At 49.0% G+C, this 70,953-nt stretch overlaps 1 protein-coding gene and 1 long non-coding RNA gene across 2 annotated transcripts; both read left to right on the top strand.

Moving 5' to 3' along the window:
* The first annotated feature begins 24,385 nt into the window (after positions 1-24,385).
* Positions 24,386-29,077, top strand: LOC132598239 (uncharacterized). The gene is made up of 5 exons (XR_009566234.1): positions 24,386-24,513; positions 24,995-25,200; positions 26,417-26,563; positions 26,980-27,119; positions 27,564-29,077. It is a non-coding gene; the product is annotated as an uncharacterized lncRNA (long non-coding RNA).
* A 1,087-nt stretch (positions 29,078-30,164) lies between these two features.
* IL1R2 (interleukin 1 receptor type 2) lies at positions 30,165-67,613 on the top strand. The gene is made up of 9 exons (XM_030838735.3): positions 30,165-31,114; positions 46,913-47,040; positions 47,549-47,807; positions 53,627-53,807; positions 57,082-57,253; positions 59,364-59,426; positions 62,004-62,139; positions 63,543-63,685; positions 66,506-67,613. Exons 1-9 carry the CDS (start codon positions 31,101-31,103, stop codon positions 66,673-66,675), a joined length of 1,266 nt encoding a protein of 421 aa, XP_030694595.2. The 5' UTR covers positions 30,165-31,100; the 3' UTR covers positions 66,676-67,613.
* The last annotated feature ends 3,340 nt before the right edge of the window (positions 67,614-70,953 follow it).

The raw sequence follows: 70,953 nt of genomic DNA, 5'->3' as shown, positions 1-70,953 counted from the left end.
GCGGGGGCCACTCTTCATCGTGGTACGCGGGCCTCTCACTGTCACAGCCTCTCTTGTTGTGGAGCACAGGCTCCAGACGCTAAGGCTCAGTAGTTGTGGCTCATGGGCCTAGTTGCTTCGCGGCGTGTGGGATCTTCCCAGACCAGGGCTCGAGCCCGTGTCCCCTGCATTGGCAGGCAGATTCTCAACCACTGCACCGCCAGGGAAGCCCTCCCTCTCATCTTTTAACTTGCTTTACGAAATCGCAAATCTCCTTATATGAAACTCTTCCCCCTTTCACCCTGCACCTTGCACTGGACCAGGGGTGCAGAAAAGCACAGATCCAGGCTGTTGTCACTCTGAATCCTACCCACAGGCCTCTCTGGGCCCTTCCCGTGCTGGCCGTCACTGGCGCTGTGTCTCCCTTCACTCTTCTCACTTCTGGTGTCACCATCCACAGCAGGGAAGCTTCCACTGCAGGTGAAGCTGGTGAGTTAGGTACCGTGGTTTGTAATAGAGTCCAATTCTGGAGCTCTTCTAGCCTCTTAGGCAATTTGATTTTGCTCTCAGATCCTGAAAAGGGCCTGAGATTAGCAGAGGGCTTAACCCATCTGGGGGCTTGATTGTTTATTTAGAATAAGAGAAAGCATTTTGAAAATTGCTGTGCTGGACAGCATTCCTGCTGGGACCCCTCCCGAGCTCCACTTGGGCTTCCAGGACCTCGAGTGATGAGCCCCGTATCACTGCTTGGTCTCAGTTGTCAGGGAGATGTTTCAAGTGACCCATGCGGGGAGCGAAGTTGACAAACGGCGGGGTGGGGTGGGGTGGGGTGGATGGGGGGTCGGGGGGGTGGAGTTGGTATCCGGCCTCCCAGGAAGATGTGGGGTTCAGATGAAATGAGCTCCTCCCCACGAATACTCCAGTGAGGGGAATGGGTTCTGTGAATCTAGGAAATAGAGTTTGGGGGTGAAATATTTCTCCCACTCTCTCCCCAGGAAGCAAAGTCAAATCTTGAAATATTTCCACTTCTCAGAACTATTAGGTCATGCTCACTGACAAATGCATTTTTACAATGTGAATTTTTTCTTTATATTCCTTACTGTTTCCCAGAATTCTCACACCAGCGGGCGGCACCCAGTTGGAAGGGGATTCCCTGTGTGTGAGACCAGCCTTCGGTGTCTGGGAAGTGACGTCCGAGAAGGTAGGAACAGCTAGTCCAGCGGTCCCCAACTTTTCTGGCACCAGGGACCGGTTTCTTGGAAGACAGTTTTTCCACAGTGGGAGGTAGGGGATGGTCCAGGTGGTAATGCGAGCGACGGGGAGCGATGGGAGCCCACCCTCCACTCACGTCCTGCTGTGAGGCCCGGTTGCTAACAGGCTATGGACAGGTACCAGTCCCGGAGGGTTGGGGAGCCCTGAACTAGACCACCTTGGGCAGAAGTCTCAGGGCTTCTGAAAAGCAGGTTTCCAAGGGCAGTGCCAGGGAGCCTGGGATGTACTCAGCAGGCACAGTGACCTGACCTTTGAGCTGCTTCTCCTGGATGAGCCCTTGGAGTGAGCAAAGCCCCTAACTTCCCACCAGCAGAGTTTCAGGAGAGGCTCGTTGGTGAGCTGAGGCTGGCAGTGTCATGGGTGGAGCCCTCTCCCTTTTTGACTGTTGTCACCGGTGGGCATTGTTTTCCCGGGCGGTTAGGAAGGCAGAGTTGCGTGCACGTCCGCGGGCTGCAGGAGATGGCGCTGGGGTCCTTTCTCTGTGGATCCTCTCCAGGATCTCAGCCTGCACCCCAAACTCAGTGACCAGGAGTCAAATGTAGAGAGGCTCAATGGGCCACGTGCTCCCACAATGCCAGGAAGCCAGATGGCAGTGTGCCCAGGCCGTACGTCCGGATGAGGACCTCCTCCAGGGCTTCCGGAGGCAGGTGGCAAGAAATCGTCTCTTTCTTTTAGACATTGGCCAGAAGTGAGCGATGCCTTTCTGGGTGGTTGGAGCCCCGGGCACTTGGGAAGCCGGTGGAACCCAGGCTTTCTCAACCCTGGGGTGGCTTCAAACAGTGTGCTTGCCTGAGCGCATGCAGTTGTTGGGTAATTGTGGTGTGCAATCAGAGGTGAGGACGGCCAGGCTCCCTCTGAGCTTTTGGGCAGCACCGGGATGGAGGGAGCATCTTTCCAGCCTGTGAACGGGAAGACCGGACTGGGGCAGGAGATGGGTGTGCTGGGCCCCCTTCCTTTCTGTAGCTTGCTTTGTCCCCCCAACCTTGCATGGACAATGTGGCTTTTAGAACAGTAACACCTTTCCCTTTCCCTCATCTTTCTGCTCCAGATGTATGAGCAGTTTGCATCTGCAGAGTGGACCCCATTGCCCAGGATAACTTTCTGGCACCCAGCTAGGGTGAGAAGGTAGGGACATAGATTTCCAGTGCTCAAACCAATGTCTCAGATTCTCTCTCCCCAGCGAGGGCTGTAAGCCTATGGGAGCCTCACTCCCCATCACCTCCTCCTCTGTGTGGGTGGACGGTGGGTGGTAGGGATGTTTCTGGAGTAGGAGTCCTTTACCTGGAAACTTGAGGTCTGGGAGGGAGATTGCTGTGTTCCCCACCCCGGCATTATGGTTTTACTTTAATGAATATACGAATATTTATAAGGACTATATTTGGTTCCTTCCAATGTGAATCCCATAAACTGATCTTGTCATAAGCCACGACAGTCTCCGAGAACTGCTCGAAGGTTTACCGTACCCAGGAGAGCGTGTGTGTAGATACACACTCGCCTGGTACACACTCACACAGCCTCGTAAAGTGACACAAAGCGGGCAGCTACCAAGAGGTAAGGCCCCCGAGGACCTACTCACCCTGCCCGTTGCCAGGCCCGGTGGCCTTTTTAACCAGGAAAGAGGTGAGGTTTGCAAGCAAAGGGGAATTTGGAAGATGAGCCCAATGCGCTTCCCAGACTCCACCAGCCACTTACTTCCTCTCAAGTGGAGCTGCTGTGGGCCTGGCAGCGGGTGGGGTTGGGAGGTGGGCCAGGTCTTGGTTCTGCAGGATTTTGCCCCATTGGGCAGGGCAAACCCTGCCCCCACTGTCCTACCTGGAACAGATGAGACATTTGAGACCCCTCTGCCCCTGGGCTTGTAGAGTAAGAGGATTTGCAGCTGAAAACTGCTCGTTCTAAATGTTACTCTAACTGTGATCTGGGGACTGTGATAAGTACTTTTATCAGTTAGTTGTCACCACAACCCTATAAAATTGGGTCTATTATGATTCCATTTTACAAAGGAGGGAAGGAAGGAACAGAGAAGTTCAGTGATTTGCCTAAGGTCACACAGCTAGCACGTGGCAGAGGGGGACCCCCAAATCAGGGAGTTTGGCTTCTAACCACCGTGCCATGTTGTCCTTCTGGGTTTCTTTGTGATTTACAATTTATTACCACCAGCCACTGATCGAAAGAAAAGAAGGTTAAACTTCTTCCTTACTCCACATGGAAAAAAGAAACTCCAGATAAGTTAAATGCTAAATGTAAAAATAAATAAATCAAAAGTCATGAAAGAGAATTTAAGCAATTATGTTTTACCCTTAGGATGGAGGAGAATTTTTAAGTCAAGACAATAAACCTGGAAGGTGTATTAGAAAAGACGGATGTGTTTGATTATATACAATTTTCCTAGTGACAAATTATACTATAAGTTAATCCAACAGGGTAATGATAAAATCGTGGGGGTGGGGGTGGGGGGGATGTGTGTGGAAATTTTCAATATACACTGAAAGATTGCTTTTAAAAAAAGCTTTTAAATTTATGAAAAAATTAGCAAACAAGTAGAAAAATGGGCAAGATATGTGAATAGGCAATTCAAAGGAAAGCAAGTCAAAAGACTCATAAATATATAGAAAGATGTAGAACTTCATTAGTAATTAGTTAAATGCAAATTAGAATAATGTGATTATCAAAAATTAAGAAGAGCGACACCCATTATTGACAAGAATTGAGGGAAAGATCTCAGATACTAGTGGTGGAAAAGTGAATTGTGTAGGCATTTGGGAAAGCAATCTAGCGATAACTACGAAAATAAAAAATATGATCTACACTTCTCAGTGGTCTTACCCTTGGGACTCTACCTTATGGAAATAAATGCACCAACAAGTAAGGATTTATGTAAATAAATTGTGTGCCAAACACTGGACACAAGATCATGCCCGTGGGTTGGAAAATGCTTGAATAAACTTTGTGTATTCAGATAAAGAAGTATTGTGCAGCCGTTGAAAACATGAGTTAGATCTGTACTAGTCACTAGGAAAGATTGTCATGATGTATCCTTTTTTCTTTTTTTTCCATTTCTCTTTGGAAATAATTGCAGACCTTTTGGAAATTTGCAAAAGTAAGACAAAGAATTCCTGTATTCCCCTTCACTTGGATTCCCCAGTTGTTAACTTTTTACCATATTTACTCTCTCTCTCTTTCTATGGGTAGATATGGATAATTTTTCATGATTTTTTTCTTTTTGCCTAAATATTTCAATATGTGTTTCTTAAAAATGACGACGTTCTCTTATGTAATCACAGTGCAAGTAGCAAAGTCAGCAAGGGAACACTGGTGTAATACTATTACTTATTCTGCAGCCCTTTGTACCACTGCTGTCCTTTATCACAACAACAACAAAAAATTCAGTGTCTAGAATACAATCCAGGATCAACATGATTCAGGATCCATATTGCATGTACTTGTCATGTCTTTTTAACCTTCAACCTGGGACACTTCCTCAGCCTTTCACTGTCTCTCTTGACTTTGACATTTTTGAAGAGTCGAGGCCAGTGGAATGCCCTCCGTTTGACTCGTCTGATGTTTTCTCATGATTAGATGTAGGTCATGCATCTTTGGCAGGAGTATCATAAGATGTTAACCTTTCTGAATGCCATGATATATTAATTTCATATTTCTAAGTACATTCACAGAGCTGTACAACCATCGTCACTATATAATTTGAAAACATTTTCATCAAATGTTTCCTAGTAAGAAACCCCATACTCTTTAGCTTTCACCCCCAAATCACCCATGCCTCCAGCTCCGGGCAACCGCTAATCTACTTTCTGTCACGATATATTTACTTATTCTGGACATTTCATGTAAACAAAATCATGCATGTGGTCCTTTGTGTGTCTGGCTTCTTTCACTTAGCATAATATTTTCAGGAATCATCCATGTTGTCACATGTGTCAGTACTTTCTTTTTTGGGATAATATTTCATTGTATTGTCACATCTTATTTATCCATTCATCTACTGATGGACATTTATTTCCACCTTTTGGCTAATATCAATAATACTGCCATGAAAATTTGTACAAGTTTTTGTGTAGGCATGTGTTTTCATTTATCTTGGGTGTATACCTAAAAGTGGAATTGCTGGACCATATGGAAAGTCTGTGTTTAAAAAGATTGTGTTGATCAGGGTTCTCCAGAGAAGCGGAGCCAGTAGGATGTGCATATACAGAGAAGAAGATTCATTATAAGGAATCGGCTCATGTGATTATGGAGACCAGCAAATCTCAATCTGCAGTGTGGGCCAGTGACAGAAGGCTGGATACCCAGGAGAGCCAGTGACGCAGGTGAAGTCTGCAGGCATCACCTGGAGGACTCTCTCTTGCTTGGGTAGGCTGGTCTTCTTGTTCTGTGAAGTTGTTTGTCTCTTTTTGTTCCTCTCTTTCATGTTGGGCACTTTCCTGAAATGTCTGATGATTCAACACTATCCGTTCATGTTTAAGAAGGAGGCGTGAAATGGCAATTAGAAGTCTCGTGTCTTGTGCAGGCCTCATGGGCTGGGGTTTCGTTAGGGTGACTAGATTGTCGGCTGGACTTTCCATAGGAGGATCCTCAAATCTGGAGATGTTTTCTCTGGGGATTCGAGATGTGCTGAATTTCTCACAAGCCCTCTGACTTCCGGTGGTGGAGGTGGTATAGACCTGGCTAAGGGATTCTGGAGAGAGTATTTTGTCTGGCTCAGATTAAGGTTCATTTCTCTTGCCTTTGGCTTGTCACATAGTTGGATCTGGGAATTAGGAAGCTGCCTCTGCCCCCACTGCAACTTTTTACTGCTCTTAGTATCCCAGAGTCTGGCACCTCCATGGTTCAATTTGCTCAGTGAATATACCTGTTTCTGTGATAGGCTGGGTTGAGGGTGGGGCTAGGAGTGTGGAGGTAGAGGAGTGACTTTTCTGCTTGGGATGGAGGAGGGACCTGCCATTCTTGGTTGGTGGCACTCAATTCAGCCCTTTCGTGTCCTGCCACGGGATCCTCTCCAGTACTTTTAGTCTGTCGTCTCTCCTCAATGAGTATAATTCAGTCAAAGGGTTTATTGGGAATATTCCAGGTATCCAACATTAGGTCAAGTGCTGGGAGAGACCAGAAAGAAAAGACAAAGTCTGTGTTTTCAAGGAGCTTAGCATCTTAAGAGAAGAACTGCATGCAAATAGCGACAACGGCAGGGGTATGTCCTACCTGCTATGGGAGAGAAAGCAATGTGAAGCTGTAGGAATCACAGAGGAGAGAGTGTCTCCAGCATGTCACCGGGCAAGGTTTCCTGGAGGAGGTAAGACCTGGCTGAGTTTTGAAGGGTGGGTAGGATTTCAATAGGCAGAGATGGGCATGGGGCAGGGAGTGAGGAGTGAAGGGAGAGGAGGCCTGCCCGTCTCTTCCCATGTATTTCTCCACCTGGGTCAGCAGCTCCTTTCTTTGTTGCCATGGTGTCAGCTCAGTCATTGGCACATGCTGGGCGCCTACAGTAGAAGGACTGGAGCAAGCTCCAGGGGAGGCCTCCAGCTCTGACTGCCTGAACAACTCTGCAGAACTGGCCTGCCAGGGGAGCTGCTGCCTCTGCCGTGCTCAGGCAGGTGGGACATCAGGAAACCAGCCCTGGAACCCTTGAGGTGATGGCTTGTCGCATCGTTTGATCTGGGAATTGGGAAGCTGCCCCTGCCCCCACTGCAACTAGCTCTCAATGTCCATAAAGCTGGTGAGTGGCCCCTGGAATGCTTTTCAGAAAAACCCCATGTCTGTGTGGTCGTGCTTGCCAGAAGCAATAGCAGAACTACAGGACAATGGCTACACCACTCTTAGGCCTCCAGAACCGTGAGGAAATGCATGTAATTGACGGCATCTAGTTCGCATCCAGAACCCCAGCAACAAAGGCCTTTAGATTTGCAGTACGGGAAGGCAAGAGTGGATACCAAATGCTGTCCAGCCATATCGTTCACATATCTCGAAAATAATGTGATGGGTCCTGGGCCTCTGCGAGTCCTTTAACAGTGTTTCTTGCAATACCCGCTTCAGTTTATAAAGCATATTTATGGCGATAAACCGGACGATGATGGTTATTCATCTGGGTTGATCCCTAAGCAGGATGCCGAGGCTCTCCTCTTACCTCCTTGGTACTGAAGGGGACTTGAACAATGGATTATTTTGTTCTTTGTAGAGAGTAAAAATCTTGTCTGAAAGTTTTGCTCAAGGACAGGGAGGTGGTGCCTCTAGAATTTGTGGCAACGGTGTTGGGTGCCGACTCTGGGGTGGGAGGGCCACGCATGTTGTTGTTTAGTCAGCGTATAGCTTTGGGGGCATTTGTTCACGACAGTGAACCAACTATATGTCAGAGTTTCCTCCAACATGTCACGCTACTCTCTCTGCCTAGAGCATCAGCCCTCTCCTCTTTGTACCTGACACCTCACTCTTTAAAACTCAACTCCCCTAGAAAGACCCAGCGTCCCGTCAGAGAGGCAAACCAGACAGGAGCTGGGGTTTGCTTGGTGCAGTGTCCCCTTGCTATTTTCCTCCTCTGCCCAACCTTGAAGGGCTCGAGATCAGTATTACCAGGGGCAATGGTGGGTGCCCATCGAGGGGGTTGTTCTTCCTGAGATGGTCTCCAGTTGGCTGGGGAAAGGACGGGGGGCGGGGTGGGGGGGAAACTGGGGTGATGAGGCTGACCCTTCTGCCATCAGTCCAGCCCAGGCCAGGGGTTGCTTGAGAGTTGGCTTCCCTGAGGCAGGCAGGCCAGCAGGGTGGCGGGACCTCCTGGGATCTTGGAGAAGTGGAGAGTCATCGTCAAGGTCGTCTCAGGGGTGATCTCTCCCGTGCCCTTCACTTGACAGAGGGAGAATCTGAGGCACAGAGAGGCTGTGGCTTATGTCCAAAGGTGATTACTGAGTTCTGCAGGGCAAGTTCTAAGATCCAAGTTTTCTGATTCTCCGTACTTCCCCTACAAAGCCAGGACGAGCAGCATCTTGCTTTTAGCTGATGAGGTTGTAAGGGAGGTGCCTTTTTTTTTTTTTTAAGCCAATTTGTAAAAGTGGATGCTGTGGTCTTGGGCTTCGTATGCCTCGGGGTAGAACAGATTCACCCAGACACTCCCGAGGATGCTGGCACCTTGATATAGGGAGGCGGGAGTTGCTGGCTGTGCCTTTTGGAGGTGAGAAGGCGAGAACCAGGAAGGCTAAGTGATTCGCCCAAGGACAGATAGTAAATCAGGACACCTTCTCACCACGGTCACGGTCATGGTGTCTGCCCATTCATCCTCAGAACACACAGCTTCCCGAAAGATAGCTGATGTTTTCTCTGGAAACCCCCCAGCCCCCGGCCATGGCCCTATGTCTCAGTGCCCCGGGGGGCCTGTGAGCTGAACTTACAGGCTACGGAATTTAGGGGCCTCTGGGCCAACGCTCATGCAATGGCTTGTCCTAAAGCAACATTTCCCAGGACCCGTCCTGTAGCCTCTTCCCTGGAGCTGGGAACTAATGGAGGCCACCTGGGCTTTGGCTCTTGAATTTCATAACGTGCTTCTGTTTTGCACAGAGTAAACCACATGCTGTTTCTCAACCGGGCAGAGAAGTTCTGGGTTCGCTTCTTTGTAAGTGATGCTGTTAGGCAAGCCCTGTGTTGAAACACAGCACAGCTTCTAAAGCTGTTTTGGCTTTTGGCTTTTGTCCAGAAACCTCAGCCCTTCGCCGGCAGTCAGCGCAGACCAGCCCAAGCCCGAAGGCCCGGAGATGTCGAGGAGGGAGAACTGATAGGCCGGGCTGCTTCCTGGTGGGGCTCAGTCAAGTCACCACACACCCTCTGAGTCTCAGTCTCCACATCTTTAAAATGGGACTCAGCGCGCTCCCCAGTGAATGCTAGAGAATGAACTGAATAATGCCTTTGGTGCACCTCGCTCCGCCAGCTCCCTTTCCACCTTCCCTCCCCCAAGCAACTGAGTCCCCAGGTCCCTGCCAGGGACCCCTTGAGAGGTTGAGGAGAGTCACTCCAAGGTGTCCGGTGCTGGGTGGGGGGTAGGGAGGATGCGTCACACAGAGTAAAGGAGGAGAAGCGTTCACACTGCTGCTTCCCTTCCTGCTGTGAACAGTTCTAGAATGCAGGCATCCACCTGGGCAGTGAGATGCCAACAGCTGGGTCTGGGAAGCAGAGGCGGGGCTTATTTCCGGTCAGGGAGCATGGCCAGACCCCTGGTGTCAGCAAGCATCCCAGGGGAAGCAGATTTGCCCCTGGTGTTTCTGCAGGAGTGTTGTTGTTCAGCGTGTGGGCAGGGCTGGGGAGCCACGGGGGTGCTGGGGCAGCCTGCCAAAATCGAGAAATGAAACTGAGTTATTTGTAGTGAGGTGGATGGACCTAGAGTCTGTCATACGGAGTGAGGTAAGTCAGAAAGAGAAAGACAGATACCGTATGCTAACGCATATATATATGGAATCTAAGAAAAAAAATGTCATGAAGAACCTAGGGGTAAGACAGGAATAAAGACAGAGAGCTACTAGAGAATGGACTTGAGGATATGGGGAGGGGGAAGGGTGAGCTGTGACAAAGCGAGAGAGTGGCATGGACATATATACACTACCAAACGTAAAATAGATAGCTAGTGGGAAGCAGCCGCATAGCACAGGGAGATCAGCTCGGGGCTTTGTGACCACCTAGAGGGTTGGGATAGGGAGGGTGGGAGGGAGGGAGATGCAAGAGGGAAGAGATATGGGAACATATGTATATGTATAACTGATTCACTTTGTTATAAAGCAGAAACTAACACACCATTGTGAAGCAATTATACTCCAATAAAGATGTAAAAAAAAAAAAGCTCCCAACCCAGAAAGTCTCCACGAAGGAAGGAGAGGAAGAAAAAAGTTTATCATCAAATAAGCATTAACCAGAATGTGATGCTCCTCTCCGGCTGTCTGCTGAGAGAAGGCAGAGGCAGGAAGGAATCTCACCCCTCCTGTAGCTCAGCGGATGCAGCGTCCTCATCCTCAAGGTAAACGACAGCTAGTCCTTATGTTAAGAGGACTCGCCGGCACCTCCTTCCACAGAGCTCATCTTAAATTTACCTGGTAATTAGAGTCACCATCTGGGTTCGTTCATTGCTTTTATGCCCAGGAAAGGTGAACGTCTGTCTTTCCACTAGGAAGGAGTTTTGCAGCTTGGAGCCTGGCACCTGCTGAAGGGCACCTCCTGCCCACCCACAGAAACTGGGAGACAGGGCTGTTTCCCTCCGTGTTTCCAGACCTGGCTCCCAGGTCCTCGGGAAAGACACACCTAGAGCTGGCAAGAGGCTTACTTAGGTTCTAAGAAAGATGGACGTACACTTCAGAGAGACAGAGAAAGAATGTACACGCTTTCTAAAGCAAATCAAGCTCTGAGAAAAGGGAGACAGAAAAGCCTCTTCCCTTGTTTTCAGCAAGGAAGTCAGCCTCTTGCTTTTAATTTGTAACTACGCTTCCAGCCCCTGCGCGGGAAACGAGCAGCAAATTCCAAGGTGAGGGTCACCCCATCTGGCTAGCTGGGTCTCCCCTCACAGGCTGCGGGGATGTGGGGTGTGGTTTAGACTGGTTCAGGCGGGGCGTGGGCACCCTGCGGGCGGGCTGTGCAGAGGGGGCCGCCGGCGTGGGCGCAGGTCTCCCTGGGGTCTCTGTGCAGGTGAAGTCGAGGCTCAGGAGGTGTGGGGCGAGGACGAAACCAGACAGCCAACCGGGTTTCTGAAAACTCAGTGTTAGCGTTCCTCCCAGCAGAGAGCTCACGTCCTGGAGCTCAGACAAGCCTTGCTCCCCACCGTGTCCACGTGTCACAGGTGGATACCCCTCAGCAGGAGGGGTCTGGGCAAAGCTGAGGACTGACCTGGTGCCCAGTGGGTAATATTCTGGGATCCGCTGGGCAGCCGGGGAATCTGGCTCCCACCAGCCCGAGCCTTTCACGGAAGGACAGACGCCAGCGCACCCTGGCCTGGCCCCGGCCCAGCTCAGCAGGCTTGGGCTGAGCGTGGCAGGTGCCCAGCTGGAACCTGGGAGGAGAAGGAAGAAGGCTCTCTAACCCCCTTTTCCCTGTTGGGTTCTCTTCCTCTGCCCTCAGGTGACACCTCTGCTTCCTTCTAGAAAAGACAAACTTACCATTTAGATTGTTTCCGCAGCTCCTTTTACATGGGTTTCTTTGTTCCTTCTCCTCCGAGATGAGACAGAGAGGGACACACACACACACACACACACACACACACACACACGCGCACACACAGAATGGGAGGGTGACAGCGAGACAGACTCATCTGGTGGTTTGCCTGGGGATCCAGGACAGTCTTATATATATATTTTCTCACATATAGTCCAAGATCTACTTCAGACTCAAGTGGGCAGGTTACAAATGCAGATTCTTGGGCCGTGTGCACTTCCAGCACTGGACACTGGGAGCGGTCCTGGAATCTGCATTTCTATCCAGCCACCCCTGTTCTCCTCACACTGGAGGAGCTTGGCAAAGGGGCTCCTCCAGAGATGGGCTGCCTGGGGAAGGGGTGCTGTCGTCTGAATCTGCCGCTTTCTGTGTGGGTGCCCTTGGGCAAACCACCTAACCTCCCTCTGTCAAGGAGAGAGAACCCTGCACAGCAGTTTGGGGAGGGGTTACATGAGAACACGTATTCACAAAGGTCATAAAACTGCAAAGGGCCAAGGAGAGAAGTATAGTACTGTTGCTACCTGGGACTCCTCCGGGCCTTTAAGCATCCTGATGTTTGGAAGATACTGAGTCCCTAAAGCATCAGACTCTCTTGTCCCACTGGCTGGGTCCACTCCTTTGAAAGATGTTCAGAGGAGACTCCAAAGGGAACTCCAGAACCAACCTGCTCCGTTTGGGGAAGTGCACGAGGCCCCTCTTCCCAAGTCTGCGCATGCTCGCACCAGGCACCAGTGACGTCATCTACATCTTGCCCAGGTAGGAGGGAGCCGCGTCCGCTTGCTCCACTAGGGGCGCCATCGAGGTCGCAGTGCCCGGGCTCCTCCTGCAGGACCCATGTTCCTCCGGGTCTCATTTGAGGTCCAAATGAGCACCTTACACGACGTGAGGAAGTAAAATACACGACCAGGTACCCATGGGTCCTGCCTTCAAGGGTGTGCTGATCCCCGCAGTGGGATTACAGTCTTGTTGAGGCCAGTGGGCTGCGTTGAATATTTGCATTTCTTTTTTTTTTTTGCATTACGTGGGCCCCTCACTGTTGTGGCCTCTCCCGTTGCGGAGCACAGGCTCCGGAGGCGCAGGCTTAGCGGCCATGGCTCACGGGCCCAGCCGCTCCGCGGCATGTGGGATCTTCCCGGACCGGGGCACGAACCCGTGTCCCCTGCATCGGCAGGCGGACTCTCAACCACTGCGCCACCAGGGAAACCCAATATTTGCATTTCTATATAATCTTGGCACAATGCTAATTTGACAGTCAATAGATTCTTGTGGAATTGAAGAGTTTTTAGCCCCTGGTTTTCTCAGATCTGGCCCTATGGGAATCTAATAAAATTAAAAAAAAAATAATAATAAAGAACTTCCTATAACTCAGACACCAGAGCTAACTGTGTTATCTATGAATTATCTCCTTTAACCCTCCCAACAATTTATAAGCAGGTACTATCACCTCTTAACCTACTGATGAGGAAATGGACGCTCATAGCAGTTAAATTAAGGGCCCAAAGTCATGCAACTGCCGGTAATGGGGCTGGAACCAAACCCGTGTTAGTTCCTTCCTGGATTCTTTTTCCCCTGAATTAATAAATAGCCCTTTATAAAAATGCAAATACTGTAGTAATGGCCGCTCCCCTCATGCCCAAGCTCACCCAGAAGAATTATGGTAAGAAGGAAAACGATATTTCATTGGTAATAGTGTCTTCTGTGTGTACGACTTTGGTTTCAGTTATTTATTTATTCATATGTTTTGGGGGTTATTTTTTTAAACCATTTCAAATGACATTCACAAACTCCATGCTGTTTGATCGTCACATCAGCCTGGTAAGCCAGCTGGTCAGGGAAGGTATTGCTGTGTTTTCTTTGGGGAAGGAGACTCAGAGAGGCTGTGATTTGCTCAAGGACCACGTGCGGGGAAGTGACAGGCTTTTGCCTGAAACAGCAGACTGGTCACTCCCATCCCAGGACAGCCCAGGGGAGCCAGAGCCCAGGGGGCACTTGTAGGGCTGGGGGGGTCTCCAGATCTTGGGTTGGGGGCTCAAAGGCTGAGAGTAGCTTTAAGTCAGTCACAAAAGCTTCAGTCTCCTACTTGGTAAGAGTCATGGTGTTTGGACCATTTGTTAATTGAGAAGATATACGCATATGGATACAAAAAGCCACGATGGGTTCACCAATGCTCTCAATGAATGTTTTAATTTTATGGGTCAATAACAATCTCTGTATCCTTGGTAAGTGGTAAATTATGCACGTGAGAATGTAACGAATCTACCCTCCTGATAAGTCCCCGGGGGTGGGGGCATGGGGGAGGGTAAGGATTTCAGGACCTCTTGCAATTCCTGATTTCTCCATTCTCCATCCTTGTCCACCTCTGCCCCTCACCACCACCCTAGGTTTGTAAGAAAAGCTGCAGAGGATGATTCGTTTCAGGGCCACCTGCCAAAGTGTTGGAAATGAGGGTCTTCTGGGGCCTAAGGAGAGAGGGGGACCACCCTGAAGAAAGGCCTCTTGGAATAGAGTCTGCGTTGCCGGCTATCTGACCCAAGGGGCAAGGTCAGCAACGGGACTGGCATTAGGCAGAGCTGCAGCGGCGACCCAGAGTGGGATTGAGAAAGGTGGTCTTGTGATAAGTTGCCAGGAGGAAAGGCTCAGACAGTGGGATTCTGCATAGGGTGCAGGTAGGTTTGGGAGGCACTGAGGTATTCAGATGCTTTTTATTTTTATGGGTATACTATTCTATTGACATTTAGGTTTCACCAGCAATGAGCTCACATATATGCTGGCCATACGTTCAGAGTTTTGAAATCAAGATAAATGCACAGACAGCTCTAAGGGTGCTGTGTATGTAACACTGCACGATATATTCAACAGTTAGACAGTCTAAGGGGTGGTAGAACTATACACTTAGGAACACTTAGGAGCACAAGTATAGGGACAAGCCCTGGAATTGGAGGAGAAAACCCGCCATTCGGGATGGAACAGAGCTCCTTGGTTGCCGACAGAATCTCCCCTTAACTTCAGACTTGAGACAAACCGAGGGAGTCTGTCACGATACAAAAACCCCTGAATTCAGGACAAACAGCCACAGGACAGATTGACCAGAGCCAATTCGGATTGTGGGGACCAGTCTGAAGCGAGCAGGGTTGGCTGGAGACTGGAAGTGTTGCAGCTGAAGTGCAGGATCTGTAGATTAGAGCAACTGTCTGCTAAAAACTGCTCGTTTCCAAACAGGTTCCTAAGATGCTTTTCCCAAACAGGGCAGGTGCTTCTTACAGGAGTGTCGTGTCAGCTCTGCTGCAGCTCTCAGAGGCTAGGAAGGGATGGGGACTCAAAGCGGATCACCTGCATCCTTGCACTCTTCCTGGGGGACAGGAAGATGGGTGAAGTGTAGCTCTCTTATTTTTGCCTCTGTAGAGAATGAACAAGGTAAGTTTTCTCTGCTCTCCAGTACGTGTGGGCAGGCTGAGCCTTTGGAGTTTGAATTCTGGCGTCTCTTGTTATAGGGGGTAAACAAGTACTTTATATGCTGTTGGACAGAGTATGCCCTTGTGCAAATAAATGAAAACTACCCACGTGAGAAAAGCGAAGACTATTTATGCAGAGCTGGTGAGAGCGAGGGAGTCAACCATCATCGTTTGTGTTTTGACAGAGACTCAAAGGCAAGCGGAGGAGTGGGAAAGCTTGATAGTGGAAGAGGGAAGGTTTCAGGGGTGCCCTGATTGGAGGTGGTTGACATGAGGAAGCTGGGGAGAGGCTCACTAGAAGCCGGGTGTCATATGAGATTGGCTAGGGGTGTGTTTTTGGCTTTCTCTGGCTGGTCCTAAGTTAGAAGTGCTCAGGAGATGGGGACAAATATTAAGGCAACTGTCAGTTACTAACCAAGTCCCGGCCATTTGGGGCCAATTGTTACAGGGATTATCGTTTGGCTTCCCTGGTTGCCGGGCAGGCTAGAGCAATACTCTAATTTCCTGGGCTGGTTACTATAGAAAATGGGTGGGCTTCCTGGCCTGGTTGCTGCAGATGGCGGGTCAGAATTCTGTTTATGTATATGGTCTGGCCATTGTCTGTCTGTCTGTTCAGCCTCTCAGCCCTTCCCCCTCCAGCAGATCTGAGCCCATTAAGTGGATTCGCCTGGGTTGACCCGGGCAGCGAGCGAGGAATGGAATAGCAAGGGTGGAGTTTGGTGAGATTTGGTTGAAGAAAAACAAGGTGTGATTCAATGGAAAACTATGCATCGTCTATAGTACACCCTTTGGGGTTGGGTTATCAGAGTCTAGCCCTGTTCATTACCTGGGGCTATTCTGCCACTCATTGTAAGTTGTAAGAAACTGAGAGGCATGGAAATTGCATCCTGTCCTGTAGAGATGTGACTGGTTTCCCCCTACCCTCTTGGAAAAAACAGTTTTGTCTCCATTTGTAATTCATCCCAACACTGCTTTTTCCACACAAATTGTGCTGTTTTGCCTTTTCCTTTGATCCCGTTATAACATCTGCATGTATCCCTCATGCCTTTTAAATACATGTTTATTTATATATTTGTATGAGAGTCATGGTTTTACCGTTTTCTCCAAAGTATCTTTTAATGCTCTGTGTGTGTGTGTGTGTGTGTGTGTGTTTGTGGATGGATGGCCACAGGTGTCCCTGGGTACCAGGTATGAAGCAGCGTGACCTTGAGAGTGATGAAGGGCTTTGGGGCTGGGCTCGTCTGTCCAGAGAGGGTTTTTCGTGTGCCCCCTGGGCAGAGGGATGATATTGGTGGTGAGGTCCTTCCTGTGGATTCTTGTATGACCCTGGACTTGACTGAGATTGAATTTCTCACCAGCTCTGACTAAGGTATGTGTGTCTGTGTTTGGAAAGGGGCAGGCTCAGGGCCACATTTAATTTGGTTTGGAAAAATTAAGAAGTTTGATGTTTCCTGCATCTAAGATGGATGGGGCCAGTGTCTTGGCTGCTGGATCTTGGAGGTTGGTCTGGGCTTGCTAAGAACTTTTGTGTAGCCATGTGGCTGCATAACAGACTCACTACAACTCCAGTGGGTTTGGAGACAAGGCAGGGTTTGGAGACGTTGTGTGCAGATGACTGGTACGGAGGTTCCTTAGAAAACAAAAATAGAGCTACCATATGATCCTGCAATCCCACTCCTGGGCATATAGCCAGAGGAAAACATGGTCCAAAAGGATACATGCACCCCAGTGTTCATTGCAGCACTGTTTACAATAGCCAAGACATGGGAGCAATCTAAGTGCCCATCAACAGAGGAATGGATAAAGAAGATGTGGTACACATATACAGTGGAATATTACTTAGCCATAAAAAGAATGAAATAATGCCATTTGCAGCAACATGGATGGACCTAGAGATTATCATACTAAATGAAGTAAATCATACAAAGATAAATATCATATGATAGCGCTTATATGCAGAATCTAAAAAAATGATACAAATGAACTTATTTACAAAACAGAAACAGACTCATAGACTTAGAGAATGAATTTATGGTTACCGGGATGGGGGAAGGGTTGGGGGGAGGGATAGATTAGGAGTTTGGGATTGACATGTACACACTGCTGTATTTAAAACGGGTAACCAACAAGGACCTACTGTATAGCACAGGGAACTCTGCTCAATATTCTGTAGTAACCTAAATGGGAAAAGAATTTGAAAAAAGAATAGATACACGTATATGTATAACTGAACTCCTTTGCTGTACACCTGAAACTAACACAACATTGTTAATCACTTATACTCCAGTATAAAATAAAAAGTTAAATTCAAAAGTTATAAAAGATAAACAGTGAAAAATTTTAAAAAAAAAGAAAAGGAGGGGCCTGGAAGGTGAGTGTGACGATCGCGTTTCATACTCTGAATGACTAAACGCAGCAGCCGTGACCATCACAACACAGAAACTTTCCCCAGTAAGACAGAATCTAGCTCTGCATACCTGAACCACTTCCTGGAGAAAGAGCACGGCGCTGTCATGAGTGAGCATTTGGTCATCCTTCCTGCCCAAGCCTGGGCCTGACTCCCGAGACCTGGGCCAATGCTGTGGGCAGGGAGTGGCCAGCCGGGCTTACAATGATGAGAACGGTGAGCTACCAGGAAGTGAGGGCGTTTTGGGGGGAAAACGTGCCACCTGGGGGAGGAGGCCTGGAACCTTGGCTCGACGGCTCAGCTGAGATGCTGGGGCTATATGGCAGCTCTCGGAGGCCGAGAAATCATGTTGCCGAGGAAATGCCTGGGGCTCCCGGGGCTCACGCTCCAGTGTCTTTGGCTGGGTGACCTATCTGTGGGCGCCTTTCAGGGACCTGGTTGTTCTAGCTCCTTTTAAAAACCTTCCGGGTGGGGGTTGAAGTTTGGGATTTGAGATCACTGGGTACTGGCAGAGGTTTTTGGTCTTGGAAATGGAGAGACTGAATACACAAATGGACAACAGCCAGAAAATATATAAAAGCAGAACTCCGACCCACAATCTGCAGCAGCTTGCCCGGGAAGCCAGCCTGTTGTCTGTAAGTTAGGCTTGTCAAAAGTCAGAGTACTGCTCTAGCAGCCGGCCCGGGAAGCCAGACTCTAACCCCTGCAATGATTGGTCCCAAATGGCCAGGACTTGATTCATAACTGACAACTGTTCGAGTGTTTTTGTTTTTTTTAAGTTTAAAAAAAATTTTTTTAATTAATTAATTTATTTTTGGCTGCGTTGGGTCTTCGTTGCTGTGCTCGGGCTTTCTCTAGTTGCGGCCAGCGGGGGCTACTCTTCGTTGTGGTGCACGGGCTTCTCATTGCGGTGGCTTCTCTTGTTGCAGAGCACGGGCTCTAGGTGCGCGGGCTTCAGTAGTTGTGGCTCGCGGGCTCTAGAGCTCAGGCTCAGTAGTTGTGGCTCAGTTGCTCTGCGGCATGTGGGATCTTCCCGGACCAGAGCTCGAACCCGTGTCCCCAGCATTGGCAGGTGGATTCTTTTTTTTTTTTTAAAGAAGATGTTGGGGGTAGGAGTTTATTAATTAATTAATTTATTTTTGCTGTGTTGGGTCTTCGTTTCTGTGCGAGGGCTTTCTCTACTTGTGGCGAGCGGGGGCCACTCTTCATTGCGGGGCGCTGGCCTCTCACTATTGCGGCCTCTCTTGTTGCAGAGCACAGGCTCCAGACGCGCAGGCTCAGTAGTTGTGGCTCACAGGCCTAGTTGCTCTGCGGCATATGGGATCTTCCCAGACCAGGGCTCGAACCCATGTCCCCTGCATTAGCAGGCAGGTTCTTAACCACTGCACCACCAGGGAAGTCCCAAGTGCCCTAGTTTTTGTCCCTACTTCCAACTTAGGACCAACCAGAGAAAGCCAAACACGTGTCCCTGACCAATCACATAGGATGCCCGGCTTCTCGTGAGCTGGCAACAGCCTCCAATCAGAGCACCCCTGGAGCCTTCCCTTTCTTCCATTATAGAGCTTTCCCACCCCTTCGCCTGCCTTTGTGTCTCTGCCGAAACCAAGTGACGGTGGATAACTCCCTCACTATTGCCAGTTCTGAGTAAAGAGCTGTGACTGGTTCTCATCTGAGTGGTCTTTGTTTATAGAAACAAAAGCTTGGATCTGACCCATGGTGAAACCTATCACAACATGGGCAGGGCCAGCTCAGAGGGCTCCTGACTCAGGGCCCCTCCCGGTTCCTGGAGTTGGAGCGAGATTGGGGTGGGGGGTGACACAAGGCTTGGGCAACAGTTTCAGTGGGTCCTTACTGGGCCCTGAGGGCAGGGAGACAGGAGGAGGTTTCACAAGAGTGGAGGTCCTGACTGCTGCTTTAGGCTCCTGGGAACTTCAGAGATCTGGGAGCCCCTGAAGGCCCGCTGCTGAGTCAAGGGGTCCCCAGAACCCAGCACAGGCCTTGGTGGCTGCCTGCAGTGGGGTGGCCCCCAGTATGTGCAGAAGGTCCGGGACTGTAGGAGGAGAGCCAGGCCCACGAGCAGGTGAGAAGACCAGCCAGGTGTGGACGGGGTTACAGATGTTAAGTTTTTTGTTTTGTTGTTTTTTGCGGTACGCGGGCCTCTCACTGCTGTGGCCTCTCGTTGCGGAGCACAGGCTCCGGACGCGCAGGCCCAGCGGCCATGGCTCACGGGCCCAGCCGCTCCGCGGCATGTGGGATCCTCCCGGACCGGGGCACGAACCCGCGTCCCCTGCATTGGCAGGCGGACTCTCAACCACTGCGCCACCAGGGAAGCCCTCAGGTGTTAAGTTTTAACTTAAAAAATTGTTTGACATAATTTTACATTTAGAGAAAAGTTGCAAAAATAGTAAAAAGAATTCCCACAACATTCACCTAGTTTGCCAAATGTTAACATTTTAGTGTTTATTTTGTTCTTCTCCACTGCCTCCCCTACCCTGTGTGTGTGTGTGTGTGTGTGTGTGTGTGTGTGTATTTTTTCCTGAACCATTTAAGAGTAAGTTGTAGGCGTATCTTTTTATTCCTAAATACCTTAGGGTGTATTTCCTGAAAGCAAGGAATGCTTTTATATAACTGCAGCACAGTGATCAAAATCAGGTCCTTTGCACGATATCCTTATCCAATTACAGACCTTGTACCAATTCTCCCGTTTGTCCCAACGATGCCCATTAGAGCTGAAGGTCATTCGTAGCATCGGGGTGTCCTCTCTCTTCAGCCTCCTTCCTCGGGACCAGGTCACTGTCTTTTTTGTGTTTCACAATGTTGACCCTTTAGAAGAGCGTGGGTGAGGCATTCTGTGGAAGGTCCCTGCTCTCTGTCCGGTGTTTGCTTGTGGTTGGATTCAGGTTTGCACCTTTGCTGGGAACCCTGGGGTCAGGCCGACCTCCTCTCATGCCTCAGGTAACTGACTTTGAAACCACGTGGACGTCTGGGACTCCATGTGTGGTTCTGAGATACAGCTGTGCCCCAGGGGCTATGAGAATTCCAGTCAGGAGATCATCTGGCCTTCTGGTAAAAAGCCCCTACCCCAGGGAAGGCTTCCTGCCATCTCCGCGGCAATCAACAACCAACAGAACGTCAGGATGGATTTTCCTGGCCGATAACAGTGACCTACTGACGTGTGTGATGTGATCGAGCCCCGCGCCCTCCTTGCTGAGATGAAAGGCCCATGTTGTAGAGAACGTTCTCCACGCCTGCGTGAATAGGACGTCAGGACTCTCCACAGGGACGATGCCCCACTCATCCTGAGTCCAGCCCAGGTCACAGGGGGGTTCCAGCCTCCTGATGCCGGCCTGGCTTTGGCTCGAATGGATACTCTGTGCCAGCTGTGGTCTGGAGCACACTGGCACTCTCTTGAGCCTACCTAATAGGATGTACGAACGTCCTTTGTCCTTGCTGGCTAGTAAACGAGATTAGTTCAACAACGCCTGTGTATGTATGAGGCAAAAGTTGGTCTTAGACTTGCTTTCATTGTAACCTGGTGGCCTGCTCTGGTGGGAGCTGCCGGTGTCACTGGCGACCTGGGAGTCGTCCCTGGCTGACGTCACCTTCTAGGAAGTTCCTTCAGTCCTGCCACAGAACGGCCTTCCTATACATCAGCTCCTTTCCCATGTCTCCTTTCACGGGAACCGGGGTGTGCAGTGGAGCGGATGGCAGGTCATCAGGGTCAGGGATCTGTGGGGAGGGACTGCTTCCTCAGGGCCCCGTCCGCCAAGGCCGGGCCAGGCACCAGGGTCACTGGCAGGTGTGGGAGGTTATCTGTGGCAGGGCCAGTGGGGCTCGTTGCACCAGCTCTGACTTACCCCATCCCTCACCCTGCACCCCGTCTTCCGCAGAGGCACTGCCTTCCAAGCACCTGGCCCCGTTTCCTGGCCTCTGGCCTCTTTTTCCCCGCAGATGCCTGTGCACGGCCAGGAAGCAGGGCCTGCAGGTCCCGGCCTGACCTGGGAGAGGGTTCTGGAAGGAACTGGGTCAGAGGCCTGGCAAGGCTGACTCGACACTGAGCCAGGCGCCCAGGGCTCCCTAAATTCCCTCCGACGGCAGGAGGTAGGTCCCGGCCCCTGGGGTGGGGCTGTGCACGTCTGTGAGGCCAGGAGCCCTGGCAGCCAAGACTGGGAGCGGGCAGACCACTCCTCGACCCCCAGACACACACAGCGTTGTTTCCAGGGGGATTTCACCTCCCACCAGCTGTCTGTCTAGGTGCCTTGAGCCCCTGCACTTCAGGCTGGTTTCTCGTGCCCAGGGCGTTAATGAGTTGGGCTTAGTTTTGCTGAAGTCGCCAGCCTTTCCTGGTGCTTTGCTTGTGCTCGGCACTTTGCTGCATGCTGGTTTAGTCCTACAGCAACCCTGGATTGATACTGTTATTGCCTGATGTGCAGAGGAGGAAACAGGTCCAGAGAGATTAGGAGTTGTGCCCAGGCCACCAATGAGCAGAGAATCGTGGCCACCTTCGTCTCAGCTCCTGGAACTCTTAGTAAGTGTGCATCAGACTCGGTGAGACTAGTGACTGTTACTGCTCCGGGGTTCCCCATCCTTGAGCATCCTCACTTGATCTCTAAGGGCTGTTGAAGATCAGGGTGCAGACTCTACCCCCGGGGCAGGGCGGGGCTGAGCTTCTGTCTGGCACCCAGCGCTGTGCTGTGCTGAGCCTGGGACCCGGCGTCGACCCTGGAGGGTGACCAGGCGACCAGGCGTGGGGGAGTGGGTTTGGAGAGAGCCTCTCACCTACCCGTCCTTGGAAGGCATTTTGCCTTTGGCCTCGTTCCACCTTGGCAAGAGTAACAAAGCAGGTCACTTCTTGATGGAACGTGATAGGCTCAGCCATCAGTGTGAGATACGGGTTAGCAAAAGAGGATGGCAAACAGACACGTCCCATTTCTTCAGGGACGTGACGTTCTGGAGTGAAGGGTTCTGTTGCTACATGCTGGGAACTTAGAGGGTGGTTTCAGTCTTGTTGGAGATGTTTGCCATCTTTCTTGGTGTTATTTTAATCTTCTGCGGATGTGGGTGGCCATCGGACCCGCGCTGCCGATCCCCTCCCGGTGCAGTGCTGAGCTACCTCCTCCAGCCCCAGGCACGAGGGCTCTGCCGTGTCCCTCCTGGCGCTGAACTGGCAGCTGCCCTTCCAGCCTCCCTGGGCGGTGGGGATGGGATCATGGGCTCTGGAACCACAGGGCCCAAGGTGGAGGCTCAGCTCCAACGTGAGCTACTACTCTCGGGTGGTTCAGAGCAATGGCATTGAGTGGTGTCACAATTCTGGCGGCTGGAAGTCGCAGGTCAAGGTGTCCACAGGCTCAGGCTCCCTCTGGCGACTCCAGGGGAGCCTCCGTCTTTGCCTCTTCTGGCTTCTGGTGTCACCAGCCATCCTTGGCATCCTCAGCTTGTAGGTGTGTCATTGAACTCACACAGCTGTCTCCTACTGGTGTGTCTTCACATTGTCATCCCTCTTGTGTGTCCATCTCTGTGTCCAAATTTCTCCTTTTTATAAGGACGCCAATCATATTGGATTAGGGCCCACCCTAAGGACCTCGTTTTAACTTGGTTGCCTTGGTAAAGATGCAGTTTTCGGCTCAGGTCACGTTCTGAGGTGTTGGTGGAGGGAGTTGGGACTCCAACATGTCTTTTTGGAAAAAGAGAATTCGACCCCTAACCTGCGCTCTTTTGACAAGTTACTTGACGTCTGCATACCTCAGTTTCTTTATCTGCAGAACAGGGCGGCTAATACATCATAATACTTAGCTCATAGGACTGTTGGGATGATTAAGTAAGTGAATATGTAAATAAAGTGCTTGGAATAGAGTCAGGCGCTTAGGTGCTCTGGGAGAGAGTGGGTCTGATCATGACCCCTCTTCACACTCGCAGAGATGCAGGTGGTGTAGACGCTTACCAAGGGTGTGGTAAGTTGGATTAGGAAGCGAAGTCGGTCTGGACCCAGAGATGGCTCCGGGGGAGGCCGGCGGGGAGACCGGCATCACCCTGTGTGGCTGACTGCACCCGGAGAGCACAGAGCCTGGTCTGGAAAATGACTTTCTCCTTCTGCTTTTTCAAAGAATGGTCTAAGCTGGCGAGGCTTGGATACTCATCGGGGAGCAGGGGAGGGCTTCAGCCCTTAGTCTTTAACCGGGTGAAATCCCACCACCAGGGCTTCCTCATCTACAAAGGGAGGGGGTGCCCTGGGGGACCCCAAGCGTCTTCCCACTCCAACAGCCTGTGGGTCCATGGATACCCAAGAACAAGGGCAAAACCCACGCTGTTCTGACCAAACAAGCCCCAATGCATAGTTTGCTTGGTTCTACTAGAATTTGGCCCAAGATGGCCCCAAAGCTTGGGCGGCTCCTCGGGCCTTGTTAGAATGGTCCAGCTGCCTCCTGTCTTTTCAGGGTCTGGAGGAGACAGAACTTGGGGCTGTGGAGCCCCTGGGGTTCTAAGATTCCCAGAGGATGAATAGCGGATTGATTGAATCCTACAGAACCCGGCGGATTCCTCTCCCCCCTCACCCGGGGCTGTCATAAAGTCCGGAGGTGGAATTCCTCTGCACCCCTTCCTGGGCTGACTCCTCTGGGTATAGGCCCAGGAGGGTAGGTCAGGGGGGCATGTCTGCCCGTGTGTGACTCTAACACTGTCTTCTTAGTCACTGGGAGAGTGGTCAGGACGCCTGTGGGTCATCTTCCTCTTGAGCCGTTGGTGGGGTGAGGGGTGCTTCCTTGGAGTATTTGGGAAGGGGGTCTTGCTTCTCCATTCAGATGCTGGAAAGAAAGGCGTGAACCCGTGATTCAGGTAGGAGACCATTTACTGCCCTACTTGATTCTCAGTCATTGTTTTGAGAAAGACACGAGCTTGAAGTTGTGGGAGAAGGCATGTATTTAACGCCGTGGCAAGTCTGTCAAGTCCACTCCGGAAATGGACCCAGGGTAACGGAGTGTTCTGAATAGAGAAATAATTACGACTTGTTATCAATGCATCATCACTTTATGGTACGGGACTAGTTTTCCTAAGTTAGTAACACGTATTTGCTGTAATTTTGTTTGTTTTTTTACTTAGCAAGCCTTTTGGATACAGATGGGATCAGAACAAACTTCACCCTGGTCCTGTTTCAGTTGCCAGCACTATTGACGCCCCTACTTTTACTGCCTTAATGTAGCCGGATCAAGCCTGAGACATCGCAAGGTGAGGTTCCGCAGACTCTGTGGGCGGGGACTGAATCCAGCAAGAATTGACCTTTGACTCTACCTCGTGGAGGGAATTCCCCTGTGCGGAGGACCTTAGCATCGGTTACTGGTTCCTCAGCATCTCGCTTGTTGTAAATTGACACTCCTTTGTTTACTCCTTCCTTTTTGTCATTTTCCTCCACTAGAACGTGAGTTCTTGGGGCAGGTTTTCAAAAATATATTAGAGACGTGAATATGAATGAATGGGCTGCCAACCCAGACCTTGGTCTTTTCTGAGCTTGGTTGCTGTGAACTGAAGTCAGCTTCCCCTGGTTGACCTGAGTAGATGCTGGCCATTAGATCTGGAAGCTCAGTTGTCTGCGAGGCCCCTTTGATGAAGCCTGGCAACCCCAGGCCTCACCTGTGTCTTCCTTAGGGCCTGTCCTCTGTGAGTGAGCCTTGGAATTTTCTTACTTGTTTGTGTTTTCTCCCTGCGGCAGCCAAAGACAGGGCCCTGGAGGAGGTGAGTGGCCCGAGGCCTCAGGCAGCGGCTCTCAGTGCTGGCAGGCGGCCCACAGACCACAGGGGAACTTGAGAGTATCGCCTGAGCCAGCCCCACGGCTCCCACCTGCACTCCCCAGGTCTCATTGGTGAGAGAGTGGCCTGGCGTGGGCATTTGTCAGACGCCTCTCGTGGGCACTCAGAGGTGAGAGCCACTGGAATAGCCCTTCCCACATTTTGTCCACATCAGAATCATCTGATGGTGGGGGGCTCGTCAGACCCGAGTTGTTTGCTTCCTCCTCTAGTTTCTGACTCAGTGCTCTGAGGTGGGAGCTTAGAATCTCTGTTTCTTCTTTTGGGGGGCAGATGTGCCACGTGGCTTGAGGGACCTTAGCTCCCTGACCAGGGATCGAACCCGTGCCCCCTGCGCTGGAAGCTCGGAGTCCTAACCACTGGACCGCCAGGGAAGTCCCAGAATCTGCATTTCTAACGAGCTGCCAGGAAGCGCTGCTTTTGTCCGGGCCGCACTTTGAGAACTGCTGCCCCAGGGCTCCGTCACAGCCACCCTGATTCTCGCTGACCCAGGGCTTTCTGCTTCCTGCCCCTGCTGCCCCGCCTCCCCCCTTTCTCCAGCTGGGGGGCTTTTGCTTTGCCTTCTTTACTGGTCTGCCCTTTGCTGAGCTCTGGGTTCGCCCCGACAGGATGTAGAAAAAATTGTTTTTATCCACTTTTGTCAAGCCAAAGGAGATGGGAATGCTTCTAAAGGCGTTCTAAGTGGGGGGGGAAACGGACTCCCCAGATGGGGAACTGTACGCATGGAAGTGGACGCAGTTGAGGGAGGCTGGGGCGTGGGCTCCGGGCTGGCTGGTTTGTGTTTGAGAGGCACACTTACGGGTGAGCCGTTTGGTATCTCTAGGAACGGGCTAGTCCTTGGAGGGGTCAGCGAGGCCCCAGATGTCAAAGCTAGAACACAGACGTGCTTAATAAAAGACTTGGTTAATCCAGGGCAGTTTGCGGAGTAAAGGGGAGGTCTTGGCTCTGAACTTCAGATCCGTTTTACAGTGTCTTTCCTAAGAGCACTGTCCAGTCCATAAACTATGGATTGGTGTGTCACTGCCCCTTGTCCTCCAGATTCAGCTGGTCTCTCCCATGCCACGTTAGGGGTGACCGTCCCCTTCCTTTTCCTCTCCGGTGGGGTGGGGGTCCCTTGCTCACGGCTCATGAACTGAGGCCAGCTACAGCTGTGTGAGGTCACTGATCCCACACAGGCTCCCTGGTGCAAGTGTAATAGCTCCGGGAGCGCTGGGTGAGGTGGGTGACCGGGAACCGCACGGAATGGTACCTCCTGTGAAAGCTGGAGTGCCAGACCCTGACGGGACATTGAGGAACCCGCATCCTCTTTGTGATTCGCTTCACCCGAGGTCCTCAGCCCAGCAGCCAAATCCTGTGGAGCCTGCCCTTGACCTCCTGCCCTGGGGGCCTGGAGTGTTCTGAAGATGACACATCAGAGTTGGCTCAGCCTGAAGTCTGCATGCCTGTCGGGAGAGTTGGCAGGTGCCCGTGCCCAGGTGCGGTTTTTTACATTACATGACACACGGATGAGAGGGCCGTGGGTGCATCTGGGGCCTGGCGGGGTGATTCAGGAACCATCACTGCTTCCCAGAAGCATGGCGCTTGGGTGTCAGCTGAGCAAATGTTCTGTGTGTCACTGAGATTATTAGAAAGCAGAGAACCATCCCATGACTTAGTGGAAGCTGGGGGCAGGGGCTCTATAGAAGCTGGAGGGGTATCAGGGCCGGAGGAGGTGGGAGGTGTGGGGAGGGCGGCCAGATCTGGAAACTTCGCTTCCCGTCTGGATAGACGGGAAGCCGCGGGGACTGTTGGCAGGCACGTCTTCCTGGCCACCCTCGGTGATGGGACATGCGGCTGGTTCTCTGCAGCAGAGTAATACCAACATGAATAATCCTTGCATTGCTTCTCATAGAAATCAAATCTCTAGGACAAGGAAATGTTGCTGTTTCTCGTTCTAAAGGAATGGAATGTCTCTACACCCCTCCCACCCATGGATAGCATGGTCCCATCTCCACGCGTGGCCTGGCAGTGCCCTGGGAGGTCGGCTTCTAGGTATGTTCTTCTGGACGGGCCATGTCCCCGGCCCAGAGGTGGAGGGTAAGGCAGCGGGAAGCAGGGGCACAGAGAGGGACAGTGGACCTCGAATCAGAGCAGCCTTCTGGAGTCTCCGGAGCCCACGGCAGAGGGAGGGCTTGGTTTGTGGATGCAGGATGCAACGGTGAGTGTGGGCGGGGGGGAATGGGGAGCTCTGCGGCCTTCGGTGGGGAGGCAGTCGGGGCTGGGTGCCCTGGGGACGGGGTGTAGGCATGACACGGGCCCAGCATCCAGCTGGCCTCTGTCCACGCCCCGGGCCCCGTGGGCAGGATGGGGGAGAGTGGGCAGTGGCCGTTAGAGTTCTCATCCCTTCGGGTGTCTCTCACTGGAACCAAGGTTAGGAGGAGGAACGCCAAGGAGGAGCTGGAAAGAACCGAATACTGAACAGAGTCTCTCCTGCAGCTCTGGAATGCTCTGTGCACGCTCTCTACGCCACGCCGTCTAGACGGCCTTGACCTTGAGGTGTGTCGGGCACTGCGCTCTTCCGATCCACACTTGTGCAGACCCATTCCCGACACTCTGTAGCATCGTCAGGCACAGACTCTGAGAACAGGAAAGGAATCTTCGAGCTCGTCAAGGCTGAATATAACAGTCCCCTAAGCACCCCAGACTCCTCCCTGGAACCTGTGGTTTGGGTACCTTATACGGCAAAAGGGGTTTTACAGGCGTGATTAAGTTGTGGATTTTCAGGTGGGAAGACTCTCCTGGATTATTCGGGGGGGCCCCACATAGAGTCACAAGAGTCCTCCTAGGACAAGAAGGTCAAAGAAAAAAGGCCACGTGCTGATGGAAGCCCGGGGGAAGAAAGGGCAATGTGCTGGGGGCCGCAGTCAAAGAATTGAGGACAAACTCTAGGCCATGGAAAAGGTAAGAGAAGGCTTGTCCCCTGGAGCCTTCAGAAGGACCTCAGCACCGCCAACACCTTGACTGTAGCCCCTTGAGACCATGTCAGACCTCTGACCCCCAGAACTGTAAGAGGAGCAGGTGGTATTGTTTTAAGCTATTGTTGGTGGTAATTTGTTACAGCAGCAAAAGGAAACTAATACAGAACTCATTGACCTCAGCCCTCTCTTTTTACAGCTGAGGAGACTGAAGCCCATTTGTGGTAGATACTTTCCTTTTTAGTTTGCTAATTTGTAAGTCGTTTATGAGAAGGGAATGATTTTTCTCCTGCCTCTGTGAATAAGACCAAGTTTTTTCCTGTAATTGTCCTGTTGACGAGAGCAGGCCTTAGAATTTTCAGTTTTATGGGGTCTGGTTGCTGTATTGATTCTATAGGTTCGATGGCCATATTTTCTTGAATCAAAATGAAAGAACTCTGATCTGATACGTATGAGTGGGCTTATGGGGATAATGAGACAGAGGCTATTCCGTAAAACCAGGGACAAATAGCCCGCGCTGTAATACATGGAGTAGTGGCCAACCCATGCCTTCCTGGCCGCCAGCTCCCGTCTCACCTCCCACACCCTCTGCCTCCACAGCACAAGGAAGGAAAGGGGGTGGAAATCTTGACACAGGGTTTTCAGAGGATGCTGCTGCTGATTTCTGAACCAGGACAGACTTTGAAAAGTCCTCCTGAGTCTAAAAAACGAAGACTCATTGCTTCAACCCTTGCAATAGACATCCTGGGCGACCTTCACCTCAAACCTCAGAGGATTTCGAGATACTACGGAACATTCTGTGCTTTGTTTATTTCCCATCAGTTGGTGGAGAAATTGAACCAATGCACTGGTGACAGTGGGAACAGGTCAGTGTAGGCCCTGGAGGGGAAGGAGGGTGCAGAAAATGTAGCCCTGGAGATATTGCAGGATCGGTTCCAGGCCACCACAATAATGCGAATATCGCAATAAAGTGAGTCACATGGAGTTTTTGGTTTCCCCATGTATATAAAAGTAATGTTTACACTCTACTGTAACCTATCGAGCATGCAATAGCATTATGTGTAAAAAAGTACATACCTTAATTAAAAAATACTTTATTGCTAAAAAATGCTAACCATCACCTGAGCCTTCAGTGTGTCCTAACCTTTTTGCAATCATGTCAAAGATCCCAGATCATCATCACAATTACAGTAATAATGAAAATGTTTGAAGTATTTGGAGAATTACCAAAATGTGAAACAGACACGAAGTGAGCAAACGCTAATGGAAAAATGATGCCAGTAGGCTTGCAGAGAGCTCGGTTGCCACGAACCTTCAATGTGTAATAAATGCAGAATCTGCAAATGGCAATAAAGCAAAGCCCAGTAAACCGAGGTCAGCCTGCACTGCTGCAGGCCGGGGGACTCGTTCTTGGGTGGCTGTGAGTCTGAGGCGTTAGTTATTGAAAGGACGATTCAAAGATTCGAACAATTCTTGTGGCTTGAGGATCAAGGTTTCCCACAGAAAAAGCTGAGGTTATGTAAATTCCTCTTCATGGATCACAAGATCAGCAGTTACCCTTCAGCAGGGCCAAAGGCACATTGCACGATTTCACTTCCTTTCTTTGGCTCTATTAATGTGGGCTGTCCTGTGCTATTTAGTGACTAGGATCTCAACCAAGGCAGGTCAGCTGGATTAATGTGTTTGGTGGACTACAGAGACCGTGTGGAGAGGACTCAGTTATTGACATGCCCTTCATCCTGGGATGACGATGGTATTTGGTGAGATTTACCTGCTCGGGTGAATTCACACCCTTGAAACTTCCTTGGCTTGACCCCAGATGTATAGCTCACTCTTCAGTCTTACCATGTCAAAATTATGGAACAGAAACAAATATTCCCCCTTCAACTGGTCCTTGGAAAAAGAATAAACACAGATACAAGGTAACATTTACTCTTTGCCCAATAAACTCCTTTTGGGGGTATTTCCAGCTTCCATAAGAACCTCCTCATGAAGTTATACACACACTCAGTTAATCCAGTGAACTCACCTGTGGTCCCCCTATGTGCCTGGACCTCAGTTTCATCTCCTGGAAACTGGAGAATGGATTTGACCATCTCTAGGTTTCCATCTTGCTTCAGCATTGTTTTTCTCAGATATTATTTATCCATCTGAGTTGTGACCCTTGAAAGTTACCTTCCTTGTTAGCAAAAGGATAAAACTAATGCCGGTGGGCCCTTCTGACTGTGAGCCATTCGCTCTGGGTGTGAAATTCCTAAGATTTCTCTAAAAGAGTTTCTGTATCTGCCTTTTCACCTGTAAGAGCCTCAGTATCTGAATAAATCAGACAGAAGATGTCATTAAGGTTGGTAACAGGGATTTTTAAGGACATTTGGAAAAGTCCTTCCTCTCCATCCAACAGCAGGGGTCCAGGCTCACCCCCTGGGGCTCCGTCCTCTCTAGCTCCACGGGGAGCTCCCTGAGGGGGAGAGGCACATTCAGTATCACCTTTGGGGCTGCTGGGTGGTTAGGAGACACTGGTTTTGTACAGACATGAATTTCCATCTCTATTCAGTTAGCCAAATCCCACCCACTATAATAAATACTTAGAGAATCACCCCCTTCCTTTGCTAACAACTAAACACCACGTAAGACTGGCAGTGGGGGTCTCCTAACCCTAGAAGGACTTCATTGGGGGCGGGAAACGGCACATACCCCGCTGGTTAAAGCCCCAGAGTCCTTTTCTCTTTAATGGGGCTGTGGTTGGGCAAAATACACATCACTTTAAAACCACCTCACAGCTGGAAGTATGTAACTTTTAGCGAGTCACAAAAAATAGGGAAACTTACACAGGGTTTCTCTGGTCACTTCCCCATCTGAGTGATCACGCAGCCGGCGCTACAGCTGAGACGGCGCTCCCAGCGAGGAGGGGAAAGGTGTGTTCACAGCCACCCGGTTGGAGGAGTGACACAAGCCCGATTGGGAAATCCCTGGACGTATAAATTCCTGCCAGACCGCTGAGCTCCTACTGAAGGTGAAAGGCCTAGCAGCCATCCCAGGAGACAGCACCAGGCGAACGATGCAGAGCTGCAGGTACGAGGGGACAAGGGCGGGGGGGGCGGTTGACCTGGGAGTCAGGACACCTGGGCTCCATCACTTCTGGAGGGCACCTCAGGAGGCTTTCCTGATGGCTCCAGACCCCCGGCGCCTCCTCCGTGTGACTTTCCTCATCTCTGTGACCTTCTTCACCTGTGTGAAGGTGACCTTGACCTTTGGGGGCTTCAGATTCTCTGTCAAAAAAGGGGCTGGATTGGAGGTTTTCTAGGGACCTTCTCTGATTGGACGTGACCGGCACAACTGCTGTGGAATCAGTGAGAGGAAAGGAATCGCTGAGAGGGTCTGTGTCCAGCTCAGGGGAGGCTGTGCCTCTGAGGCTTCCACTGAGTTTAGAAGCTTTCCTCTTTGGAAGGATCGTGGGACGCTTTCTAAAGTATGAGAAACACTTCCAATGCCTGAGCTCCCCGTGCTGGCTGGTCACCAACCCTCACAACCGTCTTGGAGGAGCAGCAGGCAGAGTGTGGCTAAGTGTGAGTCCCAGAGGCTAAAGCGTCCGGGTTCTAGTCCAGCTGTGCCTGTTACTGGCTGTGTGATGTCACGCACCTGTTCCTATAGTAACTGTCTTTTAAAAATCCTGTTCTCCAGTGAAAAAGTATCACTGACTAGAGATGGTCCACCAGTAATCAACCACCAGGAAGTGTTAAGCTTATCTTTATCCCTTCCTTCATTCCTGTGAAGTAATAATAAAACTGGGTGCGATTCTTTAAAGAAATCATTTTTACCCGCGATTATAATTAAGTAACCCACGCAGTTTATCTTCACCCTCCCGGCGCCCCGGTCTCCCCATCTGTACACCGTGGTGCTGATGGAGAGGCTCACAGGTGGAGGGAAGGGCGTATGAATCCGAATCACACGGAGTTTTAGCGCAATGCTGGGCTCACGGGGCTGCTACCTAAATGGTCCAGCGGTTAAGACTCTGCGCTTCCAACGCAGGGGGTGTGGGTTTGATCCCTGGTCGGGGAACTAAGATCCCACATGCTGCACGGCACGACCGAGAAAAAAAAAAGCTTGCTCTCTGTATTAGATGCCCTCCCTCTCGACTCCCACTCCCCTTTGGAGACCGTGCCTCTTCCTGGCGCCCAGCTCCCTCGGGAGCCCCTGGTCCCATTCTTCCCTAATGCCGTGTGATGCTATTCGGGGCTTGTCATCCTTCTGATTTCCTCTCCTGTAAACGGAGGCGGTTGAGTGACTTGACCTTCTGAGTCCTTCCGGCAGCTCGATGTCAGCGGTGGGATGCTGGGGCATCCCTCCCGGCAGCCCATCCTGCACCCCCACCCCGCTCACCCTTCCCTGAGCACCCCCTCCCCAAGAGAGCGGGGGTCCCTCTTCACCAGCTCGAAAAGGGGGGCTCCTCCTACATGCACGGTAGAAGGGGCACTTCCCCTCAAACCTCATTACAATTTGCCCATATTTTAATTGTATGTTCCACTTTCTAGCCTGTGTGGTTATCGTAACAGGCAAGAAAGGGAGCTTGGTCGGGGTCGTGGGACTGTGAGGATGGTCCCCGCACCATTTGTTGCCAGCCGGCCCGGGACGCCGCCCCACCTTTCCACACCTGCCACAGCCCTTCCCCTCAATATCCCCACTCCGACCGCACCCTCAAAGCCCAATTGTTTGACAGTCGACTCCTGAGTGATCGGGTCGCACAGACCCTAGGGTAGCAGTCTAGTGACAGCACAGCTGGAGCAGTGCGAGTGTATAGTGTCGGGTGGTCTTTTTATGTCACCATCACCTGCTCTGTCTATGGGGACACTTGATCGTGACTGTCTCCAATCAGTGGTTCTCAGACGTCAGCCTGCGTCAGCATCACCTGAAGGATTTACTAAAATGGATGGCTGAGCCCACTCGGAATTTTGGATTCAGTAGATGTAGGGCAGGAGGGGCTGAGGACTTGCCCTTCGAATGAGTTCCCAGGTGATGCTGAGGCTACCGGTCTGGGAGAAACACTCCCTTAGGAGATGAGAGGAGGTTTCATGTCCAGAAGCAAATCAGCAGGAATAAGTGAGTACCTCAGAGTCTGAAACTAGACCTCAGCTTCCCACCAATTTTGTTCTCTACCCATGAAGGACTGCTGCTTAAAGAAGGAAGGGAGAAGGCAGCAAAAAGATGAAAGGGACGTGGAAGCTTCTGTGACCAGCTGATGAGCCAGACCCGGTGGGGTCACAGGAAAAATAGTGATGGGGGCGATGTTGGTCTTCCAGAATCTTCGAGTCCCTGCTCCGGTGTTCTTAACCTGGTTGAGCATTAAAATCACCTGGAAAGCTTTAAAAACAATCTCCGTACCTGGGACCAATTACGTCAGGAACTTGGGGGTTTGGGGCCCAGGCAGCAGTCGTTTTTAAAGCTTCCCGGGCAATTCTGATGTGCAGCTAGGGCTGGGATCCACTGCTCTATTCTACCTCTTATACTCCTCCCTGTTCCACTTCTATAAACTATTTAGGGACTTCTTTCTCCCTGCAGAGCCTGTGTTCTAAACCTGTCATGTATCTGATGCTTCTCGTTAGATAAATGGGCATTTGATCAGTAGCGTGAGAATCTGTATGAAACTCCATCTGAACGTTTCTGGAGCGTACGTTAGTTAAGAACCTCTGTTGCATTTTGAGCACAAATAATTCCCTAAACACACGAGGTAAGTTGTGGCACTTGATTGTGGGCCAAAGGAGGCCAGTTTAAAACCTGGATATTATCTTGCTATGTGACTTGGACATAGAAGTTTGTTTCTGGACGTTAGTTTCATTCATCTGATGAAATGGATGGATTAGAGAACAGGGGTTCTTTGCTATTTTAAAGAATTTCTGGGAAGTATTCCACTCAAATTTTATTTATTTATTTATTTATTTATTTATTTATTATATTTATTTTTGGCTGTGTTGGGTCTTCGTTTCTGTGCGAGGGCTTTCTCTAGTTGCGGCGAGCGGGGGCCGCTCTTCATCGCGGGGCGCGGGCCTCTCACTATCATGGCCTCTCTTGTTTCGGAGCACAGGCTCCAGACGCACAGGCTCAGTAGTTGTGGCTCACGGGCCCAGCCGCTCCGCAGCATGTGGGATCTTCCCGGACCGGGGCACGAACCCGTGTCCCCTGCATTGGCAGGCGGACTCTCAACCACTGTGCCACCAGGGAAGCCCTCAAATTTTTCATGAAATGTCAAGAGGAAATTTAAGAATGCTTGGACTTAACTGGGGATTGCTAACCTGAGTGTATTCAGGGGCCAGGCAGTAAGTCAAATGTGTGAGGCTGTGAGTGACAGGGCCTATGACCCGCTGGAATGAGTTTGTCCCTTGGAAAAGACATTCAGTGAAAAATAACACCACCACCCAAGCTGAAAAAATGCATATCCACAAGTTGAACAGGGCTGTGACCCCCAGTTTGTGATTCCCAGATTAGCTTTGACTCTTTGTGACAATCTGATCACATCACCCCTAAGTTAAAGGGATGAGGGCCGAGTCCTGGCCCCATCACTTCTATTTGTATTTCCTTGGAGGAGTTATTTAACTTCTGTGAGCTCAGTGTCTTTATCTCTAAAACAAAAATAATAATATCTAGTTTGTAAAGTATTGGGAAAATTAAAAGAAATCATGCATGTCAAGACTTTGCCCAGTGCCTGGCACATGGTGGATGTTCAATAAGTGTTAGTTATCCTCACCATCCTCACCATCATCCCCATCATCATCATCACCATCACCACCACATCATCACCATCATCATCACCATCACCATCATCACCATCACCACCACATCATCACCATCATCACCATCATCATCACCATCACCATCATCACCATCATCACCATCACCACCACCATCATCACCATCACCATCACCATCATCATCAGATTATGAGGTTCTGACCTCAAAATTTCAGGAACCACCCTGAGAGGCTGGGGTGATCCGGGTACAGGGATTTAATAGCGTCCCCGCTTTTAGTCCCCGTGGGTATCTGCCTACTTTATTTAAGAATGAGCCAGTCCTTACGATCAATGCTTCTCAAATCACCTGGGGGTCTTGTTAAAAAGCAGATGGTTCTGATTCCCTAGTTCTGGGGTGGGGCCTGAGATTTTGCATTTCTCACAAGTGATGTCCATGGTTCTGGTCCAGGGACCACACTTTGAGTAGGAAGGCTTTAGAATATTCGAGACGAGGTTTTCTTACTTGGGAGCAAGGAAGTCAATGTATGGCTTTGGATGTGTCCTGAATTTTCTAGAGCTAGTATTCATCAGCATGTTTTCTTAACTGTCTGTGGTTGGCAGAATTCTAAGGTGCCCCCCACTGAGCATGCCTTGTGCAGCCCCTCCCCTTGAATGAGGGTGGGTAATATAAACAGGATGGGATGGCATTCCCATGATTAGGTTACCTTATACAGCAAAGGCGAGGGAATTTTGCAGATGTATTTTAGGTCCCCGGTCAGTTGATGTGAAGTTAATCAAAAGGAAGACCATCCTGGGTGTTCCCGGCACAACCAGCTGGGCTCTTTAAAAGAGGGTCCAGGGGTCAGAGTCAGGAGGTCAGAGAGATGTGAAGTAGGTGGTCGATTGGCCCTGAGGAAGCAAACTGTCCCGTTTTATGGAGGGGGCCCCGGGGCAGGAAACAGTGGTGGCCTCTAGTTGCTGAGAGTGGCCTTGGCTGACAGCCAGCAAGAAAGTGGGCACCTCAGTTGTATAATACCTAAGAGATGAATTCTACCATGGCCCCAGGGACGTGGGACAGGACCCCAAGCTTTGATGTCCACCCGTGGGACCCGGAGCAGAGTCCATCCAAGCAGAGGCCGACCTTGGGCCCACAGTGATGGGAGCTAATAACGGGGCTTGGTTTCAAGTCACTGGGTTTGTGGTCCTTTGCTCCAGGGCAACAGAAAACGAACACAGTGTCCTTATTCTTCTCTTTGATTGCTGTGCATGTACCCTCCGGGTTCCACTGCAACGATAACCTACAACATCTCAGTAGCTTAATCCATCACCTCGCTCACGTCACATCACTGTCTCGGGGCAGCTGTGTCAGACCGTGACGGCCCCTCACAGCTACCTGAGGCCATTTTCAAAAGAGAATTTTGTAGACTACCTGTCTGCCTCAGATTGTTTTGACACAAGTGCTGGTGTGGAAAATCTGTGGAAGAGCAAAGCGTTTCTTAATGGGACTTTCTGGGTCTGTGGAAGAGCAAAGCGTTTCTTAATGGGATTTTCCAGGTCTGTGGAAAACCCAGTCAGTCTGGGATGTCTTCAGGCTAATGACTGGGGTTTCCTGTGCCCAGGGATTTCCCCACACCCTATGACTCAAAATCGCTTGGGCTTCCTATCGTGGTTGGCTTTCTTGGTTTTTTATCTGCTCTTGTGGCCATGTTGGGCCCAGGGCTGGGGAAAATTGTGCCTTCTGTGACCCTCAGAGGACGAGCCATTCCAGGTGGACATATTTTCCAGGGAGTGAAAGATGATCTTTCAAAGCATAAAAAGAAAATCTCATCTGTTCTGACAACTTAATTTTGGGAAGAACTATTTCTAAAATATATGTATCGTGGTGCAAATTTGTAGTCACTGCAACTCGATGTCACAAAAATGTGCCTTTAATAACTTTTCTAGTAAGAATCTCGTTTGGCTCCTGAGGCCTCCTTCCAGGAGGAAAGGGGGCTTTAAGCTGCCGGTCCATGTCGTTCCAGTCTAGGCTGGTCCAGCTCTGCCTCTCTTGGATTTATTTGGTCTCTTTCGGGTAGATGCTCAGTCTCTTAGAGTTTCTGACTTTGCCACCTACTTCTAGCAAGGAGTCTGAGAACTGGGGAAGCCATGTCCCCAGGGCATGGTGGGGGGGGCGGCTGGCCCACACTCGCTGGCCTGGGGGGGTCTTCACGGGTTTCCATGGAGGTGTTCCTGGACCTGGCTGGTCACGCAGTGTCCTGCTACATCGGCTGCTGCGGTTCCTGGCTGGGAAAGCCGGGGTCTGGTCTTTCAGGGGAGGCAGAGCCGGTGCAATGGCTGATGTGGCCCCACTGTGCCCCTTGCTGGCTCCACGGTCCTCTGCATCCCTTGGCCACGGCCTCACTTCTCCCCTGGCTTAGACTGGCCACCTGTGCAGGTGGTAGCCCAAATATTTACCAACCCGCACGGCAGGAGTACCAACCAGTCAGAACAGGTGCTACCCTATGTTGCTAGACCATGAGGATCTCAGGGGAGCCCCTGGAAAGGTAGAGGGTGGAGAGTTCAGGGCTTAAGTGGGTGGTTATTTGCCAACTGGTAAAGACATGTTTCCACAGTTGGCCACACTGCTCCTTAGGGACTGGATGTCCTGCATCCTCTAGGTCACCTGTCCATCATGGCAGCCCCATATCAGCTCAGATCTCAGTTTAGCCCCCCCTTCTCCACTGGAAGCACAGGGGATATCTGAATCTCCTCCCAATCAGCAAAGAACTGAGGCCAGCAGGGAGCTAACCCTAGCATCCCTCTACCTGAATAGGCCATGCCATTATCTCCATCCTTCCCCAGAGCCCCCATCTGGGCAATGGCTCCTTACTTTACCCTGGTGGGATTCCTCTAGGGACCCAATTTGAAAGCAGAGAAAAAGCCCCTCAGCTTTCAGCTTCCCCCTCTCTTCTACCCTCTGTCTCTTTGCACTCAGGTTTTCAGCCCAGAAATGGGGGCAGAACGCGTTTTCCCTACTTAGACGTCCCCTATGTCACATCCACTTCCTTCTCTCCTTTCCAAGGAGGCCTTTGCTCTTCCCCTTTCTTGGGGCCATAGTGGCTGAAGACTCAGAGGCAACGAGCAGGGAAATACACTGGAAGGTAATTAGCATGTTAGCCTCATCACATACGTTATGCACTGTCGCATCCTCGAGAAAGAAGATCCTGTGCAAAATTTCAACTGTTCTTCATGATTCAGGGACATCATTACGGACATCACCTGTTTTGTGCTGGAACACCTGGATACCCTCAGTAGGACACAGAGAGGTGGAGGGGACCGTTTGTGTCTGCTCTTAAAGGCCTCGGATTGCTGTGCTCTTTGGTTCTTGCATCTGTCTCAGTAGTTTTTCTTCTCTGTTATTGGGTAATTGGCTGCCACGTCTTTGTGGGTGTGTTTTCCCAGATCAGCTCTCTCCCTCTTTCTGATTTGCTGCCTCTTCTCTGCTTCTGATAGAACATTCTGGTCACCTATCACTGCATAACAAACTGCCCCGGAATTGAGTGGCTTACGACAAACATTTTATTGTAACTCACATACTCCACAGGTCGTGAATTTGAGAGGGGCTTAGCTGGGCAGATCTTTTGCTCCATGTGTTTCACTTGAGATCAATCAGTGGTACTCAGCTGGTGAGTGGACTTGTCTGGGGAGCCTAAGATGCTTCACTCATATGGCTGGGGCTGGGCTGGGACGGTCGGCCTGACCCCCTACATGTAGCCTCCCTCCCAGCAGGTCTCAGGGCAGTTGGACAATTCACACGGTGACTGGCGTCTCCCAGAGCCAGCGTCCCAAGGAAGCCAGGTGGAAGCTGCGTGGCCTTTTCTGACTTAGCTTCAGTGTTCGCTCAGCACCATTCTGTTGGTTAGACTTAAGTCACAGTTGGCCCACATTCAAGGGACCCCTTGACAAGTTGGACTCCACCTTTTAAAAAAAATATTTATTTATTTATTTTGGCTGCGTCAGGTCTTACTTGTGGCACGTGGGATCTTTCATTGCGGTGCACAGGCTCTTCCTTGCAGCGCACGGGCTTCTCTCTAGTTGTGGCACACGGGTTCAGTACTTGCAGTGCGTGGGCTCTCTAGCTGTGGCACGTGGGCGCCAGAGCGCGCGGACTTAGTTGCCCCACGGTATGCGGGATCCAGTTCCCTGACCAGGGATTGAACCCGTGTCCCCTGCATTGGAAGGCAGATTCTTAACTACTGCACCACCAGGGAAGTCCCTGGACTCCACTTTCGATGGCAGAGTAGCCTGGTCACATAACAGAAAACAATAGGGAGATATTGTTGTGGCCATCTTTACAAAATACGATCTGCCCCTCTGAGAGGCAATAGTCACATTCATACGAATGAAGAGACAGGTTCTGCAAGAGAGCTTCACCTTTCTTCTGTGAGTCAGATAGACATGACTTGGTGCCAGGATCGAATGGACTATCTTTCAGCCGTTCAGGATTTTTTTGTCCTGGTTTCTTTTATCTGTGTTATATTTTAGATGGTCATGTTTTCTGGATAACTGATCATTTCAATATCTGCGACATTTGTTACTCTCAGATTACAAGGGTTGAAAGCAACATTCATTTCAAGGGGTGTGCATCTGCTCATAACCAGTCTCCTGTCCTACGCCAGCACGGGGCGTCCAGATACTAGTTAACATTTTCCGGTGAGCAGCCCCACAGAGCTGAAACGCCAGTACCCGGGACAACTCAGGAGTCTTGAGTCCTGGTTTGGCCAGTTGCTAGCTATGGGACCTTAAGCTGGTGAGTTGATCCAATTCAGTGGTTATCTGACTGAGCCCCTGACTTGGTGCTTTAGAAATTAAAGGTGAGCCCAGGAATGAAGCCTAAACTCAAGGTCAGACTGACCTTGACCCTAGGATTTTACACCTGGGAGGGACCTGGGAGTTTCTGGCAGCCCAAAGCTTTATTTTGGAGATGAAGAAACTGTGACCCAGGTTGGGTAAGTGGCTCAGTGGTTTGCCTACGATCACATAGCAATAGCTAATGGTCAAGTGAGGACAGGAATCCAGCTTCAATCTCCCGTTCTGTGTGTGCTTAAAAACTCTTGTGCTAAGATGTCTGAATGAAAGCGTTAGCATCCCATAATAGGCCTCGAATGTGTGTGTGTTTATGACTGTGTGTTTGCAATTTAAGCACACTTCTATAATATGGGCGTATGCACACAGGCTCATTGATTCCTTTAGGTGAATTTGCACACCTCTCTAGAATAGCACCTGGTGAGCTATTAGCTGTGCTGTTGACTAGGACACCAGAACGTTCTCTGGCTGTGTGTTGGAGAGGCAGAATGCAGACTGTGGAAGCTCTGACTTCTCACTCAGGTCTGCCAGATGTGTGCGCCTGAGCAAATTACTTGCCTCCCCAAGATTCTGGGTCTACTTCTGGGAGATGCTGAAGAGAGCGACCTGTTGTCGAGGGCTTTCTCTGCGTCAGCACTGTGCTGCCCTCTTTATATAGCAGTTGCCCTCCTGTGATGCACGTCACGCTGCAGCCACTTTACAGACTAGCAGACCGAGCCTCACGGAGGCACTGAACCCTCCGCCTAGCCCAGAAGGAAGGGAGGATTGACACTCGCTCTGCCAGACTCTGAGGGCCATGTTGTTCCCACGGCGCTCTCCTGTGTAGACTCCCTAACCCTCAGGACTCTTGGAAGATGCAGAAGGACTTCTTCTGAGCTGCCCCCAGGGGGGAATCTGGCCAGTGAGTGGAACTTAGGGGGAGGAGAAGCTGCATCCTAAAATGACAGAAGTTTCTGATCATGAGTGGTTTCCAAGACTACAAGTGTCCATCTTACAAGGGGCAAGCGTGGCCGTCTATGGAGGATGCTGGTTTGGGTGGGCTGCTAAACTTAATGGCTCCTGGAGTCCCCTCTAGGTCCAGGTACTGATGCTCCTGCAGAGCTGAGGACCAGTACCGAGAATGTGGACTGCGTAAACTCAGGCTTACATCCTACTTGACGATTCCATTAGCTCTGCGACCTTGGGTGACCTACTGAATGTGTCTGAGTTGGTTTCCGTTGCTTCATGTTTATGATGGGGTTGACACGCTCTACCAGACCCACGGCCTTTGCCCTCTGGAGTTGTTCAGAGCGATGAATCCCTGTCACACAAACATCAGGCTGGGAGAATTTGAAGCTTGGTGGATTCGTACCGTGGCTGCCGAGGGTCTCACGCATCGAGCTTCCCTGTCTGTCCTGTTGGGGAAGGACGGCGACTGTTCTGAGCTAGAGGAGTGATCTTGTTGGGGGTTGGCCTGCGGGAGGGGCTGATGCAGGAGGAAGGTGACGGAAGGGTCTTTGCTTGATGGTCCAGCCCGTCGGGGGCTCTGAATGACTTGGGCTCGCTGGGAATGCAAGGTGTGACTGGAGGATCTGACGGAGACGGAGCGTGAGCTGGGCTGATTTGCTGAATCTCTTGGTTAAGGGTTCCTGGGGCAGAAGCTGGTCAAGTTCAAAAGGTTTGACAGCGAAAGGGTGATTTTATTTATTTTTTATTTAAAAAAATTATTATTGATATAGAGTTGATTTACAATGTTGATTTAGTTTCAGGTGTACAGCAAAGTGAATCAGTTATACATATACATGTATCCCCTCTTTTTTAGATTTTGTTCCCTGAGAGGTCATTACAGAGTACTGAGCAGAGCTCCCTGCGCTGTACAGCAGGTCCTTATTAGTTATCTATTTTGTATATAGTAGTGTGTGTCAATCCCAATCTCCCAATTTATCCCTCTCGTCTCCTGATAACCATAAGTTTGTTTTCTACATCTGTGACTCTATTTCTGTTTTATAGCTAAGTTCATTGGGAAAGGGTGATTTTTTTTTTTAACATCCTTATTGGAGTATAATTGCTTTACAGTGGTGTGTTAGTTTCTGCTGTATAACAAAGTGAATCAGTTATACATATACATATATCCCCATATCTCTTCCCTCTTGCGTCTCCCTCCCACCCTCCCTATCCCACCCCTCTAGGTGGTCACAAAGCACCGAGCTGACCTCCCTGTGCTATGCGGCTGCTTCCCACTAGCTACCTATTTTACATTTGGTAGTGTATATATGTCCATGCCACTTTCTCACCTCATCCCAACTTCCCCTTCCCCCTCCCTGTGTCCTCAAGTCCATTCTCTACGTCTGCGTCTTTATTCCTGTCCTGCCCCTAGGTTCTTCAGAACCTTTTTTTTTTTTTTTTTAGATTCCATATATATGTGTTAGCATATGGTATTTGTTTTTCTCTTTCTGACTTACTTTACTCTGTATGACAGTCTCTAGGTCCATCCACCTCACCACAAATAACTCAGTTTCATTCCTTTTTATGGCTGAGTAATATTCCATTGTATATATGTGCCACATCTTCTTTACCCATTCATCTATCGATGGACACTTAGGTTGCTTCCATGTCCTGGCTATTGTAAATAGAGCTGCAATGAACATTGTGGTACATGACACTTTTTGAATTATGGTTTTCTCAGGGTATATGCCCAGTAGTGGAATTGCTGGGTCACAAGATAATTCTATTTTTAGTTTTTTAAGGAACCTCCATACTGTTCTCCATAGTGGCTGTATCAATTCACATTCCCACCAACAGTGCAAAAGGGTTCCCTTTTCTCCACACCCTCTCCAGCATTTGTTGTTTGTAGATTTGGAAAGGGTGATTTTAAAGAGAAAGATACTTGTTGGCAGAAAGTAAAATAGAAAGAGAGTGCATAGCCCTTGGTGGACCCAAGTCTGAACCTTACCAGGTTCTCCCTGGTCAGACATTCAGCCCAAGTGGCCCAGTGCCTGGTTCTGCTAAAGATGGATCTTCCTGTGCCATGGGTTCCAGTAAGCGACTCTGTTCCCACCCCCTCCCCCGCCAACCCCCCGGCCCCATCAGGGTCAAGGACATGCAGGTGCTGTCATTATGACACAGCCATGCAGACCAGAAACAGTCCCACCGTGCTGCCCCTAATTCCCTTAATTCTGGGGGGAAAGCGCTAGCTTCTCTCTTTTCTACAGAACAAAAATAGTTTGTGGACTTCTCTCAAGGGTTCTGCTTTTGCTTTGAGCCAGTACATTTTTCAACAAAATCTGCCTCAAACCTGGTCACGTAGTTCCCTGTATCTGAAGCTAGAGGACCTTCCCCACCCCTCAAATGCCTAACATCCTGTGCTTCCCAGAGACTTAGCTCCAAATACTTTTTATTTTGCTTCAGCTTTGAATTAAAAAAAATATCCAAGCTTAATTTTGATGTAAATATTTATTTCGCCATAGGTTTCAGAAGGTTTTACACCACACGCCTGAAACAACATGTTCAGTTTTTTAGGAATCTATTTTGCAAACTGAATGTGACTCAGCAGTAGGTGTAAGCCTGGAGAGTTATTTGTCTTCCTTAATAGTCGAGATCTGTCACCTTGTTTTTGTGTTTTGGATGACTGCCTGACTCAGAGATGGACAGTTGCCTGAAACCTTCTGGGAACAAGGTGAAGATAGAAATAAAGAAAAGTTTCATCTGGGTGAATGAAGAGAGAGACTCAAATATACTAGAGAATCAAATTTTCACTCCTTTTAAATGCCTGAAGATTTATTTCTGGAGCTATCGTTTACTTACTTATTTACTCCCAGTAAACTTTCAGGTGTTCAGGGGAAAATTGTGTGTGTGTGTGTGTTTGTGGCCCAGGTGGGGCTGGGATCCAGGCAGGGGGTTGGAAGGCCCAAGCCCCACTTCTTGAACCTATGGGGAAATTACTATTTACATCAAACTTAAGCTTGGAAATTTTTTTTCAATTCAAAGGTGAAGCAAAGTAAAAAGCATTTGGAACAAAGTTTCTGGGAAGCACAGGGATGGGGGACAACAAGGGTGTCCAGGGCCCAGAGAGAGAGAGAGAAACAGACAGACAGAAAGAAAGAAACAGAAGGAGAAAATGAGAATAAAGCAAAATGTTAAAAATTGGTGAACCGAGGTAAGACTCATACTCGTGTTATTATACTATTCCTGCAACCTTTTAGTCTGTTGGAATTGTTCAGAATTAAACTAAAAGATGAAGTAAACACCTACACACCCTTAGGCTCCATGTGCCACCCTTGAGCAGGAGGCAGACCCAGGGTCACAGGCAGGTACTGTCACCTGGGCCTTAGCGAGGGCCAAGGGGGATGCTGCTTAGGTGCCCTCCCCCCTCCCCCTCCCCTCCCCCCTCCCCTCCCCTCCCCCTCCCCTCCCCCCTCCCCTCCCCCTCCTCTCCCCTCCCCTCTCCTCCCCTCCCCCTCCCTCCCCTCCCCTCCCCTCCCCCTCCCCTCCCCTCCCCTCCCCCACCCCTCCCCTCCCCTCCCCTCCCCCTCCCCTCCCCTCCCCTCCCCTCCCCTCCCCTCCCCTCCCCTCCCCTCCCCTTCCCCCCTCCCCTCCCCTCCCCCTGCCACTGGCGCCCCTGGCTCAGGCTGGGCCATCAGCAGTTTCCACCTTACTGCATTATTTTTCTTCAATTCTTCACACATTTTTCGGGTCATTTTCTTATGCCTGGCCCTGCTTCGCCTCCTATTCTGTGCGTTTACACTGAGTACTGGGAAACACGGTTATCTGACAAAGGAAAACATAAAGCCAGAATTGTAACTCAAATGCTTGGAACGAGCTACCTTTAAAACTTCTTTCTTCCAGTAAGAAGGTCACCTCAGATTCAAGCAGAAATGTCAAATTGCCTGTCATTTAAAGACACGTTTAAAGAAAATAGGGCAGGAAAATAGCATTTTGCTTGCAAACTTCTGCAAAACGAACTTTTCCCTCTGGGCCTGCAAAGACCGACCGTCTCCCTCACTGTGGCAGTTCTGGGTACAGCCCGCTGCTGAGGTTTCAGTTGTTGAAAACGATCACTGCTATGTGCTTGTGGTTTAATCCTCTGAAGCCACTTCCTGGAGAGGTCGCAGTAAAGCAGCTATTGTGCCAAAGTTCACAGAGAAGAACGGAGAAAACTGCCTCGGCCGGGGATCTGGCGCGGGGGGGGCGGTTGGGAAGCCCAGGCGGGGTTGTTGGGAAGCCCAGGTGGGACTTGAGGGTCCAGGTGGGGCTGGGGGTCCAGGTGGGACTTGGGGGTCCAGGACTGGGGGTTGGGAAGCCCAGGCGGGGCTGGGGGTCCAGGTGGGGCTTGTGGGTCCAGGCCGGGGGGTTGGGAAGCCCAGGAGGGACTTGGGGGTCCAGGCGGGGTGGGGGTTGGGAAGCCCAGGTGGGACTTGAGGGTCCAGGTGGGGCTGGGGGTCCAGGTGAGGCTTGTGGGTCCAGACCAGGGTGTTGGGAAGCCCAAGCGGGGCTGGGGGTCCAGGTGAGACTTGTGGGCGGGGGTCCAGGACGCAGCTCTGAGCTCCTGTCTTCTGATGGTTCCCCATTGATGGGGAGGGGGGTTTCTAGAGTGCAAGGGTTACTTCCTCTGTCTGCCAACCCTGCCCTGGCCAGTTAAGAGCCATGTGGTTTTACTAGGAGACATTCAGAACTGCATCTGTGCCAGGAACAGGGAAAATGTCAGATTCCTTCAAGGATATGGGGAGGAGGTACAGGTAAGGATGTTTTTTCTAGATTCACTCATCACTCCCAACTCCCTGGTAGACTTTCAATCGTACACATTCCCTGGTAACTTCTGGAACTGGGCACTGTGTAGTCCACAAAGGCTGTGAATAAGACCCAGCCTCTGTCCTCAAGGCCGTCCCCACCCGTGGGATCCAGACAAGTCACAGGTGTGCTGGATGGCCTGATGGCTCCCACTTCATTCCCCTCCTGGTGTAACTTTGCAGCTCCTCCCACTACAGGTGGGGGTATTTCCTGGTCCCACAAATGGCAGTTTGGCCACATGTCTTGCTTTGGCCAACGGAATGTGGGCCAGAAAGAGTGAGCTAGTTCTGAACGAGTGCTTTCGCCCACATCGTTTGAGTTTTGCCATCACATGAGAAGATCATCTCCCAGGAAGTCACTGGTCCAAGGAGGGTGAGACACCCATGGAGCTGACTTGGGTCCTACCTGAAGCTTGGAGCCGAGACTAACCCAGCGTAATCTAGGTCAGCCAAGCTCCCTCTGACACACAGACCTGTGAGCAACAACAAACGGCTGGTGTCGTATGGCATTCAGTTCGCGGCTGGCTCGTTAGCAGTATTGTTGTGGCAGCAGCTAGCGATACAACAGGCGACTGCGATAAAGCGTTGGGAGGGACCACGGGGAGATGCCGAGGGACCACGGGGAGATGCCGAGGGACCACGGGGAGATGCCGAGGGACCACGGGGAGATGCAGAGGGACCACGGGGAGATGCAGAGGGACCACAGGGAGATGCAGAGGGACCACGGGGAGATGCCGAGGGACCACGGGGAGATGCCGAGGGACCACGGGGAGATGCAGAGGCATCTGATACTCCAGCCTTGGGGAGGTTGGCAGGGAGGAATGCTTCGTGAGCTTGTATAAATTATTCACTTTTTGGCCCTCATTCTGCTTTTCCCTCGGGGATGCTCTAGCTCAGAGGGGCTGCTGAATCCCTCAGCGCGTGTCAGAATTGTATGTGAAATAAGTTAACCCATAAAGACTCTAGGAAGAGTTCTCTGACCAGTAAAATGTAAGGAACTTTCGACTTCTGGGGATGCATCCACTCATCCCTTCACTCAACGAGTAGGAGTTAAGGAAACAGCGGTGAATAAAATAAAGCAGGGTCCCGAGCACGTGGAGCTTACATGCTGGAGAGAAGAGACATAGTTAAGGATAAACGCCATCGACAGCAACAGAGCAGGAAAGGAAATAGAGCACTGGGGCAGAAGGTGGTGCCACTTTACGGGAAGGTCAGGGAAGACCTCACCAAGGGTGATGCCTGAGCCCAGACCCTAGCAGTGGCCTTAGGTGACGAAAGAGCCTATCAGGCCAAGGGGTAGGGAGTGCTAAGGCACGCTTCAGGAGAGAGAAACACTTAAGAGACAGACTCCTGTTCCAGTGAAAGTTGCTGTAGAGGAATAAATTCAAATATTTGAGTTTTCTTGTTAAAAAATCCAGGCAAAAGGGTTTTGGTCACCAGGGGAAACCTCCAGAACCCATCCCAGGGACTGTCCTCAAGGGGTTCTCTGTTTGGGCGTCAGTGGTTCTTGGTGACCCCTCTTCTGTGTCTTCCTCTAGGCTGCGGGGTGCTGGGCCTGCGGTCTCCACTTCCTGTGTCCTCCAGAAGTTCCCGGGAGTGATGTTCACCTGGTCCATGTGGTTGCTGTGTGTCTCTCTCTTCACCATCCGGCCTGAGGAACACATGGGTAAGAAGTGACTCAGCTGGAGGGGACGTGCCTGCAGCTTCTCTGGGGAAAGGAGTTGCTTCTCTAGGGAGGTTCTGTTGTCCTCAAAAAGCAAGGTGTTGGTAGGTGACGGAGCCTTCCTCTTGCCCGTCTCCTCTGGTTCACGAGCTTGCCCTGGGCATCGGTCATTCCTGCCAAAGGAGCAAACCGAAGAGACCCTGCTTTTGCCCTTGACAAAAGGTGCCTTTGGATTTTAACCGTACGACCTGCTGCAAGTAAGCTGAACTCAATCAAGATCGACTTTGAATGACAGGGCAAAAATAAGGCCAAACTTTTTTTTGTCATCGTGTGAACCTGACTTAACTTTTCCCACAAAATGTCGATGGGACTTGATAGTAGCCCTAACCTTGTTATTTGGGGGTTTTGAGATCTCTGTGAGAGGAGGGGTTCATGGGGCCCCCACGTTGTCCGGGGCACGTGGCTTCCTCGGATGGACCCAAAGCCTGACTGTGGGTTCTTTGTCATTCAGTGGCTGCAGGAAGCTGCCAGTTTCATGGCAGGCATCCCAAAACCAGGTTCAAGGTAGAAGGGGAGCCTGTGGCCATGAGGTGCCCCCAGGGGCCATACTGGGACTCCGCTACCACCCACGTCAGTGTGACATGGCGTAGAAACAACTCCGCCACGATGGTCCCGGGGGAGGAAGAGCTGCGAGTGTGGGTCCAGGACGGCAGCCTGTGGATTGTACCAGCCTCGCGGGGGGACTCTGGCACCTACATCTGCACTGTCAGGTCAGCCCCTCTGGGATGAGGGTGGGAAGGGGGGCCCTTGCGGAATGGATGCTTGCATGGCGTTTCCGTGACCACCTGGATTTCAAAACCCGGCGCACAGGTGGGAACCCACCTTACGTCCGCTTCACTGTCACTGAAATACCTCCTACCTGAGAGCCTGTCCACAGATGTCCTCATGGCGCCCTCTCCCTTCACTTGAAGTCTCTGCTCAGGTGTCCCCTCTACGGAGAGGACGTCCCTGGCCACTGTATCTAAAGCAGGACTCCTGTCACTCTCCCCTTACCCTGTGCTTATGTTTCCTCATCTGTCACACACATGTGTTTTATGTACTTAAGGTTTGTCTACCCTGTTAGAACGTAAACTCCAGAGGACAGGGACTTGGTTTGTTTTGTTCACTGCTGAATCCACAAGGACCCAAGAAATAGATGTAGAACGCTGAGTAGAACAGGGGACCCAGGTGAGACTTTAGGAAGAAGTTAATCCAACTGGTTATTGCACACCTGGGGGGACCAAGCTCGCTTACAAAGTTCTCCCAGGTGGTGGGTGTGGAGGTGAGGCTGGAACCCACAGCTCCTGACCTGGGGCGTAGTCCCCTTCCTCATTGCCCTGTTGCTTTTTTTTTCCCTTTAATTGTGGTAACATAAGCATAACATAAAATTTACCATTTTAACCCTTTTTAAGTGTACCATTCAGTTGTGTGAAGTACATCCACATGGTTTGCTCCAGAGCTCTTTTCATCTTCCCAAGCTGAAACTCTGTCCCCACTGAACAGCTCTTCAGTTTCCCCTCCCCATCAGCTCCTGGCAACCCCCATTCTACCTTTATTCTGTCTCGATGAATTTGACTATTCCAAGTACCTCATCTTCCAAGCACCACAGTCTTTGTCCTTTTGTAACTGGCTTATTTCACTCAGCACAATGTCTTCAAGGTTCATCCATGTTGCAGCAGGTGTCAAAATGTCCTTCCTTTTTAAGGCTGAAGAATATTCCGTTATATGTACAGTTGACCCTTGAACAACACGGGGGTGAGGGGCCCCGACCCCTAAAGTCAACAGTCTGCATGTAACTTACAGTCACAGCCTTCAGTATCCACGGCCTCTCAGGACCCTCAGTTTTGTGTTTGTGGATCCACCCAACATGGACGGTGTGATGCTGTAGTATTTGCTGTTGAAAAAAATGTGTGTGCAAGGGGACCCACACAGTTCACACCTGTGTTGTTCCAGGGTCAGCTGTACATACCATATTTTGTTTATCCATCTATCCATCAAGGGACACTTAGGCTGCTTCTGCCTTTCGGTTGTTGTGAATAATGCTGTTTGTACCTGGCTGTACAAAAATGAGTCCCCGATTTCAATTCTTTTGAGTATCTACCCAGAAATGGAATGGGTGGATCGTATGGTAGTTCTGTATTTAATTTTGAGGAACTTGTATTGTTTTCCACAGTGGCCAGACCATTTTCCATTCCCTCCAGCAAGGTACAGGGTTCCAATTTCTCAGCATCCTTACCAACACTTATTATTTTCTGTTCTTTGATAGCCATTCTGATGGGGGTGAAGTGGTATATCACCGTGATTTTTTTTAACATCTTTATTGGAGTATAATTGCTTTACAATGTTGTGTTAGCTTCTGCTGTGTAACAAAGTGAATCAGCTATATGTATACATATATCCCCACATCCCCTCCCTCTAGGTGGTCGCAAAGCACCGAGCTGATCTCCCCGTGCTATGCGGCTGCTTCCCACTAGCTAGCTATTTTACAGTTGGTAGTATCACTGTGATTTTGATTTGCATTTCCCTGATGATTAGTGACCTTGAGCATCTTTCCATGTGCTTTACTGGCCATCTGTGTATCTTCTTTGGAGAAATGTGTATTCAAGTCGTTTGCCCACTTTAAAATCAAGTTGCTTGTTTATTTGTTTTTGAGTTGTAGGAATTCCTTATGTATTCTGGATATCAATGCCTTACCAGGTATATGACGTGCAAATATTTCCTTGCATTCCATGGGTTGCCTTTGCACTCTGCTGATAATGTCCTTTGATGGACAAAAGTTTTAAATTTTGATAAAGTTCAATTTATCTAATTTTTCTTTGGTTACCTGCGCTTTTCATGTCGTAGCCAAGAAATCATGTCTAATGCCATGAAGATTTCCCTCTGTGTTTTCTTCTAAACATTTTTATAGTTTTGGCTCTTATGTTTTGGTCTTTGATCCATTTTGAGTTAAATTTTGTATAAGGGTAAGTTCATGGGCCAACTTCATTCTTTTGCATGTGGCTAACCAGTTTTCCTAAGACCTTTTATTGAAAAGACTGTCCTTTCCCCATTGAATGGTCTAGGCATACCTTGCTGCTTCTTGAAGGAGAAAGTTGTAGGCCTAGTGTTGGCAGCCTTAAACATTTCCTGAGTTAGTTCTTTTTTTTTTTTTTTTTTTGCGGTACGCGGGCCTCTCACTGCTGTGGCCTCTCCCGTTGCGGAGCACAGGCTCCGGATGCGCAGGCTCAGCGGCCATGGCTCACGGGCCCAGCCGCTCCGCGGCATGTGGGATCTTCCCGGACCGGGGCACGAACCCGTGTCCCCTGCCTTGGCAGGTGGACTCTCAACCACTGCGCTACCAGGGAAGCCCAAATTAGTTCTTCTGAAAGGATTAGGGCAGACCATTGGCGTGACTGGGAAATACTCTTCTTGGCCTTGTTTCTTCAGCTGCTGCCTCTCTTCCACCCCAAGGCTCTAATTATCCTCACCAGCCAGCTTCAGTGTCTCCCCAGATTTCATAAATTCATTTGACTTAAGGAGAAACTGTGCCCATGAGTATTTACATTTAGAAAGACAGCCAAAGAAAGTGACATTCTCAGCACAAAGAAATTACTGGTGAATGGGAGAATTTCAGACAATATCAACCCCAGTCCTAGATGGGGTGTGTGTGTGTGTGTGTGTGTGTGTGTGTGTGTGTGTTTTCAGTCCTGTCAATGGAAGCAGGCACACAATCTCATATTTTCATATCAGAGAAATGTGGATATCTGATTTTTTTTAAAAATATATTTTATTAAATTTGATTTCATCTGTATTTTTCACTTATTATTTTTTATTATTAAAACAATTAATCAATATATTTATTTTTAGTTTTGGCTGTGTTGGGCCTTTGTTGCTGTGCAGGCTTTGCCTAGTTGCAGTGAGCAGGGGCTACTCTTCGTTGTGGTGCCCGGGCTTCTCATTGCAGTGGCTTCTCTTGTTGCAGAGCCCAAGCTCTAGGCGCACGGGCTTCAGTAGTTGTGGCACGTGGGCTCAGTAGTTGCGGCTCGTGAGCTCTAGAGTGCAGGCTCCATAGTTGTGGCGCATGGGCTTAGTTGCTCCACCACACGTGGGATCTTCCCAGACCAGGGCTTGAACCTGTGTCCCCTGCATTGGCAGGCGGACTTTTAACAACTGTGCCACCAGGGAAGTCCCTGGATATCTGATTTTACAATAGCTATAAATGCATCATTTTTCTTTCTTTTTAGTGTCAAAAATTCTAACGTTTTTCTAAGGAACACTATGAGGAAAACTTAATAGCATGGTAGAAATAGGATGGAATTTGGAGTCAGAATGATATGGATGTGAATCTTAGCCCTCATTTGCTACCTGGTAGGACCTTGGTCTTATTATTTGATACTTACGGGCCTCAGTTTTCTCCTTTGTAAAGAGGTTTGTTGGGAGGGTTCTGTGAAATCACAGCATATGAAGCATAGAGTATGGGGAGCACCATTGTAGGTGTCAATATGCACATGGAAATGGCCTTTCTTTCCCCAAATGCAAGACTTATTTACTACTGAAGTGATAACATGCAAAAATTAGGGAGATGTGAGCTGAGTCATATTTGCCTTAAAGTTTGTTTTTATACGTGATTAAAAAATTTGTGCTTAATACCTTATTTTGTTTTGTATTCTTGTAGAAAAAAAGAGATCAGGGATTGAGAGGCCAGGGAAACCCGATGTGGGTTAATCTTTTGTAGCTCGTGGGAGAGTTCCCCTGGCTGACCTCTAAAACTCTCTTCCAGCTTCGGGATTGGGGTCTAATAGAGCAAGAATCACCAGCAGCTGCTATAATGCCCTTTGGCATTTACAATCACAGGGCATAAAATGGCCCTGCTCCTGTGCTGTTTATAATTTTGTGACCTGGAACCCACATAGCTGTTCTGTCCATCAGGGTGGGCAAGGTGATGCTGCTGGGCTACGCAGCCCCCAAGTCTCAGTGCCAGGACCTGTAACCCCACCGTCTGCTCTGGATGGGGGACAGGACATATCTGGTGGATGGCACAAATGACAACCACCTCTTTGCTGTGGGGCTGCCACACTACATGGGGAATATGAGTGGTGATCGATCAAATGATTTCCCCACCCATCTTTCTTTTGAGTTATTTCCACGGGGGGTCTGTTGCCCAAGGGGGATGACCAGATCAGTAATGCGAACAGGTTTGTAACTCTCAATATGTCTCGTAAGCTTGGTGTCTGGATGTAATGCCCTGACTTACAGGTTTTCCCACAGCCCTACTGGCTTCTAACCTTGGTTTGACCTCTTAGAGGCTCTATAACCTTAGGAATTTACTTACTTTCTGCATACCTAATTTTCCTCATCTAAAAGTGATACAGTAGTGTCGCAGGGTTGGAGAGTAAATGAAATGATGTATTGCAGAGCACAGAGCCTGGCATGCTCTCCTCCCCAGGAGCTGCTGGGAGGACTATTTTCAGGTGTGCTCTGTTCTTCAGACTTGCCCTCATTAGCATTTCTTCGATTTGCAGTGAGATTATGCATTCTTCAAGGTGATAGCTGTCTGCATTTCTTCATGCATAAAATGTTTTTCGTCTTTTTCCTTTCTTCAACCAGATATGAAGTAGAAATTTGAATTAATTTCTTTTTGCTTTCAGGTAGTAAGCATTTATCCCTTACTACCTTCACATATAATTTTCACATTTTGCTCCTTCTTTGGGTATAGAATTTTTTTACATTTTGCTGTACCCCTCCCTCCCAACCCCATAAAACACACATGCTCATTGTGTTGATGTCCAGTGTTTCTTAGGTAGGTCACCAGCAGCTTAGCTGAGCTAATTATATCTTTATGTTTTTCTACTTCAAAAAATTGTTTGAATTAATATCCTCTGTCCTTCCCTCCACATTGTCTGTGTTTCTGTCAATGTTTTGCCTCTGTCCTTTCCCCAGTTCTAGGGTCTTGATAGAATGATGCTATTGCGATTATAGTTAGACCCACCAAAAAAATAAATAAAAACCAAACAAACAAATTTACCAAGTTAATTTCCCCTGTGCAGTATTGCAAAAATCATTTCTAGATCTTATACAAGGTGCTCAGCAGTTTTCTGAAATTTGACTTCAGTTGATAATGATTTCCAAGAGAAGTGAAGAGGACTTTCTTTCTATGGAAACAGCGGCTCTTAGGAAACAGTATCTCCATCTAGATAAGGTTGCCTGGACCAGGAATTTGGAGCATACTGGGGCTGTGGTCAAGAACCTCCCCCGGAACCTGGAAGGGTTTAGGCCCCTTTGAAGAGGACTTGAGGGTTTTTTACTGGCCCTCAATGGTCTTGAAATCAGGCTTGTGGAGGGTCCTTTTTGGAAACATGCAGAATATATCACCATTTCTATATGACAATTATGTTTTTTTTTTTTGTGCTCCAAAGATTCAAAAGGACAAGGGACAAAAGTATTGCAATACCAATGAGGAAAATACAGAATGCAGAATTTAATGAGATTGGGGAATTATTCTTAATTTCATTTAGTTTTATTTTCATTTTGCCTTGCCATTTATTATTCCTTTTTTTCCCTTTTAAATCAGGAATGCCTCTTACTGTGACGAAATGTCCGTTGAGCTCAGGGTTTTTGAGAAGACAGAAGCTTCCCTGCCTCTCATCTTCTACCCGCAAATTATAACCTTGTCAGCCTCTGGGTTATTAGTTTGTCCTGATCTGAGTGAATTCATCGGGAACAAAACTGACGTGAAGATTCGATGGTACAAGGTACATCTTTAAGAACTGCCGTTTAATGAAAAGGTGTTTGATGAGCCATAGGAAAGATATAAAATATTCATTTGAAGGCAATATATTCACTTTTATATTTCTGTTTTTTTAACCCAGAGATTTTAAAAAGGGCCATGATTAATATGCTCTATTAGCCTTGATAGGGCTTAGGTAAGTGTCCTCAGAGGGTGATTAGGAAAGACAGAGTGGAAATGAATGCAGAATAAATAACAGCTGAAGAAAAGAGCTTTTCACTCTGTTGTTTGTCTATAGAAATTTTTAGAAAGAACTATTTAACAACTTGATACACATATTGATAGAGTTTTTTTTGTTGTTTTGTTTTTTTTTGCGGTACGCGGGCCTCTCACTGCCGTGGCCTCTCCCGTTGCGGAGCACAGGCTCCGGACGCGCAGGCTCAGCGGCCATGGCTCGCGGGCCCAGCCGCTCCGCGGCACGTCGGATCTTCCCGGACCGGGACACGAACCCACGCCCCCTGCATCGGCAGGCGGACTCTCAACCACTGCGCCACCAGGGAAGCCCTGATAGAGTTTTTTGAAAGCACATAAAAATCAGCCCTTGAGTTAAAGGAGTAAAATATAAACACAATTTCGTGTCCTGACTGGTTGAATAAATACCTACTATCATTGGCTCCCTTGTTTAGACCAGGTGTGGGCAAAAATTGAGCTGCCACCCACTTTTGTATGTTCACCAGCTTAGCTTTCACTTGTTTAAGTGGTTAAAAAAAAGAATAATATTTCATGACCCGTGAAAATGATATAAAACCCAAATCTCCGTGTCTATAAGTAATGTTTTGCTGGGACACGCTCATTTATTTCTGTGTTTTCGTGGGGCAACGGCAGAGTTGAATAGTTGAACAGAGGCCACGTGGACCGTAGGCCTAAAATATTTACTCTCTGGCCCTTTACAGAAAAAGTTGCCGACTCCTGATATACACCATAGATTGATACTGAAAAGTACAGTTATTTGTTTAAAAATGGATAGAAACTAACCTTTTAATCAAAAAATAGGTTGACCAGTTGACTGGTATTCTAACTACAAGATATCTCTAGGATGTCAATTTAATATTGGGAACTTTTAAATGATTTTCGGAGAAAGTGAACAGCCAGCTCCTAGGAGTTCACCTGCCCAATTATGGAGCTCTTGGTTTTGTAAGAGCATAAAAAGGTCAAGTGAGGGGTTTTACCGTAGAGGAAAGAGCACAGGTTCTGGGGTTGAGCAGTCTGGATTGGAAACCCTGCTTCTTCACTGACCTTTTGCATAGCCTTGGTCAGTTATTTTACCTCTTAAACCTGTTCCCTCTGCAAGACGGCAGTTCGTCACTCCCACTGCCTGAGGTTGTTTTGAGATTACATGGAGCACAGTGTGGGAAGCACCTCGTGCAGTGCTTGATTTGTAAATGGTCCTCGATAAATTCGGGTGGACAAGGGTATCATGGTGGCGCTTAATAATAATATTTGTTCCCGTCCTAAGAATGCTAATCATTACTGAGCACGTTCTGTGTACAAGTCTGTTCTAAACTCCCTGACATGAACCCAGTGCAATAGGGGTTGTTAATATCTCCATTTTACAGATTAGGAAACAGAGACCGGAAATGTAAGGAATGTGCTGAAGGTCATGCAGCTGGTAGAGGGTGAAGCCAAACCTCTGACCCCAGAGGCCAGAACCCACACATCCCTGCCACACGGGGGAGACCTGGGGGCTCGTAGGCCCTGGAATAACTGTGCTGCCGGGCCCTGTTTGGCTTTTTTCATATTGATCACTCATGTTGGGAACAATGAAATCTCTTTCTTTAATTAAATACATTGTACAGTTAGACTTCATGAGCTATGTGGTTGACAAACTATTCCAGTTATGCCTGGGTTCTCATTCAGAAAAAGTCTCTGCAATGACTCAAGGTTATATATGACTATTGCAATCATCATTTTTTTAAAGGCATTTCTTTTTTAAAAAATTAATTTATTTATTCATTTTTGGCTGTGTTGGGTCCTCATTGCTGTGCACGGGCTTTCTCTAGTTGCGGCGATTAGGGGCTACTCTTCATTGCAGTGCGCGGGCTTCTCATTGCGGTGGCTTCTCTTGTTGCGGAGCATGGGAGCTAGGTGTGTGGGCTTCAGTAGTTGTGGCACACAGGCCCAGCTGCTCCGTGGCATGTGGGATCTTCCCGGACCAGGGATCGAACCTGTGTGCCCTGCATTGGCAGGCGGACTCGCAATCACTGCACCATTAGGGAAGCCTCGCAATCATCATGGTTTTGAAAGAGATGTTCCTGAGAACATTTTGTGCTCATGAGGGTGTGTTCTCTGTTACTGGAGACTTCCCTCTTGAGGGTCTGCTCTGTAGAATGCACAGTACCTTTTGTCCATACAGGAAGTGTGGCCTCATGTCTCACATTTATTTTTTTATTATTATTTTTAAAAATAAATTTATTTGTTTTTGGCTACATTGGTTCTTTGTTGCTGTGCTCAGGCTTTCTCTAGTTGCGGCGAGCAGGGGCTACTCTTCGTTGCGGTGTGTGGGCTTCTCATTGTGGTGGTTTCTCTTGTTGTGGAGCATGGGCTCTAGGCATGTGGGCTTCAGTAGTTGTGGCATGTGGGCTCAGTAGTTGTGGCGCACGGGCTCAGTTGCTCCACGGCATGTGGGATCTTCCCAGACCAGGACTCAAACCTGTGTCCCATGCACTGGCAGGCGGATTCCTAACCACTCTGCCACCAGGGAAGCCCCACATTTATTTTTGTCTTACAAATTTTTCTCTGTCTCTACTGACTCCTAAAATTGAGATGATGTTTAAAGTGATTACTGCAATATCAACTCTTCTGAGCCTTGTTCTCCAAGTTGCCATGACTACGTCATAACACCCCTTTCTGGATGTTTCCCAAGCACTCTTTTCTGGATGTTTCCCATAGCACTCCTTTCTGGATGTTTCTATAGGCAGCTGTTATGCCATAAATATATTTATATTTTAATCGCCTACTTTGTCAAAGAAGATAGTTTCTTTTTTTCCCATTGTGCCAAAGCAAATGTGCTTTAAACATTCTGGTTAAACAAACCCAGCCATCCCGTGTTATATGCTAACAGACTCCCCCTCCTAAAAATACAGTTAAAAGTATGTCCCAAAGGACAATATTTGCAAAGTAAATATCAGAGCGGTTCTTGGATTGCAGATTCAACAGTGATGGATAATACCAGTGCTGTTCATAGTTTTTGAGATGTCAATTAAGATATAGCGTAACTTTGAAAAACATTTTCTCTTAAGGATTCTGTCCCTTTGGATCAAGACAACGAGAAATTTCTAAGTGTGAGGGGAACTCGCTTACTGGTAAACAATGTGTCTCTGGAGGACGCGGGCTATTATCAGTGTGCCATGACGTTTGCCCACAGAGGCAGGCAATACAACATCACCAGGAATATCAAACTCCGTGTTAAGAGTGAGTACTTGCTATCAAGGTACCTCTGCACCCTGGTTCAGCAACAAGCATGCAAGGAAAAAATTAGGGTTCCTGTAGAATTCTTTGAGTGTCTTTGGTATGAAAGGAAAACAGATATGGCAACTCTCTAAGCATCAGGCTTCTAAGATGTGTAGGACACTTGGAAAGAGAGGAAGCAGGGTGTTTTTATGAGGAATGGTGAATCCCTGGGTAGTTGACGGGGTTCCGAGTCTGAGGCTAAAACATGTACCACTAGAGGGAGCCAAACAGTGGTTCTCTTGGAAGGTCTCTTTGCAAGGTCCCCTTGGAAGGCCTGCACCTCCAGGGCCACCTATCAGGACACGGTTGCCGTAACTTTGTGTATAATTCTAGGTTACTAGGATTTTATTGGATTTTTCAGTGAGAAGGCTATGCGTTGGCATATGTGGTGAAAATTGCCCTTTTCTGGTCTTTCCCAAGCAGGTCTAGTTACCCTTGAAACCAGGATTTTAAATAGTGAGGGATCTCATTGGTTTAAATGAGTTCTACCTGAAAATAATGTTGTGAACAGTACCAATTAGCATGTCAAGTTTATCCACTGTTTCCTCCATGCCTCCTACATGTGGGACATCAAGCTTGGTGCAAAGGGCACACAAGTGAGGCAGTTCTAGCCCCTGCCCTGGAAACTATGGTGCTTTTCTTTGTTTTATACACTGAGTAACTACACAACTGGAGTCTTTTAAGGACGTTTCAGAGAGCATTGGAACTGTATTAAGGTTACATAATTGGTCTGTGAGAGGAAAGACTTTTTTCTCCCAGAGAATCCAGAGATTCAGTTTTACTACAGGGAAAATCGTGTCTCCCATGAATGGAAATCTCTAGATTATTTTCTTTTAACGTCTTGTGAAGATTCATTCACATCAACCCCTTACTCCCGCACAGCGGGGACCCCTGAGAATCCCGTGACTTTGAAGGGGGCCCGAATTATCCTGTTCATGTGATACTGCACAGGAACACTAGGGGGCGCCAACCTACATATAATCCCGTGTCCGGACCACACTGTGTCTCAGCCGTTCTCAAAGGGTGGTCCTCGGCCAGCGGCAGTGGCATCACCTGGGTACTCATCAGACCTGGAAGATCTCAGGCCCCAACCCAGACCTACGGAATCAGAAGCGATTAGCAGCCTGTGTTTAACACTCCCACCACCCTTGTGTCGGTGATGCTGATGCAGCCTGGAATTGGGACCCACGGATGCATTAACGTCTCGTCCTTGGGGCGTTCTTCTCCCCTCTCTGCTCCCAGCCTCTGTGCAGCAGCCCTGTGACCGTGAGGGGAGGGAAAAGCTCCCGGTCTTGGTGGAGAAGCAGCTGCTCCCCGGGCTCTCCTGGGATGCTGCATAATGCTTATTCCTGTTAGGGTTTCAAATGCTCTTTAGTGGAAGAGGTGGGGATGGAGCAGAGCTCTCTGTCCACCCCCATCAACTGTCCTTTCTGCTCCAGTTCAGATGCCCAGTTTCTTCCAGCTGCTGGGGGACCTGCCTCTCAGGGAGCTGGGTTCCAATTCCCACCCCCCCCCCCAAAGGGTCAATCACCTCAACTAAAAAGCCCTGGTGACCAAGCTGGGTTACTGAGTTTATCACTCAGTATGGGGTTAGCATCACGAACAGGTGGTTCTGGGGCCCCTGTGCCTTTTTTATTTCTTTGGAAGCGACTCCAGGGTTCTGTGGCAGGCGCATGGGATGGTAGCGAGGGAGTGGGGGGAGACACTTTGGGGCGAAGAGCCTCTGGAGTAAGACCTATCCTGTGGACATGGTGAACGCTCCTGTTAAGGATTCATTCAGGAAGCCGGGGAGCGGAATGGTTAATTGTTACCACAGAGCAGAGAACATCTGTTCGTGGAATGTGTGTTTAACTGTGGCTTCTTCCAGTCATCTCTCTTCTGGGAAAGGCATTGGCCAAAGAGGCTCAATTTCGTGGAGAGCCGGTTTCCTTTGCCAGAAAAAGCCAAGTCTCACAATGGTTGGCCCTGCTGTAAAAGATAATTCAGTTAATTAGGTAAACAATAGACCCTGACCCTCAGCTTGCAATGAAGGCTTTCCTAACTGAATCTCTTTTCCTCATATCTTTCTCAGAAAGAGAAGAGGAGACGATTCCCGTGATCATCTCCCCCCACCAGACCATCTCAGCTTCGCTGGGTAAGGACCGTGTAACCCACCTGGATGGCTGCAGTCCCAAAGCTGGGGCCCCAGGACCCCTGTGTCACCGACTGTGCCTGCCGTGGGGTTTGCAGGTCCCGCTACCCCAGCGGGAAATAGCAAATGAGAGGGAACGTTTCCCTTTACCAAATACCGTCAGTAATGGCATTATCTGAAAACATGTACACTTTGCTTCTTGAAAACCCTGCCTACAAAAATCTCAGTGCAAAACTCAGAACGTTCTAGTAGCTGTTGTTAACTGCATGAAAGGATTAAGGCATGATGCCCCAGAAAGTCAGCACCTGTAGTGTATTTAAAATAATTCACTTTACCAATACTTGGCCGACGCTCAGCGTTTCCCCAAGACTCCGACTCTGCCCCTGCTGGTTCCCCCAGAGACAGTTTCTTATCGCCAACATAGCTGGTCAGCGGGTCAAGGGAGTTAAGGAAAATGCATGACAGAGGTTTTCACCATTTTTCACCATCCTGGCCAGCACGCACTTTCTTACTGAGCACAGCTAAGTCTGATAAGATGCCATTCAGGGCTTCCCTGGTGGCGCAGTGGTTGAGAGTCCGCCTGCCGATGCAGGGGACACGGGTTCGTGCCCCGGTCCGGGAAGATCCCACATGCCGCGGAGCGGCTGGGCCCGTGAGCCATGGCCGCTGAGCCTGCGCGTCCGGAGCCTGTGCTCCGCAACGGGAGAGGCCACAGCAGGGAGAGGCCCGCGTATCACAAAAAAAAAAAAAAAAAAAAAGATGCCATTCAATGCCAACATCAACCCTGTGGGGAGGTCTTATTTCTCCGAATTTCCAGAAGGAAAAGCTGTCCAGGGGGTCACTGGCTCAGTATCTGTCAAAAAGCCATAGTCGGGTCTGGCTGGGGTTCAGACGCAGGCCTGTGTGTCTGTGAGGCCTGTACCTTTTCTGTGTGTCTGTTTTTATATAGAGGTTTTGTAGGCCTTATGCTCATTTATTAAACCCTGGCTGCAGAGTCCTGTCTATCTACATAGCATCTATCTATCTATTATCTATCTAACCACCCATCTATCCATCTATCATCTATTATCTATCTGTCATCTATCTATCTATCCATCGTCTATCTATTATCTATCTAACCACCCATCTATCCATCTATCATCTATTATCTATCTGTCATCTATCTATCTATCCATCGTCTATCTATTATCTATCTAACCACCCATCTATCCATCTATCATCTATTATCTATCTGTCATCTATCTATCCATCGTCTATCTATTATCTATCTAACCACCCATCTATCCATCTATCTATCTATTATCTATCTGTCATCTATCTATCCATCGTCTATGTATTATCTATCTAACCACCCATCTATCCATCTATCTATCTATTATCTATCTGTTATCTATCTATCCATCGTCTATCTATTATCTATCTAACTACCCATCTATCCATCTATCATCTATTATCTATCTGTCATCTATCTATCTATCCATCGTCTATCTATTATCTATCTAACCACCCATCTATCCATCTATCTATCTATTATCTATCTGTTATCTCCCTCCCTCCCTCCCTCCCTCCCTTCCTCCCTCCCTCCCTCTTTTGTCTGGTGTTTGGGCTTACATTTTTAACTTTAATTGGTGGTCATGGAGAAGGAGGGCTTGTGCACAGACGCCGGGATTGCTGCCTGACACCTGAGTTGCAGCTCCCAACAGCTGTCTTGGCTCTCAGAAGAGCCTCCTGGAAGCTTGGGGAAGTGGGGACTCGGGTTAGCGCTGACTAGCGCCCCAGCGCCCCTGCTCCTCTGTGCTCCCCAGCCCAGTGGAGCTGAGTCTCCAGCCCCGTTGCTTTGCATATGCACTGATGTGCCTGGCAGAGTCATATGAGGCCAGAACGAGTGGGCTGTTTTTGGCTGAGAAATCTTTAAGGTCATAAGGGATGTGAAGGAGGAAGAAAAGTGGGCTTTCTGAGCCTGACGTGGCCAGGTGCATTAAAGCACACACCCCGGGGAGGCACATTACCCACGAGGAATTTATTCCCCCTCCTCCCCTTTGGTGACTAAAAAAAACCCAACATAGTGATTGAGGCAGGGGACCTCAGACCATCATATCGCACAACTGTAGAAGGCACCATTCATGTAAAACACAGTGGCTTTTGAAAGGATTAATCCTAAATGAACATGACCAGGGATGGAGAGCTCCTAGGGGAAGCAGGAGAGCAGAGGCCAGCAGTGGGCAAAGAGACAGATCCTCTGGATTCTGGATCTGGAGTTCTGGAGGCAAGAAGAATAAACTGTGGGAAAAGGCAGCTCTGGAACTCAGAATGCTCTGTAGGGGCCGAGTGGCCTTGGGGGAGCCATTTGCCTCCGGGTTTCCATCTGCCCTGAGGACCAGTGGAAAGAGCTGGAGACCCTTGGTAAATTCTGATGCTCTAGGTGAATGGAATCGCTTGAGGGAACTAAGTTTCCTTCTAAGAAGAGAATTGGTGAGGGTGTCTGAAAAGAGGGGGGAGGATCCACCGCTCAGATCTGCTGATGTGACCCCGTCCCCTGGCTGGTTCTGACATTTGATGTGCTGCGTCTTGCCGTCACAGGGTCGAGACTGACAATCCCGTGTAAGGTGTTTCTGGGAGCTGGCATACAGGCGACCACCTTGCTGTGGTGGACTGCCAACAACACACACGTAGAGGATGCCTACAAGGGGGGCCGCGTGACCGAGGGGCAGCGCCAGTAAGTGGGGGAAGATCTTCCTCGTCCCCTGGGCAGAGCTGTTGTGAACCCCCTGCAGACTCCACTTCCTTGTAGAGACAATGTCCTAGCCAACCCATCAATATGACACACACACCACATTACAAATATATATTTTTTCTTCTACTCCCTTGGATTTTTAGAATCTTAAACATTGGGTTTGCTAAGTATCACCACCTGTTCTTGAGAATCAAGCCTTCTCTCTAAATCTATGAGCTGCAGCCTACTACTTGACATTGGTGTTGCCTCTTCTAGCTGTTTAATTAGATCTTTCTTCCTTGAGCATTGCAGAGTCAAACATCCACAGCCCTTAAAACGACTCTGAAACTTAGCCACGGGATCCGAGAGCCGCCTCTGCTTCCTTCCAGTCTCTAAGGAAGGTTACTCTGAAAGAAAGCGAGGATTCTGTCCTCATAAGCCTTCATCTCCGGGAAATATTTTCTCACTCTGAAAGTAGAACAATCAGGCCTTGTAGATGGAAACCATTTGCCTGTGAGGAGGCAGACCCTCCAATGTTCCAAATTATAAAGTGTTTTTAAAAATCACAGTTTCGGCACTCTGAAGTTGCCTGAACTTTTGCTGGCCTAATTTTTGTCTTTTTGGAAAGGCCTATCCAAAAAGGTCTTTCTGGATGCAATTTAGTGGATAGAAATTACGTGTAGTTAGTGCAACTGTTTGCTTGAAAATCCTCGTTGTGAAAAGCTTGGGCAGAACCCACATGCCGCATGTCAGCTTACTCGTACTACGTGTTTGCTTAAAGGAGCCTATTTTCCCCCCATAGATTAAAAAAAAATAGTCCTAGTGGCTCCACACCCATGATATTTTTATTCATGCTAACAGATCGTAGTGAAGCATCTTCGGATTCCTGCAACATTGCACGTGGCAGTGCTGTTGATGGGCCTCCACGGCGGCCCATCTGCAGCCCTCGGATCTGCACTTGAGTTTCTAGAGTGAGGGTTGGCAGTGAGCGGGGCTGAGAGTAGACACCGTGGAGGACGGGATTCTTGGAAACTCCCTGCCCTCCAATATGCAAATGATTTCTTGGTGATACGGTCCAATTTCCCAAAACTAGACATTTCTATTCCTACGACTGGTTCTTTGTTCATCAAGGGCCTTAAAAAGTGATTTCTCCCCCATTATCCAAACTCAACTGGCTTCTGCAAGCTCCTTGTTACAAGTAACCTATCCCAGTGACCAGCATCTTCAGGGTCCCTCTCACCTTCAGGAACAGGCTTAGGAATTCTCCCAAATACGTAACAAATATAATGGCAAGTGCCTCTAACTTGGTAAATCGTGACATCCACTCAAGCACAGTGGGGCCTTGAGAATGTGCAGGTGTCTATGTTGAAAAGACTTTATGTTTCACTAAGTGTCTTCTCACCTAGGGAATACTCGGAAAATAACGAGAATTACATTGAAGTGCCCCTGATTTTCGATCCAGTTGTAAGAGAGGATTTGCACACGGACTTTAAATGTGTTGTCCGTAATACAATGAGTTTCCAGATGCTTCGTACCACAGTCAAAGAAGGTATGGATTTGGGGACATTAAAGGGAAAAGCTATGTGTTGGGTGCTCTGTGGACGCTAAATAAAGCTCCTGACGCTCTGGGTGATTACTGAGGAGGGCCCGTGAGTCTCCCGTTAGCGGAGCACAGAAAGCAGATCTCTCATTTTTTATGACTTTTTTGGTAGGGTGGAGGCTGCCACCTCACGGGCTCCAGAGCGCAGGCTCGGAGATTGTACTCAAAAATTTAAAGAGGAAGCTGAGGGCTTCCCTAGTGGTGCCGTGAGAGTCTGCCTGCCGATGCAGGAGATGTGGGTTCGTGCCCCGGTCTGGGAAGATCCCACATGCTGTGGAGTGGCTGGGCCCGTGAGCCATGGGCGCTGAGCCTGCGCGTCCGGAGCCTGTGCTCCGCAATGGGAGAGGCCACAGCAGTGAGAGGCCCGCGTACCGCAAAAAAAAAACAAAAACAAAGAGGAAGCTGATTTTTTTGTAAAAAAGATAAAATGGTTCTGCGATAGATTTTAAAAAAACCTGTGTCCTCTAGTGGTTCTGCCTGGATTGGCAGGACCAGCTCTGCTTTCATGACCCCTCAAGGAGGGTGGGATGCTTTTTATCCCGAGGTTGAGAGATTTCATCCTCCGAGAGCTGGGAACTGGAAGGTACGCAGGGCTCAGGCAGCTTCAGGGTTAAAGCCATCGGTCATCAGGAGATAAAGTATAAGGCTGTAGCCAAACCAACGCAGTGCTCACGGAAGGACATTTACAAAAAAAAGAAAAACCTGACTTACCATTTTGACAAATCGATTTCTTCTCAGTGTTTGAGCGCTGGGCAGGAAAGGGAGACGTGGGTGATGTGGTCTGTCGACAGCCCGAAGGATAAGAAGGGAAGAGACAAAGCGATCCCTACCGGGAGCCTTACCCTGCCGCCTGGGCAGTCTGCACAATCAATAAACACAAACCGCCCCACATATTCCGTGTTTGCAGGGGAGGCAGCTGCAGACGAGCTTCTAATTGGAAAGCTGAGAATGTGTGTAAGCCTCAGGGCAGGAACGACAGCACAGTATAACTTCTCTCCAACTGTGGTCCATGCATACCAGCATCCCTGACTTGAGCCACTAGTTGAAAATGCAGATTCCTAGGCTCACCCCCAGATCTACCCGGTCAGATTCTCTGGGGTGAGGCCAAAGACTGCAATTTAGCAAGCTCCTTTCATGTTAAAGTTTGAGAACCGTTGCCCTAGGACACACGCGAAGGCTGACGTCCCAGATCATTTCCATGAGCGGGTTGGTGGTGGTACAAACTTGGAAGTGGAGGATTCCACAGAAAGTGGGATCCACTGCTGGGCTTCAGAATCGTGACCCAAAGGAAGCCATGGTTTGTCTGCTCCTGATGCTGGGAACCTGCAAACATTTCTAAGACATGAGCCCTGACCCTGCCTGTCCTTCGCTGGGTCGGCCATGACTGATCACAGAGGGCACAGGTCAAAGCCTTTCACCAGGGCTGAGAGGCGCCCCGAAATGGCTGCTCCGAAAATTAAAACTTCACTCGTTTCTAAGCCTTGAGGGATTTTAAGGTGGAAGAATCATCTGGAGAAATTGTCTGAGACTGTGTCGATTCCCGAACGCCTGCACAGACTAAGATAAACAGTAGCTTAAAAATGTAGACTTCTAGCCTCATCATCCGTGCGCTTGTTAACTTTTTTAATTTAGTTTTTATTATATATTATAGTTTATTTACAATGTTCTGTTAGTTTCAGGTGTACAGCAAAGTGAATCAGTTATACATATACATAGATACGTTCTTTTTCAGATTCTTTTCCCATATAGGTTATTACAGAATATTGAGCAGACTTCCCCGTGCTATACAGTAGGTCCTTGTTGGTTACCTGTTTTATATATAGTAGTGTGTATATGTCAGTCCCAAACTCCTAACTTATCCCTCCTCCTCAACACTTGTTAACTTTTTATCCATACTTCCTATATTTTCTAAAATAAATTAATTTTTTAATTTATCTTACTTTTGGCTGGGTTAGGGCTCTTCGTTGCTACGTGCAGGCTTTCTCTAGTTGCAGTGAGCGGGGGCTAGTCTCCTTTGCGGTGCACGGGCTTCTCATTGCAGTGGCTTCTCTTGTTGCGGAGCATGGGCTCTAGGCACATGGGCTTCTGTAGTTGTGGCGTGCGGGCTCAGTAGTTGTGGCTCACGGGCTCCAGAGCGCAGGCTCAGTAGTTGTGGTGCATGGGTTTAGTTGCTCCACAGCATGTGGGACCTTCCCGGACCAGGGCTCGAACCCGTGTCCCCTGCACTGGCAGGAGGATTCTTAACCACTGCGCCCCCAGGGATTGCTTCTTATATTTTCATAACACAGAGATACCAAGGAGTAGAATATAAAATAACTGGATCCAAGCGATAATCTTGACACCTAAAGCCCCTTTCTTCAAAGTTTTTCTTTTCCTTTGTTACTTTACTGACTCCTCATGACACCCATGCTCACGGAAAAGGGCAGATTATGTGCTGGCTACGTCACAGTCAGCTAGCAGAGACCTAGACCGGCATCTCATTGCACACAGCCCAACGGGTAGAACAAAATTAGACCATCGACACCTGCCCACCCCCCCAGCTCTGCGTTGCTTCTCTCCAGTGGAGATTTGTTCTACCTTGCTCGTTTGCCTAACGCCACAGATGTCACCCTCAAGTATCCTTGATCTTAGTGTAAGACATACTTTCTGAAAATCAGTACCTGTTTATTAGAAGTGACAAACACCACTTCCTTCTCTGTAAAGTGCGCGGCAATGTCCTATTTGGTGGTAGGAGCGTGTTCACCCCTCACATGTCTGTTCTTCCTACAGCTGCCACGTTCTCCTGGGAGATTACACTGGCCCCCCTTTCCCTCATCTTCTTGGTTTTGGGGGGAATATGGATGCACAGACGGTGTAAACGCAGAACTGGAAAAGCCTATGATTTGATGATGGAGTTAAAGACCAGCCATCAGATTCTCAATCCTATCCGAGTAAAATAAAGGAAATAAAATACTTCAAGTCAAACGATGTCCTTTCTTCCGCAAGCAGCCCTGGTTTTTGAGGGACGCTGTTCTTTTCCTCCGTTGTTTAACAGAGCTGCTGTGTTTATAGTGGGTTTGTAGTAAAAGACTGAAGTGGACATGTAAAGTTTATTCTGAAACTGAATCACAGGGGCCAATGTGCACATGGGTGGGCTTGAGGTGCTCTTTGAATAAGAGGTGAAAACACCTAAAGGAGTTTTGGAATTCATTCATCCATTTCACAAAAACGTGTTAAAAGTCTCCTTTAGCTATGCTCTATGGCAGGTGTTATAGATACAAAGATAAAGACATGGTTTTCCTTTCGGGAAGGTGGAATTTCATGTTGAAACTGGAAAGGATGGTTTAGAAATACTAAAGAAGAGTCAGCAAGAATTGGTAAATGCTTTTTAAAAGGACGATCCAAAAAATAGTAGTTCAAATAGGTGGTCAGAAAAATACGTCAGAACATACCAGCAGACTGAGAAACGGATTCGCCTTCATAATGAAACTTCTGAAAATAAAGAGAATGGAAGAGTATTGAGATAACTGCATACACACTGAGAAAAAAGTAATCAGAGCCTCTTTTATGTAATATGCCAAAACGAAATTCCAGCTAAATTAATGAGTTAAATTAAAAAAATCAAATGGCAGGAAAATTGGCATGACTCACTCCTTCACCTATTCAAGTCTTTGTTCACATGTGACCTTCCCAGAGGCCCTTATGAGTCCCTTTCCAACCCTCTCTGTTCCCCCCAACTCTGCTTTGTGTCATTATAGCTCTTATCACCACCAGACCTTCCATTATATATTTGCTTGTTCATTTTCTGTTTTCCCCACCAGAATGGGAGCTCCTTGAGGGCAGAGATGTTATTTTGGTCACGGCCATATCCCCAGTACCTCAAGTCAAGCCTGTCATCCACTGGGCACTTAATAATTATTTGTAGAATAGACGAAAACAGGATGAATTCTCTTGTGTTCACTAGCAATAAAAGTATCACCACAGTAAAGATGGACAGGGTTCATTATGTTACAATTTCTGCATAGAAAAATAAAATAATAAAAGCAACACATCAAAGATATTGTGTCAAGCAAGGTCAAGGCATTAATAACTATAACAAAGTTATTCAAGGTTTTTTTTTTTTTGCGGTACGCGGGCCTCTCACTGTTGTGGCCTCTCCTGTTACGGAGCACAGGCTCCGGACGCGCAGGCTCAGCGGCCATGGCTCACGGGCCGATCTTCCCGGACCGCGGCACAAACCCGCGTCCCCTCCATCGGCAGGCGGACTCTCCACCACTGCGCCACCAGGGAAGCCCTATTCAAGGCTTTAAGAAAGGCATCAGAACCAAACAGATGAAAGAACATGGGTAGGGAATTGGGAGAAGAAACACCAAGGGACCGTGGTTTCAGTAATAATCAGAGATATCAATTAAGCAACATTGAGATACCTAAGCACACACGTACTATCCAGTGTTAAAAGGTGATACCAAGGTCATTACGAAACAGTCACCCTCACTCCCTATGATCCCACGTGTACACACACTGGGAGGTGACAGGCATATATGTGAAGCCGGTGGGGTGCTGGGACCAGCGGGCACCTTCTTAAAGAGCCGAGTGTGGCATCTCTTCCCGACTCTGTTGAGTGATGTCACGCTGCAGCTTAAAGTCAGCTGTTGTGGGAGTATTTACACCACCGAAATCGGCAAATGCCCAAGTCTCCCCTTTGCGGTACCCCACTACAAGGGTCATAGCGACGCCCAGCACTGCTACTCCTGGGGATTTAGGACCTGATTCAATAAAAGATGATGATTAGACACGTGAAAGAGTTCAGTGAAACTCATCCCCCTGGTGATGAGAAATTATGATCAGCTGTAAATGATAATGATCAAGGCTGTGAGACCAGGATATTTGTAATGTTAAGGAAAGCTTTTTATATACAAAACAACAATTGTTTTATACAATTGTTGGGCTGCACCCCACAGGCCTACAAGCCCTGTAATTGCCCAGCCTCGAGACCCAAGAAAGCCCGGAGACAGCGACAGAGACGTCAGTGGTTTGTTGGACGGGGGATCTTACACATCAGAAGCAAATGGTCCTGGAGCGACACCCACCACAGATGGCAGATGGCACACAGGACACAGCAACCGTCTTCCTTGCTCCGGGGAGAAAGGAGGCTACAAGTTATAGAGAGTAATTGACGTTAGGGAGGCTCATCGGTTACCAGGGAAACCAGCTGCCGGGGCATGGCCCTCCAGCCCCTCAGGTTAAAGTTGTTTCCCTTTAATAAACTAGCAGGTGGAACCATTCTGGCCTAAGGATTAGAACCATAGCTGGAGCAGAGGGCAAGCTTGTTGATGTCAGTCGGGTGTAGGTGAGGCAGGGGCTACACGAGCAGCGGTGGAGGCAGTGCCGGGTGGTGCCTCTGTGATCCTGGACATGTCCTTTCATCTTGTAGAAGGTCAGTCTTCTCATCTGAAAAATGGGGGTAATAACAGGACTGATCCTGGAGTGCCAGCTCTTTAATAATCAAAAACCATAGGAGCGGGAATTCCCTGGCGGTCCAGTGGTTAGGACTCCGTGCTCTCACTGCCGTGGGCCCGTGTTCGATCCCTGGTTGGGGAACTAAGATCTTACAAGCTGCACGGCGCCCAACCCGAGAAAAAAATAGGAGGAATAGACAGAAATAAATATAGTGGTATTGTTTAGACCGAAGGTCAACAAACTAGTTTTCTGGCAAAATCCAGCCGGGCCTCTGTTTCTATAAATTGAGTTTTATCAGGACACAGCCAGGCCTGTCTGTTTACACACCGTCCACGGCTGCTCTGGCTCTCGGCAGGCAGAGCTGAGTAGTGGGGCCATGGCTGGAGTATTAACCTGGCCCTTTACAGAAAAGGTGTGCTGACAGCTGGTCTAGACAAGGAAATTATGGGCAGTTTTGACCCTTAATGTTTGTATTCCCTGTTATTATCTTCTCTCCTCTTTTTGCCTGTTTTCCAAGCAGACGAGGAGAGAAGGCAGTAAGAAGGGGCAGACAGAGGCCTTTTAGCATCAATCAGGAACTTTAATGGGAAGGAATGGAAAGCAATGTTGGAGATGGAGGACAGCTGGGGGCTTTGTAAAGAGCCGCTCCAGGTGCTTCTCCGTTGCTGGGTCTTCAGGTTTGGGTGTCACGTGGTGTTCGCGGCGTGTTCACCGCGCGGCGGCGTGTTCACCGCGCGGCGGCGTGTTCACCGCGCGGCGGCGTGTTCACCGCGCGGCGGCGTGTTCACCGCGCGGCGGCGTGTTCACCGCGCGGCGTGTTCACGGCGCTTCTTTCCCGGGACCCCCCCTCCAGGGCTCTTCGTCCCTCCTTCAGATTTGGGCGGCTTCATCCATGACCCAGAAAAGAAGTTGACTGCGGCCAGAAGAGCAGCCCCTGCCTCCAGACCCCACCTGGCTGCTGGCTTACGGATTTCCTCCCGGAGATTTGGAGCATGGGTCCCACCGTCAGAAAAGGTAGGAGACAGTCGGGGAATCTGGGGCACTGATTTGTGATACTGTCGCAGAATAAGTGTGATACTGGGATGGTTACATTTTGAAAGAAGAGTCTTTATCTTTCTAAGAGACGTATAGAGATACTGATGGACAGAGTTGAGATTTGCTTCACCATAATCCAGTGCTGGGGGGAATGTGGGTGAAATAAGATCGGCCGTGTACTGATCATTGTTGCTAACACCGGTCATGGCGCGTGGGGCGTTCCTTACACCAGTCTCTCTATTTTTGAGTACGCTTAAAAATTTCCATGATATAAGGTAAAAACCAACACACAGAAACAACCCAAATACCCACTAGACAAGACAATGGGTACATAAATGTCCTAGCACAGTGGAAGCTTCCACAACAGTGAAAATGAATAAACTACAGCTACATAAAGTAATGTGGATGAATCTTAGAAATATATTATTGAGTAAATAGTAAGTCCCAGAAACAGTGATTTATAGCATGATGCTCCTTTATATAAAGTGAAAGACAACTAAAACTAAAAAAACTAAAACTAAAAGACAACTAAAACTAAAAAAACTAAAACTCTCTAAACACACACATGTACATGCATTAACATATACATATTTAAGAACATATACGTGATAAAACCATATTTTAACTGTATGTGGATGTATGTATCTGTAATTAGAGAGCACATATGTGATGTTAAGGGTTTAAAAGCACTTATATTTTAAGGAAGCAGGAGAATGAGAAACCGAAGTTTCAGTGAATTCATC

This window comes from Globicephala melas, chromosome 12, assembly GCF_963455315.2.
Source record: "Globicephala melas chromosome 12, mGloMel1.2, whole genome shotgun sequence".
NCBI lineage: Eukaryota > Metazoa > Chordata > Mammalia > Artiodactyla > Delphinidae > Globicephala > Globicephala melas.
The sequence above is the reverse complement of the archived record's forward strand: the minus strand, read 5'-3'. Positions and strand labels throughout refer to the sequence as shown.

Bases quoted from the DNA above. Each gene is read 5' to 3' on its own strand.
- IL1R2 (XM_030838735.3), top strand. The intron at 47,808-53,626 runs GTCAGCCCCTCT...CTTTTAAATCAG, and splicing joins ACCTACATCTGCACTGTCAG to GAATGCCTCTTACTGTGACG. The intron at 57,254-59,363 runs GTGAGTACTTGC...TATCTTTCTCAG, and splicing joins TATCAAACTCCGTGTTAAGA to AAAGAGAAGAGGAGACGATT.